General features: G+C 39.6%; 1 protein-coding gene and 3 pseudogenes across 1 annotated transcript; 1 reads left to right on the forward strand and 3 right to left on the reverse strand.

Annotated features, from left to right (window-relative positions):
- The first annotated feature begins 7,964 nt into the window (after positions 1-7,964).
- LOC142451522 (olfactory receptor 8S1-like) lies at positions 7,965-8,962 on the forward strand (annotated as a pseudogene).
- Positions 8,963-34,961: 25,999 nt separating this feature from the next.
- Positions 34,962-35,947, reverse strand: LOC142451523 (olfactory receptor 8S1-like; annotated as a pseudogene).
- A 6,101-nt stretch (positions 35,948-42,048) lies between these two features.
- Positions 42,049-45,572, reverse strand: LOC142450172 (tax1-binding protein 1 pseudogene; annotated as a pseudogene).
- A 22,440-nt stretch (positions 45,573-68,012) lies between these two features.
- LOC142451067 (olfactory receptor 8S1-like) lies at positions 68,013-68,945 on the reverse strand. Its single transcript, XM_075553002.1, has one exon. The coding sequence runs from the start codon at positions 68,943-68,945 to the stop codon at positions 68,013-68,015; it is 933 nt and encodes a 310-aa protein (XP_075409117.1).
- Between the last annotated feature and the right edge of the window lie 3,144 nt (positions 68,946-72,089).

The following is a 72,089-nucleotide window of genomic DNA, read 5'->3' on the forward strand; positions in this document are numbered from 1 at the left end:
TTTCCATATGAGTTTGTTGGTCCTCTGTGCCCAGGCTGGAAACTCTACTCATTTCGGGCATCACTCCTTGGGTTGGGTGGCGGAGTACTAACCGGAATCTTGGCAAGCCACAATTTGATGGCAGAAGTTCAGGGAGGATTTGGGAAGAGAGCCAAACTTGCCCAAAATTGGCCGGAGGTGCATCAGACTCCCTACACCTTTGGGTTCTGGCACCAAATGTAAGGTAATCTGAGGTACATGAAGATGGACAAAGATAGCTGACAGGACAAGGGAGAGTATAAACAGCAGGAGCTTTATTAGAGGGAAGCTCCCGGATGAGGTTCTGTGGGTTAGCAAGTAGCCCAGGGAAGTTGCGCCCAGCAGTCGGGAACACGGGTTTTTAGATGGGTGGTAAAGAATGTCCAGAAAGTGGATCAATTAGCAGTTGGGGCCTGGCCACTTTGAGAACTGTTTGTAGAAATCTTGTGACTTCCTTTGTACTGCAAACATCTGGTGTCACTTCCTGATATTGGTTATCTTATCTTGCACCTTTGGTTATGGCTTGTTTTTGTTCTTCTGGGGGTTGTTCATCCCTTGCATTCCCTCTCCCATCCAGACAATATCTCCTTTTTTATTCTTTGATCATTTCAAGGATTGTTAATGTAGATGTCACCTATAATGGAATTAATATAATGTATAATCACCTCCTGATGACATCTGCTATGAGAAATAATCAATTGAAAAAGAGTTTCCTCTGGGGTGTGGTCTATATCCAGCATACATGGATATTTTCTTTTGGTTTCTCTAAACAACCCAGCCTAACACAACTTACTTCCATGGGAGCAAGGTGCAAGAGAAACAAATCACGAAGATGGAGAGTGTAGGCTTGTTTGACCTCTGCCTCATGGAAATCAGGTGGAAGTGGATTTTCCTTCTCCTTTAGAAAATCACTTATGGCCTTGTGGTTTGTTCAGTTTGCTCCTGAAAAGAGCATAAGTGAAACCTTTTGATTCTTAGGAACTTTCTTTGGTTATTCATGCCTGAAATGGTGCAAAAGAATACAATGGATGCTAAGTAGCAGCACAGGAAAGGAATTTTTGGACTTTCATGAGGCAAAAGACATGCTACTTAGAAGAACAAAACAGAACAAAACAAAAAACACAGTGAGGTAGTTAATTTATTGTGCCCACCTGGCCGATAAACACATCTGGGGTTACTTGAAGGGCGGAGGGATAAATGGCTTAGTGAGCCTCACTTTTCTAGTTCTTGGGTCTCTTACTTTGTGATGGTCAGACCAGGGTACAGCTGCCTTAGCCAGTTCCCTGCTTCAATGGCCAAGTCTCACTTCCTGCAAAACACCCCCAAGGAGAAGCTGCAATCCTGGGTGCTGGAGTAGCTGTGTGACCTCTGCCAGTACCAAGACGCTTACAGTTCACTGATTTGGCTTTCCTCCTGCAGTCAGCGTCATAGTGTGTGTTTTGTGAGATGGACTGCTGTTGGACATATGGGTTAATGGGTTTATGTTGGACTTGTGGGTTTGGGGAGCACTGGGTTGGGATGTTTTCTTGATGTGCACTTAACCTTTATATACAACTCTCTCTTATACAAGAATTTCTGTGGATTTGTTTTTCGAAAGTACCCAGACTAAAACACACAGGCTGATAGAAGGCCAGGCCTTGGTTTGATCTTGCCAGATGTCTAAGGTCATATGTATATGAATAGGATAGTCTAAGAGAAATGTGAACTTGAATGTTTAAAAAAGAGTTGTGTTCAGGATCTGGCTAGACTAGGATTACATTGATTTCTCCTACCTACTGTTAAAGAAAAGACATTCACATTAAAGAAACATTCTTTGATGATTACCCAGGGTGAGAGGGAATGGCTAAACTCACAGGCATTAGAGACTTTTTTTCTGCCAACTTCCAGTTGAATATTTATAATATCATTCTGAGGCTCTACAACATTACCAAGTTAAAAATTAGCTTTCTATATTTGGTTAAACATTTAATTAACTTATCCTTAATATGATAGCTGGGACTGCTTCTCTTGGGTGAGATGTGTGGTGTTAGTTTTTGTAGGCCTTATATAATCCCTGGGCTGGATGGCCCCCAACCCTGGGCTAGAGGGCAGACAAATGTTAACTTTTGTGAAGGGTAAGGTATATTCCATAAGGTTTTTGACAAAAAATTATTGAGGGAGGATATTTTTAAGAGTTACAATGGGAGATTTGTAAGAGTTACAGCAAGAGAAAAAAATACTGTTATATTCAGTATCTTGGAATAAGCATGATCTATGGGTAGATGCTTTGGTACACCTGCTGTAATCATGATCGAGTAGATGCTTGGGTAGAACTTCAGTCTGAATATGTATGGAAAGGAGATTGGAAGTATACTCATAAGTGACCATCTAATGTATAACTACTGGTATCTCCCATCTTGAGGAAAGAAGAGTGATAAAAATGGAAAGATACATGGAAATAGTTAGTGCAATGGACTAATATGCCATGTAAACATCAGTGTCCACAACCCTGTGACCAGTAGACCAAGGTGATACTTGGATACCTGTACCAATTGCTTTGGAAAGGACAACATTAGAAGGTCCTAGATAGATTGGGAGAAAAATACGCAACAGAAGGCAAAATCAGAAAAGAGACCAGGCTTACTAGTCAAATAGAACCTGGTAGAACCCTCAAAATACTGTGGTGCTTTGTCATCCTTCAGGTCAAGAGCTGTATACACTCTTGTGTTAGGATAATCAACAATATAAAATAAAAAAGGGTAGCATTTACCCAAGGAAAAATTATAGAGTGTCAAGAAAGAATGAGGAATGGAAACTGGAAACAGGGTTTAGGATAGCGATGGCATATTGACTGTGTTGCAATGAACGAGTTTAAATACAATTGTTTAATGTAAAATTGATGAACTGCTCTATAAACGTTCTCTCAAGTCACAATAAAAATTTAATAAATACATTTAAAATAGATCACATTTCCAGGGCAGCTAAAAATATGATTAAAAACATTGTTTCAAAACCCTACCCATCATTGCATATTAAGAAATCATTGCTAAATGCAAAGGAGGAACCCCCTACATTGAGCCATGGAAGTATCAATTCTACATGATAAAATTAATAAGAAATCCAGTTACTTAGGGAGATTATTACCCATAGTATAAAATATAGGTTTTAGTCTCTCCATTTTCAATGGCCACCATTTCAGAGTTTAGTGTAAGAGCTTCAGCTTTAAAGGTTGATGTCCTGTATCTGTGAGCACCCCCTAGAGTCTTGTACAGATTTCAACTCTTCTAGTTAATAAGTTTAAAGTTAAGCATTTGACTGTGGCCTTGGGGGAATGAGCTCCACCAGTCAATCTAGCTTCCTTCTGCCAGGTTATATCTCCTTCACTTATATTATTTTCCTCAGTATGAATAATCACAAAGGCAGGTGAGTGGAGAGAAGGCTTAGTAGATGGTTTTGGAAGGACAGAAGTCTATCGCATGCCTCTTTTAATAATCTGATTGTTTTCTCACTGAATTCAATGAGTGAGAGAGGGGCTGAACTAAGAATAATTTTAGAACATATTTTAAGGTCAACCTTAAAATTTCTGTCTTGGATGGTTCATTTTCTTTCCCTCATTATGTTTTGTAAATTGAAAAAAATCAATATTTCTTCTTTCTTTAGTTAAATTTCAAAATTATTCATGTTCCTATCCATATGGATTGCCTGACAAAGAAACTTTTTATACATCAGTAAGACCAGTGAAAGGATGACTTTTGTACCAGAAAAACAAGTTCAGTTTCTCTAATAATTCCCCATGTTTCTATCCGGAGACTTCTAGATTTTTACTTCATTTAAATCATCTAGATAACAATGTCCAGACTTAGTCTAGCTCTGTAGCAACTCTTTCACGGTCTCCACTTCCCTGTGTGCTGGAGACTGAGCTCCATATCCCATAAGGTGTATGAAGATTTTCCTCCTGCGAGGTCGTGTCTTTTGCAGCTTTTAACTGACTTTGTGTTGAGTTCTTCGATGGTAAACTCTGCATGGATCTGGGAAGGTGAGACCTGCAGACCTACAGCTGAGAAGTTCCAAGTCCAGGTAAGAATGGGAGAAAATGCATTAGGGTTGAAAATGACATTTAGAATTCTCCATTCTCCTCCTATTCTAAATCTGAAGTGTATGTGTTAGAGGCAAAGAGGTGAGGGGGGAAAAGATCCAGAGATCATTATAAATAAAATATTGAGGTAAGTTAAAGTTGCTCCCAAGGACACAAATTCAAGCGTTATGGTCCTTCTACCTCATCTCAGGTGCCCCTGGGAAACCCGGGGCTGTTTTCCTATTAGGAATATCATTTTTGTATTTCCTGTACTAGTTTCTAAACTATTTATTTCTCCCAGCATTAGTATTTTCTCTCATCTTTATTCATTAATCAATCTTGCTCTCTATTTCTACAATTAATGTTTTCTGTGGTGTTTGCATCACAGAATGTCATGTTTACATTCAATGCATTATGAAATATTGCTCCCTCAAATGTCCTGAGTGATGTGTCTCTTTTGAAGTGAGGTCAAATCATTGAACCCAACAGAGTGCTTTTATCACAGAATTGATTAAATTTTAGAGTTAGGCTTATATTAATTTACATAGGATAAATTCACGGAGGTGAATATTGCAGCCATAAATCATAAAATTGGTAGTGATAGTTTGAGCTTATTCTTAAAATTGCCCTAAAATAAAATCTTGTGTTCCATTTCCCTTTAAGATAAAGGTTGACAAAGACACATACAAAATACCAAGTAATGATCTCTTTGAGAAGTACAGGAACGCAGCTATTTCGGCAGATTAGCAAGTCACGTACCTCCTTCAGAGAAGCATCCTAGGTTATAGTCCTTTATCCTCTGCTCTTGGATTAAGCACCCAAACTCCCTCTTCTCTCCTTTTTTTCTGAATCTCATAATAGACCTTTGATTTCTATGTGAATTGAAACCACCGTGTCTCTTTAGCAAGGTAAGTAATCAGAATTATGAAATTTGTATTTACTTTTCACTATAAGTATGAAATAAAAGTCCGTCTTCCTTTGGTCAAAGAGGATCTTTAGTTGGACAAGAATAAATAGATTACGGAATGGCACAATTTAGGTAAATGCTTGCCTTGATATGGGCTGTGTGGCCCTCAGCATAGAATAGAGGCTTTCAAATATTGAATTTGCAACTGACAGATTCTCTAAAATCATATGCATATGCGCGAGTTTCTCAGCCAAGTGCTAGAAACAAAAATTAGATTATAACCAGGGATATACTGAGAGTAAACATGGAAATATTTTCAACCAAATTCAGAGAGTAAATTATGAATTATAATACATTTTCCATGAAAGTGAATGGGTTCAATTCATTATTGTATTTTACTAGAAAGGAATACAGAAAACTTGATTATTTGAATAACATTTTAAAAGCTGAGGGAAAAATTGACATTCCAAATGGTCATGCACCTAAGTCTGGAATCTGAAATAATTTAGAACATTATCCTGGTCTGTGAAGTATTCTACAGACCAAATGGAGCAGTAACGTGAATCTGGGGTCAAAAAGAGCTGAATAGTAAACTGAACAAGAAAAGGGGGAAGGTACATGAAGAGCAGGAACTAAGGCATTGGCTCGCTCAGTAGAAACGACATTTGTTATGGTGGAGTTAGACTGCCAAATCAAATGTCATAATAGGTGGTATCAGGGGAAAACTATTCATTCTAACTAGATTCAGCATCCAAATGGGTATGTATACAGAACTGTAATAAGTAATTAGCATACAAGTAAGAGGACTTATGAGGAGATAGAGTCTGAATGCATTGTGGTAGACTGGGTTTTAAGTTGGAAAATTAGATGTATATAAAGTAAATAAGTATTAAGTATAATCAGCTCTGAATTCAATAGCAAAAAATGAACATAGAAGTGTGTTTACACAAAGATTCAAGAAAGGTTAAGCATTTTTGTTTGTTTTTTTGTTTTTGTTTTGCTCTATTTTAAGTAGGATGCTTTACCGAAAGTAAATCCATAAAATATTGGATAATGATAGGAATAAATAATTAAAGAAGTAGATGAATGTAAAAAAAGAGATACTTAGAGAACTGAATTGACAAGTGGGACAGATAAAGCAGTAGATAACTAAAAGACAGATAGCAAACTTAATGAATCGAATTATAAAATGAATAGATGATTACATGTTTGGGCTTTAAGTAACCCTCAAGCTGTGGACAGAAATGAGCTAGCAGGTGTGAGATGCTCCTTGAAGAAAAAAGAAAACAACTTGTTCTGAGTATTACAGCAAAAGATAAATATTCTGCCAATCTTTCATACCTACTGCAAAATGAGACCTGAGCCCATATCTCTTTCTTTTTCCCTCCCTGCTACCTTCATATGTGCTCCAAGTTTTACTTCTGAATTCAGTCTTTAATATTACTCAGGAAGAAAAGTATATATGTGTTTTCCATTTCATCTTTGTAGTCTTTCTACATGTAACAAATATTAAGACCCATAAACGCATCTCTCATTTTGATATGTTAAGGAAGTGAAAGTGATATAGATGACTGGGTCTTAATTGTTAACCTCCACACTACCAAACCCCAGAGAAAAAGCAACTTGATATGAGAAAAATAAATGCCACTACTACAGGTTGCTAAAAATTACTATTGCAATTTTAGCTCAAGCTTTCTCCTTCTACCTGCCATTAAAATACTGCCTCTCATTGATTGTAATCCTGAAAGGGATAAAAAGCCGAATGTTTATTAATATTTAGAACATTGGCATAAAATGATAAAACAATCAAAATAATTCTCAATGCTACTGAGTTGCTTCCAACTCACAATGACCATAAGAACAGGGTTGAATTGCCCCTGTGGGCTTCTGAGACGGTAATTTCCTATGAAAAGCAGAAAGTCTCATCGTTTCCCCACAGAGTGGATGTTAGTTTCAAGCGGCTGACCTTGAGGGTAGTAGCCTAATGTGTCATTATTTTCTATATTTGTGAGGCATAGAAGGAATCGTTCAAGGTAGATGCAATGGAGGGGCAGAAATTGTGAAGAGGGTGAAAATAAGGAAGATTTGGGTCAGCATTTGAGATCAAAGCAGAGCAATAGGAAAGTACTGAGGGCATCAGAGACAACTCTAACCTGACTAGAGGTTCATCTACAGCACTGATTCTCCAGCCTGAGAGCGCAATAGAAACTTCCTAAAGTGTGTATACCAGGAAGACAGAAGTAAATCAGAAACTCTGCAGAGGGAGGTGTTACTACTAAAATTGCTTAAACAAAAGAGTCACGCTGTGGAACAGTAGACTACCTAATTACCTTAGGTTCATTTTGTTTATATATTGCTCAAATTGGAAAACTTAACAAATATTATTAATTTTGAACATCATGTGTCTGTTTGGTTTTTAATATTAAAATGTAGATTAGAAATCTATATGCACGCTCTGTTACACAGCACCACATACATTTCCAATAACTGAGTGTATTAGAGACACATAAAGGACTTGACCATAATAGATATTCATATTATCATTAAGTAATATTAAACTGTGGCAAGTTTTGAGGAGCGGGAAATGATTGTATGTCTGAGGAAAACAGAAATGATTACAAATGCCTTTCCAGGAAATATATAAACTAAGTTGACCAAAATAGTTGCAGAATGGAAACAAAGACCAGATGAAGAATTTGGAAGTGGTTAATCATAGACCCATCTGAATGATTTTATTATTGTCACCAGAGCCTTTTGTGATAGAGTAGTCACAGAAGGAAAGAATCATATGGTTCAGGTGTTGTGTAGAAAGCAAACGGGGAAGGGCACATTATTATGTGGAAGAAGAATAAATAAATCATGAATGAGACAAACAGCTGCTAGGCAAATATGTAAACAAAGAATTATGTGAAAACATTGAGTTGGCATGAGGTTAGGGGAATACTGCATCTTTATTTCAGGAATTATTCCAGCGGAACATCTACAATGACCTTAGGAAACCACAGCACCATCACCGAGTTCATCCTCCTTGGACTGTCTACTGACCGCCCGACACAAGCTCTACTTTTTGTGCTCTTTCTGGGGATTTACTTCGTGACCATCATGGGAAACCTGATGATGCTGGTGCTGATCCGAGTGGATTCTCATCTCCACTCGCCCATGTACTTCTTCCTAAGTCACCTCTCTTTCATAGACCTTTGTTTATCCTCAGTCACTGTGCCCAAAGTGTTGCACAACCTCCTCTCTCAGACAAAATCAGTCTCAGTAGAGGGCTGTCTCACTCAAGTCTTCCTTGTTTTTACCACCATTGGCACTGAAGTCTGCCTGCTTTCGGTGATGGCCTACGACCGCTATACTGCCATATGCCACCCTCTGCTCTATGGACAAATCATGAGTAAACAGTTGTGTGGGGGTCTAGTGTGGACCTCCTGGGGAGTGGGCTCCCTGGATGCTCTAATCAATACCCTCCTTGCTGCCAATTTGGATTTCTGTGAGGTTCATCTCATGTCTCACTTTACCTGTGAGCTACCCTCCCTTTTCCCTCTGTCCTGCTCTGAGGTCACCACCAATTTGACAGTCCTGATCTGTTCTGCCATCTTTCATGCACTTGGAACCCTAATCTTGATAGTCTTCTCCTATGCGCACATTATTTCCTCCATCCTGAGCATCCGTACCACAACAGGTAGAAGCAAGGCCTTCTCCACCTGCTCATCCCACCTCATTGTACTGTGCTTCTTCTTTGGAACATCTTTAATCCGGTACCTGATGCCATCCTCAGGCTCATCTCTGGAGCTTATCTTCTCTGTTCAGTACAGTGCGGTCACTCCTCTGGTCAATCCCCTTGTCTACAGTCTGAAGAACAAGGAAGTGAAAACAGCTCTGAAAAGGGTGTTGCAAAAATGTTTACATCTGAGCTGGCAGAGAACAAGCAAAAGATGAATGGGAAAAGTGACAGAATTGCACCAAAAATAGTTCAAAAATAGACACTGTTGTTGTTTTTGTTTGGTGCCATCAAGTCAGTTTCAATTCCCAGCGATCGTAGCACAACAGGTGAAACACAGCAAGTTGTTTGCTGTCCTCACAATTGTTCCTATGCTTGAAACCCTTGTTGCCTCCAATGGGTCAATAGATATTAAGGCAAATGTTCTTTCCTGTTTTCAGATATATCAGTGCCTGTTTTTGTTTGTGTTTTAATCTAAGAGGTACAAAAGCTCTTGTAACACCCTATTTCCTTTGAAATATTCCTTGAAGAGCTAACAGCTACTTGTTCTCTTTGGCTTATATTTAATCTTTGAATGTCAAGAACAATGGGGCAGATAATTTTTCAATAAATTCATTTTCAGTGTCTTTCTTTTTAAAGATGTGTTTATCAAATAGTATAATCTGTATGTGATTCCTATTTGGGTGTTTTTCCCTTTTCTTGTAATCAATTTTTGGGGGGGCTCATACAACTCTTACCACAATCCATACATCTATCCATTTTGTCAAGCACATTTGTACATCTCTTGCCATCATCATTGTCAAAACATATCTTTCTACTTGAGCCTTTGGTATAAGCTTCTCATTTACCCCTTCCTCACTCACTAACCCTTGATAATTTATAAATTATTATTATTTTTTATGTCCTCCACTGACGGATATTTCCCTTATCCCCTGCCTGTCTTATGGGAGATCCAGTTTCGATCCCCTGACTGGAAGGACTGAAAGTTTTCTGTCTTATTTATGCAATTTCTCATCTGCATACATTTTTACAGTATGAGGATTTGTGAAGCAAGTTAGTAAATTTTGGTTTCTTTCCATTTCTCACCATAAGAGTGGGAATATGTAATGCAGTATAACACATTGCACATTCCATTTTGCTTTCTTCACCACTACTTGAAATTTCACAACCATCAGTGCTAAATAGCAGGCTTATGTGCCTGATATCTGAAACCTCTTTTAACTTAGAAAATTCTTGCATCAGAATAATTATGTTCAATTAGAATTACTAAGATGTATATCAATTTTTTCCTCCAGTAGAAAACATTGGTGGAGGACTGGTGGAGGACCGGGTTAATTGCTGAACTACTAACTGCTCTGCCAGCATTTCAAACCCACCACCTGCTCCATGAGAGAAAGATGAGATTGTCTGCTCCTAGAAACATTAACCATCTCTGAAATCATAGGTAGCAGTCTTCTTGTAGTGTCGTTAAGAGTTGGAACTGACTCATTACAGAAGGTATACATTCTAATACACAATTATAATCATATTTTCATTTTGCTTATCACAAATAAATGTACTTCCAAGTTTCAGAAAATCAACTTCAAGTTCTATCATGTTCCATTAAATAGGTAAATAACTGTATAGTTAATAATTATCCTAATATTAAATATTTCTAATATCAGTATATTTTACGTGTTATTCAGTTATACCCAAAATATTTGTTAGCGTTCTTCCTACCTTTTCTCTCCCTCCCTCCATTCCTTCTTTAAATCAGGACTTTTAGTCATCCCTCCCTCCCCATTAGGAACTTTAGCCATAGAATTAAATTATCCATTATCTTTGGTTAATAATTCATTATCATATATACACCTATTCTGCTCTTTGCTTGTAATATTATTTTGTTTGTCTCTAGTAATATAAATACTCCCAGTCTTTCTCACAGCATAAAACCAAAAATATTGATTGTAACATGAATTTTTCTTGGCCTTCCACATCATATACAATATTATTATAAAATATTCACTTGAATTTTTATGATCCCCACAAAAATGTAATCGTATTATTATTTTAACTAGTGAGTATAAACATCGACTTGGTTTTTACCTATATTTATTGATTTTAGGTGTTAAAAAGTCTTCTTGCTACTCCCATTATTGTTTTTGAGAATTTTACCTGTCCTGGATCCTGTTTGTTGAGAGTTCTTATATGTACCACTGTACATGCTCTGGTCTAGCTGAATTTGTAAGGTAGATCTGGGTTCACGATAGGAGTGGTGGGGGGAAGCAGTCAAGAACTAGAGGAATGTTGTTTCCTCGGTGGTATACTGTACTCTGGCTGGCTCATTCCTTCCTTGTGACCTTCCTGTGAGGGATGTCCAATTGTCTACAGATGGGATTTGGCTTTCCAGTTCAACCCCCCTCTTTCACATAAGTATGTTTGTTTTGGGGTTTCTGATGTTTCATACCTGATCCATCAGCACCTAGTGATCACACAGACTTGTGTGCTTCTTTTATGCGGGCTGTGTTGCTTCCATGCTATATGACCACTTATTTAACCTCAAGCATTTAAGAGCCCATATGTTATAACCTCTAATAATCAGGCACCATCATCTTTCTTCATCACATCTGCTTATGCACCCCTTTTGACTTGATTGACTTCTTTGGGAAGATGAGCATCACAGAATTCCAGGTTATTAGAACAAATTCTTCTTGCATTTAAGAAGGCCTCGAGTAGAGGCCCAATGGCTTTCTTAAAAAAATCATTTTATTGGGGGCTCATATAATTCTTATCACTATCCATACATACATCCCTTGTGTCAAGCGCATATGTACATTTGTTGCCATCATCATTCTCAAAACATTTGCCTTCCACTTGAGCCCTTAATATCAGCTGCTCATGTCCCCCCTCCCACCCCAATCCCCCCTACCTCATGAACCCTTCATAATTCATAAATTGTTTTTATTTTGTCATATGTTATACTGTCAGACGTCTCCCCCTTCCCTCTTCTCTGCTGTCCATCTCCCAGGGAAGAGGCTATACTTAGATTCTTGTAATCAGTTTCCCCTTTCTGACCCATTTCCCTCCACCCTCCAGGCATAGCCACTCTCACCACTGGTCCTGGAGGAGTCATCTGCCCTGGATTCCCTGTGTTTACAGTTGCTATCTGTACCAATGTACATCGTCTGGTCTAGGCAGATTTATAAGGTAGAATTGGAATCATGTTAGTGGGGGCGGGGAGGAAGTATTTAAGAACTAGAGGAGAGTTATATGTTTCTTCGTTGCTACCCTGCACCCTGACTGGCTCATCTCCTCCCCACAACCCTTCAGTAAGGGGGTGTCTGGTTGGCTGTTAATGGGCTTTGAGTCTCCCCTTTGCACTCACCCATTACCAATGCAATGGGCTTTGAGTCTCCACTCTGCACTCACACATTTACAATGATATGATTTTTGTTCCTTGATGCTTGGTGTCTGATCCTTTCGACAGCTCAGGGTCACACAGGCTAGTGTGTTTCTTCCATGTGGGCTTTGATGCTTCTCAGCTAGATGGCCACTTGCTTATCTTCAAGCCTTTAAGACCCCAGATGCTATATCTTTTGATAGCCGGGCACCATTAGCTTTCTTCACCACATTTGCTAAGCACACGTTTGTCTTCAGTGATTGTATCAGGAAGGTGGGCACCCACTGATATGATTTTTAGTTCATTAATGTTTGATAACTGGTCCCTTCTACACCTCATGGTCAGACAGCCTGGTGTGCTTCTTCCATGTGGGCTTTGATGCTTTTCAGCTAGATGGCTGCTTGTTTATCTTCAAGCCTTTAAAACCCCATGTGCTATATCTTTTGATAGTCGGGCACCATCAGCTTTCTTCACCTCATTAGCTTATGCACACATTTTTCTTCAGCAATCATGTCGGGAAGGTGTGCATCCTGGAATGCCAATTTAATAGAACAACATGTTCTTGCATTGAGTAAGTGCTCGAGTGGACGCCCAATGTCCATCTGCTGCCTCAATGCTAAGCCTATAAATATATGCACACAGATCTCTTTTCCCACACTCTTCTATAAATATATTTATATATGCACATTATTTCCTTACACTTTCCTCTTGTTCCACTATCATGCTCAGCCTTCATTTGGGTTTCGGTAATTTCTCTCGGTTATTTTGCCCTTGGTGAATTCCTTCCAGGCCCCTCACACCCTCCTTGCCACTGATTTTGGATCACTTACTGCTTCCCTGTCCCTGGGTTGGTCAGCACACCTCCTTACCCCGTCCTCTCCCTCTCCATTGTCCCCCTGGAACCATTGGTCCCATTGTTTTCTCCTCTAGACTATTCATCCAGTCTATTTTATCTCGATCGATCTGTAGAGATAATAATATGCACCCAAAATCAAGCCATACAAGATAGGTGATGGGTGAGAACACAATAATGACAACAAAAAAGGAATCCAATTACCCATAGAAGATTAAATGAGTTAAAAGAAAAAAAATTAGAAAGAAAGAAAAATCTGTAAATAGATCAAGGTCTGATTTTTGATCTCTAGGCATGTCCTTCAGTCAGGTTCCATGAGGTACCATGCTCTGGCCCCAGAGTCTGTCCTTTGTATTCCCTCAGGGTCTCCCTTCTCTGCTCCCACGGTTGCTCAGCTGCACACTTTTAGTGGTTTATCTCAGTGTCACAGGGTCAATCTGGGCCAGTCCCGACACTGAGTATCCAGTGTTGTTCCCCTTAGGGTCCTGGAGGCCCAATGTCTTAATAGTTAACATATAAATATATGTACATAGACCTATATCCCTATCATTATATATTAATATATTTGCATATAAACATACCTTTACTATACTTTTATAAATGTCTTTTCCCTCCTAGCTCTTTCCTCTGTTTCATTCTACTTTCCTCCTGTCCCACTATCATGTTAAACCTTATTTGACTCTCAGGAATTCCTCTCTGCATAAGAGGCACTTGCTCAAACTCCACCAGGTGCTCTACACCCTCCTCGTCATCAATTTTAGATCACTTGTTCCCTTTTCCCTGGGTTTGCTGGCTTCTCCCCACCTCTCCTCTGTCTCCTGGAACCCTTGTCTCCATCGTTTTCTCCTTGGGATTGTTTATCTTGTCTCTCTTATATAGCTAGATATGAAAAAAAAAAGAAGAAAAAAAGCAGGGATAGGGGGTGGGGTGGGGTGGTGGCAGCCTATAAATAATTCCAGGTCTTACTGCTGACCCTTATCAGTGTTTCCTGATCGGGTCTGATGAGTTGCCAAGCCCTGCTCCCCCTTCCCCAAATCAGAAATCTATTTTTGGGATTCCATGGGGACTTCATTGCTTTGTTACCCTTGCTGCTCTGCTGCCTCCTTTGTGTCTTGCCTAGGTAGGAGGCGAGGGTCAGACTAGGCACAGTGGAGGAGAAGGGAGAGAAAGGATGAACCAATTGGAGACAACAAATTGTGTAAGATATGAAAATCATAATAATTTATAATTTATCAAGGGGTCACAAGGGTGTGAAAGTGGGGTAGAGAGAGACAAATGAGGAGCTATATCAAGGGCTCAAGTAGAAAGAAAACATTTTTTAAATGATGATGGTAACACATGTACAAATGTATGGATTTTGATAAGACCTAAAAGTGCTCCCAATAAAATGACATTTGGAAAAGGCTTCTTGCAACTCCAACATTCTTTGGGGAATTTCCCCCCATTCTTTGACAAGCGCATTGTTAAAGCATGATTTTAGAGAGTGCCATTGCATTGTAAGTGTTTTATCTGTATTTATGTTTGAAGGACTTCCGTTTCCCTCATCAGTGAGAGATATTCGTGTGGCTCAAAAATTTATGAGTGGACAGTTGTCTCTCACTTTATTAATTTATTTTTCCTTGGTGGTCTCTCCTTGGATCCAAACAAGACGTGAACAATCTGAACCTCTGATGCATAAGGATAAGGGAGGTCAGATCTACACTTCTTAAACTCTCTTCTGCTATAATGGAAATACCACAAGGCTTTAACAAACACATTTTTTTCACAGTTCTGGAGGCTAGAAGGTGGAACTTAGGGCATTGACTTTGGGAGCAGTTCTTGGTTCTGGGGAAGATCCTTGTCTTTTTTAGCTTCTGTAGCTTCAGTATTGTTTGGTGACCTTCACATTGGATGAATCTTCCCTAATATTTGCTTGCTCCAGTATCTAATCTGCTCTTTTCATCACTCATAAGTCATTAAGTTTAGGACATGTCTTACAACTATACAACTTCATTAACAAAACTACTCCCAAATAGGATTACATTCACAGGGATAGGGCTAGGATAGCAATGCATATTTTAAAGATCAAAATGCAATACGAACACTGACATAAGGCAAATTGAAATCTGGTTAGGAGCAAACCACCAGTTTCATGTGAATCTTTGGAGATTTTCTTGAGTTTCACTTCTTATCACAAAATCAAACACCCTTGAAGCACATCTGGAAGGTTGTCGGAGAATAAGATTTAATTTATGGGTAGTTTATACTTGTTCAATCTGTGGGATCTTCCTACAAGCCCTTCTCACCACTCTTGATCCCAAATGGGATGTGCGTCATTAATCACCCTAAAATAAACAAATAAAGGTTGATAAAGCAAAATGTAGGATATACAGATGCACCTGACTGGCATAGTGGCAATAAGAAAAAGACATGGTAGAAACATTTTCGGAGAGGCTAAAGTGAGGCCTTCCTCTCAGAAACCCCATCACTAAACCTCAACCTTTATGCATCTGATAATGGAGTCACTTGACACCCAGATACAGTGTTTTGTACAATATGAAACATAGCATTAGTTGAGAAATTGAACATCCTTCTGGCAAGTGGCCACTGCCAATTATATTTCTTATTGGAGAGTTACAGTCTCCTGTCTTCAGCTAGTATGTTCATAAAAGCAATGATTGGCATTTATGGCACAGATTCTGTACAAATCTTGCCTCATACATTTTTATGAGAATTCCAATTAAGAATATCCAGTTGACACCTCAGTTGATTCCAGATGAAGTGGGCAGTGAAAGCAATTGTGCATTAGCCAGGATTCACACACTTTCTATGGAATCTCTTCTGTTGATTGCACTCTTTCTCCTTTGCCCTTAAGACAAGAGTATTAAAACTAAATAATGCTATTTTAATAAATCATATAGAAGTGTTTTACTATAATTATCCTAATGGCTAATGGACATGTTTCCATACCTTCAGAAAATACTCAAGAAAGCTCCAAATCATGTGACAAAGTTCACTTGTGTAAAATCAACCTGAACATTTGCCAGCGGTCTTGAAGGCACAGAGAATGAATTTTCCTCATTGTCTTGAAGGGGTGTTTCTCTTTTAGTTTGGGGCAGGTGTGGGTGGTTTTGTTTTTACATTGGGGATATTAAAAGCAGGAAAACTATGTTTGCACTTAAAATAATCTGTACATACTGAGAGAACATAAAACATGTCTAATCCTACCTATGGGAGAAAGAAGAGGCTTTCTACTCCCCTTAACAGTTCAGTTTCAGAATCCACAGAGGCTGTCTTAAACCCTGTCTTGTAGAGTCATTGAGTCAGAAGCAACTTGATGGCAAAGAGAGAAAGTTCTGCCTAGATACCTCTTATTTGCTTGTACTGGGATATGGCATACTCAACAGGATAGAGGTTTTTAAGCAGCTAAAGAGAGTATAGATACAAAATACAGGTTCTCATCCGTAAAGGGTTCTGAAATGCTGCCTGATTTTGTAAAGGACAACTCACAAATGAGGTGCCACAATAAAATAGTTAGTTGGTCAATAAATAAATGTGTTTGAGAAGTAGTCATGGGAAATCTTGTGTTTTATTATCCATAATAATATTTTTATATAAGTCTCAGAAAAAGTAGAAGGGAGGGTAAGTCATTAAATAGAGGGTAGATACATAGTATGTTGGGTTAAGAGGAAGGCAAGATAGATAGATAGATAAATAGATAGATAGATCTCAGCAAAAGATAATTAAAGATCAATAAGATATTTAAGACAATTTCTTATATTTCAGTACACAAAAGTACAATGAGAGTCAATATGTTGTCATCATTTTGAGAAGAGTGCAAATTTAAATAAAGCAGTTCACTACCTAGACAGATTGCATAATATTCAAATAGTACATAATTTTGGATGTCTGGAGACCTAATATCCTCTGATATAATATACAGCATCTATCTCCACTAGTGCACCAAATTTGTTTAATGTACTTTGAAATGTGCATATGTTTATGGTGTTGTTGTTAGTTGTCTTACAGTTTGCTTCAATTCCTGTAGCCTGATGCATACCAGAATCAGACTTTGCCCAGTCTTGTCCCATAATCATGATTATAACAATCATCTTATTGTTGGTGTCTCTTGTTTTTGTTGGTCTTCACATTACTAACTTTGATGTTCTTTTCTAGAAATTTGTCTTTCCTGATGTAGTGGAGGAAAATAACTCACTCTGGACTGAGGATTTATTAAAGAAAGAAAGAGAGAGAGAGAGAGAGAGAGAGAGAGAGAGAGAGAGAGAGAGAGAGAGAGAGAGAGACAGATGTGATTTTCAGACACAATGCCAGCCTGCAATGTTTTTTTCCATACAGTAGTAAATATTTTATGTCTTATATTTTACAGCAGTAAGTGCAGATTTTATAGCATTCTGACAGAATAATTTTATGTCTACTATAATAATAATAATAATATGGGCTTGTTTGAAAAAAGAAGAAACAAAAGGTACCTATGAATATAATGAGACACCAACTAAAGAATTTGAACAAATAAAGATACCCAGCAGGGGACTAAGAAATTACAGTACCCTCATTTGGTTGGATAGTCTTTGGTTGAGGTCACAACTGGACAAGAGCAACCTCACGGAACAGTGGACCCACATGTGTGGCACTGAGGCCAGAGAGCGCTGCATGCACCAGCAGTGCAGGAGCAGGGCCCAGGGTATTTCACACCTCTGGCTGGGGAGGTGTGGTTGAAGGTATTGCTGACACCATTGGCTGAATTAAACCCACTAGGGTGATTTTCTTGGCCTGGGCCTAGTTTGGGTTGCCCTAGTACACTGCTCAACTGTCTTGGGGCCTGAATTTGAGCATGCTCAGTTTGGGGGTTGAGTACTTCCAACCTCCTTTATGGGAGGGACAGCTCCCTGCCCCTTGTCTCCAGCTACTTAACAATTTTATTTTGGGTTCTTACAGCTCTTATAACAATCTATACATCAATTGTATTAAGCATATTTGCGCATGTGTTGCCAACATTATTTTGTAAACATTTGTTTTCTATTTGAGCCCAATATATCAGCCCCTCTTTTGTCCCTCCTTCCCTCCTCCACCCCATGTAGCATGTGGTTTAAAGTATGATAATTTACACCCATTCAATATTATTTTTAATGGTTTATTGTGAGTTCGTTCAACTCTTATCACAATCCATACATCCATCCACTGTGTCAAGCACATCTCTACATATGTTGCCATCATTCTCAAAACAATTGCTCTCCACTTGAGGGCTTGTTATCAGCTCCTCATTTCCCCTCCTTTCCTCCTCCTCCACCCCCCATGAACACTTGATAAATTTATGAATTATTATTATTTTGTCATATATTACACCATCCCATGTTTTCCTTCACCCACTTCTCTGCTGTCCATCTCCCAGGGAGGAGGTTATGTTGTAGCTCCTGTCATCTGTTCTCCCTTTCTCCCTTACCTTCCCTCCATCCTCCTGGGATCGCCACTCTGGCCACTGGTCCTAAGGGGCTCATCTGTCACAGATTCCCTGTGTTTTCATTTCCTATCTGTACCAGTGGACATCCTCCGGTCCAGCCGAATTTGTAAGGTAGTGTTGGGATCATGATAGTGGGAGGGAGGAAGCATTCAAGAACTAGAGGGAAATTCTATGTTTCATCATTGGTACACTGCACCCTGACTGGCTCATCTCTTCCCCACGGCCCTTCTGCAAGGGGAAATTCAATTTCCCACAGATGGACCCTATGTCCCCACTCTGCAATCCCCCTCATTGGCAATGCTATGATTTTTTTGTCTTTGATGTCTGATACCTGATCCCTTCGATGCCTTGTGAGGCACAGGCTGGTGTGCTTCTTCCATGTGGATTTAATTGTTTCTCAGCTAGATGACCGCTTGTTTATCTTCAGGGGCTTAAGACCCCATACACTATATCTTTTGGTAGCTGGGCACCATCAGCTTTCTTCACCACATTTGCTTGGGCACCCATTGTCTTCAGCGATTGTTCCAGGAAGGTAAGCATCTCAGACTGCTGAATTGTTAGAATAAAGTGTTCTTGTGTTGAGGGGTTACTTGAGTAGGGGCCCACTGTCCGTCTCTTTCCTTAATAATAAACCTATAAATATATGTACATAGATCTATTCCAACATCCTCATATATAAATATATTTACATCTGTATCTGCCTGCATTTAGATCTCTATAACTGCCCTTTGCCTCCTAGTTCTTTCCTCTATTTCTTTGTACTTACCTCTTGTACCACTATCACGGTCAACCTTCATTTCGGTTTCAGGAATTCCCCTCGGTTACATTGTCCTTGATCCAGCCCTGCCAGACCTCTTAAACCCCCCTTGCCACTATTTTTGGATCACTTGTTGTTCCCTTGTCCCTGGGTTTGTTAATACCCACTTCCTTTCCCCCGCCTCCCTCTCTCTCATGTCCACTCAGAACTGTCATCCCATTGTTCTCTCTTCCGGCTTGTTTATCCTGCCTATCTCCTCCAGGCAGACATGCAGCAATAACAATATGTACCAACCCAAGACTGAGTACAACAAAGCAACAGTAGAAAATAAAATAATAGCTACAACAACAACACAAAACATCCCTATAAATAGTTCATGGTCTATTTGTTGTCCTTCACAAGTGCTTTCCAGTCTCATCTGATGGGATGCCATGCCTGGCCCCACACCTATCTCTGGGACTTCATTGCTCTGCTCCCCTGGCTGCTGTGCTGCATGCTCTCAGAGGCTGGCTTCAGCACAGTGGGCTCAGGGCAGGCACAATTCCCTCTGTGTGTCTATAGACCCAATGGTGCTATGGGTCAGTGAGGAATGCTGTGTTCTGTGGTGAGGCTGGCCCTGTGGTCGTCTCTGTGCATTGCTGCTCTGAGCAGAAACATTGTCCTCAGGGGTTGATGAGCCAGGATGTGTGGAAGATCTTTTAATATTCAGTGTTAGCTTAATTTTTTCCCTCCAATTTTCCAAAGAACATCTCAGTTTTTCTAGTCACTTCCGTTTCCCTAAATTGTAGTATTTTCCCAAGACTGCCATTTCTGGTGTCTCTACTTTCGGTTCCTTTCCTCTAGACTTTCCAAAAGATAATTCTCTGGGTCCTGTACTCAGTGCTTTCACACCTCCTGCGGGACTCTTATCTGAGTTATAGCATGCGGCTCTCACTTCTTCTCTGCACAGGCTCTGCCGGACTCTCCCACTCAGTCATGGGTGTCTGACCTCCGCTGGCCCCTGTAGTATATTTTTATACTTAACATGCTTGATGAAGTTTCAATATTCTCTCTTCTTTAGTTTTGTGGTGGACGGGTGTTGAGAGTACTTTTATTTGCTGTGTTTGTTGATTTGGATGGTGTTCTAGAATATTTGTGGAGATGTTTATTGCAGTTGTAATATCACTGAAAGTTGATTAATCTATTATTTTAATTTTTTTAACAATTATGATTCTTTATAACTACAATTTCTATAGTGCTTAATTAAATTTGGAAAGTACCAGTTCTTGCTGTTGTTAGGTGCCCTTGTAATCCTGCACCATAACAGAAGGAAACACTGCCTCATCCTACACTGTCTTCACTGTTTTTCCTATACCTGAGCCCATTGTTGCAGCCACTGTGCCAATCCACATCACTGAAGCCCTTCTTCCTTGCCACCCCTCTACTTTACCAAGCATACTGTCCTTCTCCAGGGACTCGACTCTTTTGATACCAAGTCCAAAGTCTGTCTCATCTTCCTTGCCTTTGAGGAGCACTCTGGGCATTTCTTCCAAACAGAATAGTCTGTTTAGCAGTCCACGGAACTTTCAATATTCTCTGCCAGCACCATAATTCAAATGCTTCAGTCTTAATTCAATATCCAATTTTCTCACCTATATGAGGCAATTAAAAACACCATGGCTTGGGTCAGGTGGATCCTAGTCCTCAAAGTAACATCCTTGATTTTCAACACTCCAAAGAGGCTTTGTAGAACAGATTCACTCAATGTAACTCATTGTTTGATCTCTCCATTGGTGCTTCCCTGAGCATTGATTGTGGATCCAAGAAGGACAACATTTTTGACAACTTAATTTTCCAGTCTACTTTTCTTGATGTTACCTTTGGACCAATTGTGAGGATTTTGTTGTTGTATGTATATATATGGTAATTGCATTTATTCTTCTTTTTAAAAACAATTTATTAGGGGCTCATACAACTCTTATCACAGTCCATACATATACATACATCAATTGTGTAAAGCACATCTGTACATTCTTTGCCCTAATCATTTTCTTTTCTTTTTTTTTTCCTTTTCTTTTTTTACATTTTATTAGGGGCTCATACAACTCTTATCACAATCCATACATATAGATATATCAATTGTATAAAGCACATTCATACATTCCCTGCCCCAATCATTCTCAAAGCATTTGCTCTCCACTTAAGCCCTTTGCATCAGGTCCTCTTTTTTTCCCCCTCCCTCCCTGCTCCCCCCTCCCTCATGTGCCCTTGGTAATTTATACATCGTTATTTTGTCATATCTTGCCCTATCCGGAGTCTCCCTTCTCCCCCTTCTCTGCCGTCGGTATATATATCTTTTTAAAAATCATTTAAAAATTCATTTTATTGGGTGCTTATACAACTCATCACAATCCATACATATATCAATTGTATAAAGAACATTTGTACATTTGTTACTCTCATGATTAACAAAACATTTGCTCTCCACGTAAGCCCCTGGCATGAGCTCATTTCCCCCCCTCCCTCATGAACCATTGATGATTTATAAATAATTATTTTGTTATATCTTACACTGTTCAACGTCTCCCTTCACCCACTTTTATATTGTCTGCTCCCCAGGGAGAAGGTCATATGTAGATCCCTGTAATTGGTTCCACCTTTCTACCCTACTCTCCCTCCACCCACCCCGTATACCCACTCTCACCACTGGTCCTGAAGGGATCATCTGTCCTGGATTCTTTGTATTTCCAGTTTCTATCCGTACCATTGTACATCCTCTGGTCTAGCCAGATTTGTAAGGTAGAATTGGCATCTTAATTTTGGGGGGTGGGAGTGAGGAGGAAGCATTTAATAATTAGAGGAGAGTTGTATGTTTCATCATTGTTACACTGCACCCTGACTGGCTCGTCTCTTCCCCGTGACGCCTTCATAAGGGGATGTCCAGTTGTGTACAGATGGGCTTTGGGTCCCCACCCTGAACTCCCCCTCATTCACAATGATACGCTTTTTTGTTCTTTGATGCCTGATACCTGATCCCTTTGACACCTCCTGATCACACAGGCTGCTGTGCTTCTTCCATGTGAGCTTAGATGCTTCTCAGCTATCTGGCAGCTTGTTTACCTTTAAGCTTTTAATACCCTGGAAGCTATATCCTTTGATAGACGGGCACCATCACCTTTCCTCACATTTGCTTAGGCAGACATTTGTCTTTAGTGATTGCTTGGGGGAGCTGATTACACGATGATATGATTTTTTTTCTTTGATGCCTGATAATTGATTCCATTGGAACCTCATGATCACACAGGCTGGTGTGCTTCTTCAATGTGGGTTTCGTTGCTTCTCAGCTAGATTATCGCTCATTTACCTCCAATTGTGAGGATTTTTGTCTTTTTTACATTTAGTTGTAACCCATAGTGAAGGCTGAAATACTTGAGGTTCAACAGCAAGTGTTTAAAGTCCGCCTCACTTTCAGTAAGCAAAGTTTTGTCATCTGCATATGATATGTTGTTGATAAGCTTTCCTCCAAACCTGATGCCACATCCTTCTTCATATAATCCAGCTTCTCTAATGATTTCCTCAGTCTGCAGATTGAATAAGTATGGTAAGAAAATCAATCCCAATGCCCATCTTTCCTGATTTTAAACTGATTTTGTTCTTTCTGTTCATACAAATGCCTCTTGATCCATGTACAAGTTATGCATGAGCACAATGAAGTGTCCCAGAATTCCCATTCTTCTCAAGGTTGTCCACAATTTATGGTGGTCTACGCAGTCAAACGCCACGGTATACTCAATAGATACAAGTAAACATCTTTCTGGAATTCTCTGCTTTCTGCCAATATCCATCCGACACCAGCCATGATTTCATGAAACCACAGTCTGGTTTCACATCCTCTTCTGAAACTGATCTTAAACTCTGACAACTCCCTGTCAATGTACTGCTGCAATTTCTGTTGGATGATCTTCAGAAACATTTTACTTAAATGTGATATTAAGTACACTATTGTGTAATTTGAGCATTATATCGAACCAACTTTCTTTGTAATGGGTACAAATATCCATCTCTTCCAGAAAATTGGCCATATAACTGTCTTTCAAATTTCCTGGCAGAGGTGAGTAAGTATTTATACTGCTTCATCAGATCATTGACACATTTCAACTGGCATTCTATCAATTCCTGGAATCTTGTTTGTGCCTAATGATTTCAGTACAGCTTGAATTGATTCATTCTCATATGCTACCTCCTAAAATGTTATAATATCTACTCGTTCTTTTTTAGTGACTCTGTGTATTCTTTCCATCTTCTATTGATGTTTCCTGCACCACTCGATATTTTGCCATAGAATCATTCAACATGGCAACTCGAGGCTTGAATTTTTTCTTGAATTCTTTCTGTTTAAGAGATGCTGGATGTGTTTTTTCTTTTGGTTTTCTAGTGTGCAAATACCTGGAGTACTACCTTATTACACTTTTTCCTTCTCTGATTCTAATTTAACACGCTGTCTTGGTTTCTGGAAATGACAAAGAAGCCATAGTCTAAATGGAAGTTGAGATTCAGAAGAGGCTGATATCCAAGGAGTGTCAAACAATGGATTTCAAAAAGGCACAAAGGTGAGGTTTGTAACAAAAGGGTCATTGTGTACAGTAAGGTGATTGAGTAAACTGAACAACAGGGATGGAGTTGTTTAGATCTCTAGGGTTACATTCCGGTATTAGATGTTCCTTGTACATTCTTGTTTCTACATCGTAAAAAGCCTTTATGATTTACCATATGCCACATTCCCCTTTATCTACCTACCTACCTACCTATCTATCTCTATATATATACTTTTTGAAAAAATCAGAAATTCATTAGGTAATTAAGCTTTAAAAAATTACAAAGAAAGCAATGGCTGACATTTGTAGTAGATTATCATTTTTCAGAAACACTTCTCATTGGATTTGAACCTTCTACATTTTTGCTGGAAGTGAGAGTGAGACCATTTATCCATTAAAACCCTTCCATATTCCCTTTATTCTTTGACTTCTGAATAAATCATAAGTGAATTAAAATTTTACACATGAGATTTTTCTAGTTCTTTTGTGACAAATCTTTAATTAATTATATTCTCAGTTTGATCTCAGAATAAGTATTACATGGCACTCATTCATTGACACATTTGAAGCTAGCTTAAAGACTTGGCAGACTTAAAATTTCACAAATATTTTAGTTGGGATTGAAAGGAATATGTGCTTTTTATTTTGGGTGGCATATTAGATTATTCCATATGAGGGTGTACTCCCACCAAAAAATGGAATTGTTCTGGGTGGAGCGGGGCTTTCACAGTACACATTTTTCCTGCTAGGCCAGCATTGAATGACTGGCTCTGAATCAGTGGACACACTAGAGTCGTCTGGGAAGGTTCTCTCTGGTCGCAGTGAATTTTTTCATAAAATCAGTTTCGCTCGAACCTCATTTTTTGTGATGGTCGATTGAAGAGAACAGAGTGTGGCTGTATAATTTTGTTTCCTGCTCAGGAAAAATGCTGCTGAAACTCTTGTGATGTTGAACATTGTTTATGAAGACAGCGCTGTAGGAAAAACTCAGATGTATGAATGTTTTTCTCATTTCAAAAAAGGTGAAATGTTGATTGATAACAAACCTCATTCTGGGCATCTGTCAACTTCCAAAATAAACAAAAATGTCGACTGGTAGTACATTTGGAGTTTGTTACACCAGGTCAAATTGTTTCTGTGCAGATGAGTGTGAAAAATAGAATAATAGATTTGAAAAATGTATTAAGTGTAATGGCAGTATTTTAAAGGGGATAGGGTTGTTTTTTTATAAAAATTTAAATACATAGGTTTGGAAAATTTTTCATTTTTGGATATCCCTCATATGCCTTTTTATCATAATATTTTAAAAATTGGAAGAACATATGTGTTGTGAAATAGTACATAATTCCGTGTCTACTGTATTTTATATGTGATTAAATAAAGTTAAGTGGGACTTAAAATGTGTTAATGCATTATTCATGCACATTCACTATATTTCTCACTAATGGTTATATAAAAATAACAAAGAATGTGTGTAAATTATACTTTAAACCACATGCTACATGGTTTGGGGTCAGGAAAGGACGGACAAAAGAGGGGCTGATACCACCGGCTCAAATAGAAATTAGATGTTTAGAAAATAATGGTGGAAACATATACAAATATGCTTGATACAATTGATGTCTGGATTGTTATAAGAGCTTTAAGAGCCCCCAATAAAATTGCTAGGAAGCTAGAAACAAGGGGCAGGGAGCTGTCCCTCCCATGCCTGTGAAGGCCCCCCAAAAGGAGGTTGGATTTACTCAGGTGACCATTAAACACCTGTGAATACGCCCAAACTAGGCATGCTCAAATTCAGGCCTCAAGCCAGAGGGACAGTACACCTAGGCCAGTCCAATCAAATCAGGCAGGTGGGCCTTATTTAGCCAGTGAGGTCAACCAATACCTTCAAGCACGCCTCCCCATCCAGGGGTTTGAAATACCCTGGTGGCAGGAAACCTGGACTCTTTTGACCTTGCTCCTACCCTGCACCTGCTCAGGGGATACAGTGCCCTCAGTGGCCTCAGTGCCACACATGTGGGTTCACTGTTCCATGAGGTTGCTCTTGTCCAGTTGTGACCTTAACCAAAGACTATCTAACCAAATGATGGTACTGTAATTTCTATATTCTCCGCCGATACCTGTCATTGTTAAACGTCCTTTAGTTGGTGTCTCATTATATTCATAGGTTCTTTGTTTCTTCTTTTTTTAACAAGCCCACATGTTAATTATTAGATTAATAGACATAAATTACTCTGTCAGAGTGCTATAAAATCTGCATTTACTGCTCTAAAAATATGATACATAAAATCTCTACTACTGTATGGGAATAAACATTACAGGCTGGCATTGTGTCCGAAAATCATCTCTCTCTCTCTCTCTTTCTTTCATAAGTCCTCTTAATCTCATCCTCACTCTGTAGTGAGTTCTTTCCCTCCACTACATCAGGAAAGACAAATTGCTAGAAAAGAACATCCTGGGTTGGTAATGTAGAAGCCGAATAAAAATAAGAGACACCAACAATGAGATGGATTGATATAATAGCCAAAAGAATGTGCTAAAATGGACCCTCAGTCATGAATATGGGACAGGACTGGGCAAAGTCTGATTCTGGTATACATCAGGCTACAGGAATTGAAGCAAACTGTAAGACAACTAACAACAACACCATAAACATATGCACATTTCAAAGTACATTACACAAATTTGGTGCTCTAGTGGAGATGGATGCTGTACTTTATATAAGAGGATATTGGGTATCCAGAGTTTCAAAATTATGTACTATTTGAACCTTATGCATTCTGTCTAGGTAGTGAACTGCTTTATTTAAATTTGCACTCTTCTCAAAATGATGTTAACATATTCACTCTCATTGTGATTTTGTGTACTGGGAAATACCAAATTGTCTTAAAATATCTTATTGACCTTTAGTTGTCTTTCGCTTAGATGTGGCTACCTATTTATTTATCTATCTATTTTGCCTTCATCTTCACCCAACATATTACGTATCTAACCTCTAGTTAGTCATTTTTCCTCCCTTCTTCATTTGCTGAGACTTTTATAAAATATTGTTATTATGAATAATAAGACATACAAGATTTCCCATGTCTCAAACACATTTATTTATTGACCAATTAACTATCGTAATGTGACAACTCATTTGTGAGTTGTCCTTTACAAAATCAGGCAGCAGTTCAGAACCCTTTAGGAATGAGAACCTGTATTTTGTTTCTATACTCGCTTTGACTGCTTGAAAACCCATGCCTCTGTTCTGTTGAGTAGGTCATATCCCAGTACAAGCAAATAAGAGGTATGTAGGCAGAACGCCCTGTCTTTGCCATCAAGTTGCTTCTGACTGAATGACTCTGTAAGACAGGGTAGAACTGCCTCTGTGGATTCTGAGACTGTAATTGTTAATGAGAGTACAAAGCCTCTTCTTTCTCCCATAGGTAAGATTAGACATGTTTTATGTTCTCTCAGTATGTTCAGATTTTTTTAAGTGTAAACATAGTTTTCCTGCTTTTCATATCCCCAATGTAAAAACAAACCCACTCACCCCCCCCCCCAAACAGAAACAACCCTTCAAGACAATGAGGAAAATTCATTCTCTATGCCTTCAAGACCGCTGGCAAATATTCAGGCTGATTTTCTTTCTTTTTAATAGTTTTATTAGGGGCTCATATGACTCATCACAATCCATAACACATCAATTGTGTAAAGCACATTTATACATTCATTGCCCTCATCCTTCTCAAAACATTTGCTCTCCACTTAAGCCCCTGGCATCAGGTCTTCATTTTTCCACTCCCTTCCCCCATTCCCTCTCCCTCATGAACCCTTGATAATTTATAAATTATTATTTTGTCATATCTTGCCTTTTCCAATGTGTCCCTTCACCCACTTTTCTGTTGTCCATCCCCCAGGGAGGAGGTTACATGCAGATCCTTGTCATTGGTTCCCTCTTTCCAACCCAGCCTCTGTCTATGTTCCAAGTATAGCCACTCACACCTCTGGTCCTGAAGGCACCATCCACAGTGGATTCCCTGTGTTTCCAGTTCCTATCTGTACCAGTGTACATCCTCTGGTCTAGCCAGACATGTAAGGGAGAATTGGGATCATGATAGTGGGGGGAGGCGGGAGGGAGGAAGCACTTAGGAACTAGAGGAAAATTGTATTTTTTATGGTTGCTACATCACACCCTGACTGGCTCGTCTCCTCCCCATGACCCCTCTGCAAGGGGATCTCCAGTGGCCTACAAATGGACTTTGGGACTCCACTCTGCACTCCCCTCCTCATTCACTTCACTATGGTAAGATTTTTTGTTCTGATGATGCCTGATCCCATCCCTTCGACACCTCATGATTGCACAGGCTGGTGTGCATCTTCCATGTGAGCTTTGTTGCTTCTGAACTAGATGGCCACTTGTTTATCTCGAAGCCTTTAAGACCTCAGATGCTATATCTTTTTATAGCCGGGCACCATCAGCTTTCTTCACCACATTTGCTTATGCACACATTTATCTTCAGCGATCATATCAGGGAGGTGAGCACACAATGATATGATTTTTTGTTCTTTGATGCCTGATAACTGATCCCTTCGGCACCTCATGATCACACAGGCTGGTGTGCTTCTTCCACGTGGGCTTTGTTGCTTCTCAGCTAGATGGCCGCTTGTTTATCTTCAAGGTTTTAAGACACCAGACGCTATATCTTTCGATAGCCAGGCACCATCAGCTTTCTTCACCACATTTGTTTATTCACCTGCTTTGCCTTCAGCGGTTGTGTTGGGAAGGTGAGCATCTTGGAATCAGGCTTATTCTCTACAAGTGAACTTTGTCACATGATTTAGAGTTTTCCTGCGTATTTTCTGAAGGTATGGAAACATGTCCATTAGCCAAGTTTAGGATTATTGTAGTAAAATGCTTCTACATGATTTATAAATGATAGCATTCTTTAGTTTTATTACTCTTGTATTTGCTGCAAAGGAGAAATATTGCAATCAACAGGAGAGATTCCATAGCACGTGTATAAATCCCAACAAATGCACAATTTCTTTCACTGCCCACTTCCTGTGGAATCAGCTGGGATATCCATCCTTAATTGGAATTCTCATAAAAATGTATGAGGCAAAATTTGTACAGAATCTGGGCTGTAAATGCCAAGCATTTTGCCCATTTCTTTTATGAACATACTAGCTGAAGAAATCAGGAAATGATCACTCTCCAACAAGAAATATAATAGGCAGTGGCCACTTGCCATAAGGATGCTCAATTTCTAACCTATTGCTATGTTATATATTGTACAAAATACTGTGACTGTGTGCCAAGTGACCCCATTATCAGATGCATAAAGGTTACACCTTAGTGATGGGGTTTCTGAGAGGAAGGCATTACTTAAACCTCTCTCAAAGTGTTTCTACCAGATCTTTTCCTTATTACCACTATGCCAGTCAGGTGCATCTGTATATCCCAACATAAATTATTTTCCTTTACCAACCTTTTAATTTATTTTTAGGGTGATTAACGCCACACATCCCATTTGGGCTCAAGATTGGTGGGAAGGGCTTGTAGGAAGATCCCACAGATTGAACAAGTATCACCTTCCCATACATTAAATCTTATTCTCCAACAACCTCCCAGATGTGCTTCAAGGGTGGTTGATTTTGTGATAAGAGGTGAAACTCAAGAAAATCTCCAAAGGTTCACATGAAACCTGGTGGTTAGTTCCTAAAGAGATTTCAATTTCCCTTATGTCAGTGTTTGTGTGTTAATCTGGGTACTTCAGAGAACCAATTCTACAGAAATTCACGGATAAGAGAATTTTATATATTGGTTAATTGCACATCAAGAAAACATCCCAACCCAGTGATACTCAAACCCACAAGTCCAACATTAACCCATTAACCCATATGTCTAATACCAATCCACGAAGTCCTCCATCTCAAAAAACAGATTCAAAGATGCCAACTGCAGGAGGAAAGCCGAGTCAGTGAATGTGTAAACATCTCCTCGCTGGCAAGGGTTCTACATGGCTGTTCCAGCATCCAGGGCTGCATCGGTGTAGATCCATGTGGCTTCTCCTCAGGATGTCTTTCAAGAAGTGAGCCTTGACAGTTAAAGTAGAGAACTGGATAAGGCAGCTGCACCCTGGTCTGACCATCAGAAAGCAAGAGACCTGAGGACTAGAAAGATGGGGCTCAGGGAGCCATTTATCTCTCCATCTTTTAATTAACCCCACATGTGTTTATCAGCCAGGTTGGCACAATAAATTTAAACAATATAAATCCACCACTTGCCAACCTGGCACCTGTATATAATTATTTAGCTTCACGATTGAAATTAAGTAACACCTACACCTTAATCCTATAATCCTGTGAATATGTTCCCCCACCTATGATAGTTTGTAAGCCTACCACTTCATGCCTTTATCACCACCACCCCCATCCCAATTTTGGGTATCACATTTATCTACTGCACACTGACATCAACCCAGTGCTCTGAGGAGGCAATCATTTTTTGTCATGAAGAAATCTTCATTCCAGTTGGAACCTTGTTAAGTCTGCATCCATGAGCAAAGTCAAATCCGGATAGGCCATCCATGAAGTCAGCAACCAAATGCACTAGTTCACAGGCTCAAAATTCTCCAGTTGGTCAGGTTCTGATCAATTCAATGTGGGCTGCCTCACTCAGCCTCTACAGGGTGCCCATTGGTTGCCTTTCCTTTAGACCATGGGCTCTCACCAATACTAAACAAGCCTAGGCCCCTCATGATAAGTCATGAACTTTAGACCAGTGAACCCGGTCTCATTTTCTCCTCTTTTTTCTTGTAAACCAAGTTCAGAGGTGTCAGTGACCAAACTGAACCTGTATTTTTATTGCTGCATTTCTCCCACTTCCACTCAAGTAGATCCAGGTGGTCACCTAGCAAGCATTTCAGTCTGCTCTCAGGCTCCCTTTAACATTCAGTCTCATATCTGGCCATTTTTTCTTATATGCAAACTGAATGGCCAAGTGCACAGCTCAAAGTTCTACCCATTGGCAACAGTCCCCTTCACCACTGCCCTTTAGGGAGATCCCAGAAAGGGGCTGTAGTGCTGCTGCTGGCCACTTACGAGTGGCACCTGCATATTGTGCAGAGCCATCCATAAACCAAGTGAAACTTTTTTGTTCTTCAATTAAAGTATGGTAAGGAACTCCCCAGGAGGCCATAGGTGCAGACTGAGAGAAAGAAGTTAATGTGACAGGAGTGGAGACTGTGGGCATTTTCATCTTTAAAATATGCATTGAAATTCTAGCCCTATCCCTGTGAATGTAATCCTATTTTGGAGTAGTTTTGTCAATGAGACTGTTTCATAGGACATGTCCTAAACTTAATGACTCCTGAGTGATTAAAAGAGCAGATTACTACTGGAACAAGTAAATATTAGGGAAGATACATCTGATGTGATAGTCACCAAACAACACTGAAGTTTTAGAAGCCGAAAAAGACAAGAACAGAGAGCTGCTCCCAAAGACAATGTCCTAAATTCCACCTTCTAGCCTCCAGAATTGTGAAAAAGTAAACGTGTTTATTAAAGCCTTATGGTATTTCTATTATAGCAGAAGAGAGTTTAAAAAGTGTAGATCTGACATTCCTTATCCTTACCCATCGGAACTTCAGTTTTTTTCACATCTGATTTGGATCCAGAAATGAGGAGAGACCACCAAGGAATAAAAATTAATAAAGTGAAAGAGATATCTGTCCACTTATAAATTTGTGAGCCACATGAATATCTTTCACTGATTGGGGACACTGAAGTCCTTCAAAATAAATACAAATAAAAAAACTTACTTTGCAATGGTGTACTCTAAAATCATGCTTGAACAATGTACTTGTTGAAGAATGGAAAAAATCTCAAAAGAATGTCATAGTTGCAAGAAGTCTTTTATGAAATGCCATTTTATTGGGGGTTCTTACAGCTCTTATAACAATCCATACATCACCTGTGTCAAGCACATTTGTACATGTGTTGCCATCATCATTTAAAAAATATTTTGTTTCTACTTGAGCCCTATATATAGTTCCTCTTTTTTCTCTCCCTATCCCACCTTTCCATCCTATTGACCCCTCGATAAATGATAAATTATTATTATTTTTATCTCTTACACTGTCTGCTATCTCCAGTTGGTTTCTCCTTCCTCTCCCTTCCCCAGCACTGTGCCTGGTCTGATCCTCCTCTCCCAACATTGCAGGACACGAAGGAGGCATTAGAACAGCAAGGGGAGCAAAGCATTGAAGTCCCCAGGGAATCCTGAAAATAGACTTCTGACTGGGGGAATGGGGAGCAGGGGTTGGCAACTCATCAGACCCTATCAGGAAACACTAATAAGGGTCAGCAGTAAGACCTGGAATTCTTTATAGGCCACCATCACCACCACCCCCATCCCCGCTTTTCTTCTTTTTTTCATGCCCACCTATAAAAGATAGGCAAGATAAACATTCCCAAGGAGAAAACAATGAGGCCAAGGGTTCTGGGAGACAGGGAAGAGGGGGAGGAAGGGGGAAGCCAACAAACCCAGGGACAAGGAAAAAAGAGATCTAAAATAAATGGCCATGAGGGTATAGAACACCTGGTAGGATTTGACCAAGTGCAACGTGGCAGAGAGGATTCATGAGAGCCTAATAGGCTGAATATGATAGTAGGACAGGAGTATAATGAAATAGAAGAAAGAACTAGGAGGCAAAAGACATCTAAAGAGGTATAAATATGGGTATGTTTACATGTAAATATATTAATATATAATGATAAAGATATTGGTCTATGTACATATATTTATATGTTAACTATTAAGATATTGGGTCTCTACTCAAGTCTTTCCTAAATGCAAGAACACTTCGTTCAATTAACTTGGCATTCTGTGATGCTCACCTTCCCAACACAATCAATGAAGTCAAAATGGTGTGTAAGCAGATGTGATGAAGAAAGATTATGGTTCCTGACTATTAGCTGATACAGCATCTGGGGTCTTAAATGCTTGAAGTTAAATAAGTGGTCATCTAGCATGGAAGCAACAAAGCCCACATATAAGAAGCACACCAGCCTGTGTGATCACGAGGTGCTGATGGATCACGTATCAGGACCAGAAGACCCAAAACAACCATACTGATGTGAAAGACAATTGGATATCCCCTCACAGAAAAGTAAAAGAAGGAACGAGCCAGTACACAACCTTCCTCTAGTTCTTGAATGCTTCCATGCTCCCACCTCCCCATTATCATGACTTCAAATTTACCTTACAAATGCAGCTAGACCAGAGTATGTGCACTGGTGCATATAAGTTGGATAAATGGAATCCAGGACAGATAAAACCCTCAGAGCAGTAATGGGAGTATCAAGAAGACTTTTTAACACATATAATTAGTAAATACTGGTAAAATCGAAGTCAATGTTCATACACACTAGTTAGGTTAATAATACTATTGCATTTTGGTGGGGAGCATAAAAATTCAAGCGAACATTTGATAATATTGTATGGGATATGGAAGGCCGAGATAAATTCATGATACAATCAATATTTTAGGTTTTTTGCTGTGAGGAAGACTTGGAGTATTTATGATATTATTAGAGCCAAACAAATTAGCATTACAAGCAAAGCAAAGAAAAGATGTAAGTATGATCATAAATTATTAACCAAAGATAATGGTTGATTTAATTCTATGGCTAAAGTTCCTAATGGGGAAGGAGGGATGAATAAAAGTCCTGATTTAAAGAAGGAATGGAGGGAGGGAGAGAAAAGGTAGGAAAAACTCTGACAAATATTTTGGGTACAACTGAATAACATAAAATATATTGATATTAGAAATAGTAAATATTAGGATAATTATTAAATACATAGTTATTATATGTTTAATGGAACATGATAGAACTTGAAGTTTATTTTCTGAAACTTGGAAGTACATTTATTTGTGATAAGCAAAATGAAAATATGATTATAATTGTGTATTAGTGCATACCTTCTGCAATGAGTCAGTTCCAACTCATAATGACCCTACAAGAGGAAGACTGCTGCCTACGATTTCAGAGATGATTAACGTTTCTAGGAGCAGACAATCTCATCGTTCTCTCATCGAGTGGCTGGTGGATTTGAAATGCTGGCAGATCTGTTAGTAATCCATCAATTAACACATTGCTCCACCAATGTTTTCTACTGGAGGAAAAAATTGACTTACATCGTAGTAGTAATTCTAATTGAACATAATTATTCCGATTTAACTACTTTCTAAATTAAAAAGGATTTAGAGATCAGGCACATATGCCTGCTATTTTGCACTCATGGAGTGCTGAAGAAAGCACAATGGAATGTGCAATGTGCTATACTGCATTACATATTTCCACTCTTATGGTGAGAAAAACCAGAAGAGAAGAAAAACCATGGGAAGAAAAACCAAAAATTAATAACTTGTTTCACACATCCTCATACTGAAAAAATGTACGCAAATGAGAAATTGCATAAATAAGACAGAAAACGTTCAGACCTTCTGGTCAGGGAATTGAACCCTGGTCTCCGGCATGACAGGTGGGGATAAGGAAGACATTAGACAGTGTAGGACATGAAAAAATAATAATTTATAAATTCTCAAGAGATTATGAGTGAGTTAGGGGTAAATGAGAAGCTGATACCAAGGGCTCAAGCTGAAAGAAATTCTTTGAAAATGATGATGGCAAGAGATGTACAAATGTGCTTGACAAAATGGATGGGTGTATTGCTTGTGATGATAGTTGTCTGAGCCCCACAAATAATGATTAAAGAAAAAGAAAAAACCCAGAAAGAATGCTCAAAATGTGTACCTTTTAGTGAATCACATACAGATTTTAGGATTTGATGAACGCATCTTTGAAAAGAAAGCACTAAAAACGAATTTGCATTGAAAAATGATCTGCCCCATTGTTCTTGGCTTTCAGAGAGTAAATATGAAACAAAGAGAATAAGTAGTTGTTAGCTCTTCAAGGAATATTTCAAAGGAAATAAGGCGTTACAAAAGCTTTTGTACCTCTGAGATTAAAACACAAATAAAAACAGGCACTGATATATCTGAAAACAGCAAAGAAAACTTTCCTTAATGTCTATTGACCCATTGGCTGCAACAAGGGTTTCAAGCATAGGAACAATTGTGAGGATGGCGCACGATCTGCTGTGTTTCGTCAGTTGTGCTAAGATCGCTGGGAATTGAAACTGACTTGATGGCACCAAACAAAAACAGCAACAGTGTCTATTTTTTGAACTATTTTGGTGCAATTCTGTCACTTTTCCCATTCATCTTTTGCTTGTTCTCTGCCAGCTCAGATGTAAACATTTTTGCAAGAGCCTTTTCAGAGCAGTTTTCACATCCTTGTTCTTCAGACTGTAGACAAGGGGATTGACCAGAGGAGTGACCGCACTGTACTGCACAGAGAAGATGAGCTGCAGAGATGAGCCTGAGGACGGCATGAGATAGCGGATTAAAGCACTTCCATAGAAGAAGCACAGCACAATGAGGTGGGAGGAGCAGGTGGAGAAGGCCTTGCTTCTACCTGTTGTGGAACGGATGCTCAGGATGGAGGAAATAATGTGCACATAGGAGAAGACTATCAAGATTAGGGTTCCAAGTGCATGCAAGATGGCAGAACAGATCAGGACTATAAAATTGGTGGTGACCTCAGAACAGGACAGAGGGAAGAGGGAGGGTAACTCACAGTTGAAGTGAGACATGACATGAACTTCACAGAAGTCCAAATTAGAAGCAAGGAGGGTATTAATGAGAGCGTCCAGAGAGCCCACTCCCCAGGAGGTCCACACTAGACCCCCACACAACTGTTTACTCATGATTGGTCCATAGAGCAGAGGGTGGCATATGGCAGTGTAGCGGTCATAGGCCATCCCAGCAAGCAAGCAAGCTTCAGTCCCTATGGTAGCAAACACAAGGAAGACCTGAGCCAGACAGCTCTCTACTGAGACTGATTTTGTCTGAGAGAGGAGATTGTACAACATCTTGGGCACAGTGACTGAGGATAAACAAAGGTCTATGAAAGAGAGGTGACTTAGGAAGAAGTACATGGGCGAATGGAGATGAGAATCCACTCGGATCAGCACCAGCATCATCAGGTTTCCCATGATGGTCACGAAGTAAATCCCCAGAAAGAGCACAAAAAGTACAGCTCGTTTCTGGGGGTCAGTAGACAGTCCAAGGAGGATGAACTCGGTGATGGTGCTGTGGTTTCCTAAGGTCATTCTAGATGTTCCGCTGGAATAGTTCCTGAAAGAAAGATGAAGTTTTCAACTAACCTCATGCCAACTCAGTGTTTTCACATAATTCTATGTTTACATATCTGCTCATCAACTGTTTCTCTCCTTCATGAGTTATTTACTCTTCTTCATAATAACCTTCCCTTCCTAGTTTGCTTTCTACACAACACCTGGTCCATACGATGCTTTCCTTTTGTGACGACTCTCTCACAGAAGTCTCTGGTGACAATAATAAATTATTCACATGAGTCTATGATTAACTGCTTCCATGTTCTTTAACTGGCTTTTGTTTTCATCCTGCAAACTTTTGGTCAACTTTTTGTATATACTTCCTGGAAAGGCATATCTAATCATTTCTGTTTTCCTCAGGCACACACTCTTTACTGCTCCTCAAAACTTGCCATGGCTAAATATTACTTAATGATAATATGAATATCCATTATAGTCAAGTCCTTTATGTGTCTCTAATATACTCAGTTATTGGAAATGTATGTGTGTGCTGTGTGATGGAGAGTGCATATAAGGATTTCTAATCTATGTTTTAATATTAAAAACCAAGTGGAAACATGAGGCTCAAAATTAATATTTTTTCAGTCTTCCAATTTGAACAACATACATATATGAACCTACGGTAAGAAGAAAATAGTCTAGTATTCCATAATGTGACTCTTTCTTATGGAATGAAGATAATTCTGATTGGCATTTTATGTTTAAGCTATTTTAATAGTAACACATCCCTCTGCAGAGTTTCTGATTTACTTGTATCTGCCTGGTATAAGCACTATTGTGCTTTCAGGCTGGAGAATCAGTGCTGTAGATGAACACTAGTCAGGTTAGATTTGCCTCTGATGCCCTCAGTACTTTCCTATTGCTCTGCTTTGACATCAGCTGACCCTGTCTCTCAAATTCTCATGCAATTCTTCATTCTTTTAACGGTCATCATAATTTCTCCCCCCTCTATTATATCTACCTTGATATGTTCCTTATAGAAAATAATGATACATTGGGCTGCTAACCTCAAGGTCAACAATTTGCAATGACCATCCAGTGCGAGGAAAATGAGGTTTTCTACTCTCATGACAGCAGTCTCAGAGCCTGCAAGGGATTCTAACATATCCTATAAGGTTATTATGAGTTGGAACCAGTTCAACAGCAGTGAGAATTGTTTTAAGTTTTAATGTTTCTGAGGTTGTTGTTTTTTTTTCAACCAGTGTTCTAAATGTTAGTAAATATTCAGCTTTTATGTTTTTACCCCTTTGGGGATTGCAATGAAAAACAGTATTATTGTGGAAGTTCGAATGAGGAAAGTTAAGTCAACATTGCAGCAGTAATTGTTAGCAACCTGTAGATGTGTTATTTAGTTTTTCTCCGATCAAGATGCTTGTTCCTTGAGTTTGGTCGTGGTGGTGGTTTTCAATTAGGACCCAATCATCTATAGTTCTTTTATTTCCTAAACAGATATCAAAATGAGAGATACATTACATTATGGGTCCCAATCCACATGTGCTACATGTAGAACGACTACAAGGTGCAACAAAATGTAAATATCATGCATTTTTCTTCTTGAGTAATACTTAAAGTTTGAATTCAGAAATAAAGCTTGCAGCAGATTGGAAAGTAGTAGGGGGAAAAGAAAGACAAGTGGTCCAGCTCTCACTTTGTAGAAGCTGTGATGGACTGGCAGATTTATCTTCTGCTGTAATACTGAGAACCTAAAAGTTCATTTTTCTTCAAAGAACATTTTACACCGACAAGTTAATTTCTGTCCACACCTGAAGGGTTACTTAAAACCCAAACACTTAATCATCTATTCAGTTTATAATTCATTGACCCATTACTCTTGCTATATTTTACTTATCTACTCCTTTATCCATCACATCTGTCAATTCAGTCATCCAAGAATCCTTCTTACCACATTCGTCTATTACTTTAAATTTTATTTGTATAACTATCCAAATGTTTATGGATTTACTTGGGGTAAAGTTTCCTGCTTAAAAGAGATTGAGCAAAACACCCTGCTTCACCTTTCTTGAATATTTGTGTGAACACACTTATATGTTCAATTTTTTATTTTGAATTCAGAGATGATTATACTTAACAGTTATTTCTTTTATATAATTTAAAGTTTCCAACTTAAAACCTGGACTATCATAATATACTCACACTCTACCTCTTCATGAGTCCTCTTACTTGTATGGTAACTCTTTATATTAATCTAGCCCTACCCACTTGGATCCTGGAGATCGAATGACCTAGCTTCCACCTGACGGCATTTCACAGGACATTGGATGTGGCAGTCCGACTCAACTATAGCGAATGCTATTCCCACTGTGCAAGCCAATGTCTTATTTGCATTGTCATAAACTTGACCCCTCTTCTTGTTCAGTGTACCACTGAGCTTTCTTTTGAACTCAGATTCTGGTTACTGCTCAGTTGTGTCTGTTCAATACTTCACAGCCCAGGGGAATGTCCTAACGATTTCAAATTCCAGACTTCGGTAAATGACCAGGTGGAAAGTCCATATTTTCAGCTGTTCAGCTTTGAAAATGTTACTGTTTTCAAAGTTTTCTTTATTCCTTTCTAGTAAAATAAAATCACGGGGAATGAAACCCATTCCCTTTAAAGGAAAATGTATCAGCATTTGGAATTTACTCTGAAGTTGATTAGGTATTTGCTGCAAGTTTTTCCATGTTTATGCTCAGTACAGACTTGGTTACAATTTTATTTTTGGTTATAGCTCTTGGCCGAGAAAACTTGAGCATCTACAAATGAATTTAGAGAATCTGTGAGTTACAAATTGAATCTTTGAACACCTCTTTTCTATGCTGAGGGTCCACACAGCCCATCAGCGAGGCAAGCGGAGAGCAATATGTGGAATTCCCTCAGCTGCTTGTTCTTGTCCCCCATGAGTGTCTCTGTGACCACAGGAAGACAGACTTTTATTATTTCATACTTACAATGAAAAGTAAATAAAAATTTCATAATTCTGTTTACTTACCTTGCTAGAAGAACATAGTGGATTCAGTTTACATAGAAGTCAAAGGTCTACTTTTAAATTCAGAGAAAGGGAGAGAAAAGGAGTTTGGTTGCTTATTCCAAGAGGAGAGGTTAAAAGCGTATAATCCTGGATGATCCTCTGAAGAAGGTGTGTGACGTGCTAAGCTGTCTGCATCCATGCCTATTTCCTTACTTCTGAAACCAGTCATTACTTGGAATTTTGTATGTGTCCATGTCAACCTTTGTCTTAAAGAGCATTGGAACACAAGATTGCATTTTAGAGACTTTTTAGGAACACCCAAATAACTATCACTAACAATTTTATGATTTATGACAGAAATGTTGACCGCTGTGAATTCATCCCATGAAAATTAATATGAGCCTAACTCAATTTTAATCAATTTTGTGATAAAAGCATTCTTTTATGCCCAATAACTCATATCCCTTCAAAAAAGAAACATCACTCAGGACATTTGAGGGAGAAATATTTCATAATTTATTAAATGAAATAAACTAAAACCTTAATTATGTTAGTAGCTAGCTAGCTAGATTTATGAATAAAGATAAGAGAACATAACAATGCTGGGAGATATAAATAGTTTAGAAACTAGTATAGAAAATTCAAAGAAGTTAATCATAATAGTACAAGTGCCCTGGGTATCCCTGAGGCACCTGAAATAAGGGTGAAGAACCACAGCACTTGAAGTTTGTGTCCTTGGGAATAATCCAAATCCACCTCAATATTTTCTTTATAAATATCTCTGGCTCTTGTTTTCTCTCAGCACTTTGCCTCTAGCACATGCACTTTGGATGTAGAAGGACAGGAGAATTCTAAGTCATCAAAATCTCGTTTTCGACCCTGATGCACTTTCTCCCACTCTTACCTGGCCTTGGTACTTCTCAGCTGTAGGCCTGTAGGTCTCACCTTCCCAGATCGATGTAGAGTTCATCATCAAAGGACTCAACATGAAGTCAGCTAAAAACAGCTGAAGGCAACACCTCACGGGAGGAAAACCTTCATGCAGCTTATGGGATATGGAGCTCAGTCTCTAGCACATGGGAAAGTGGAGAATTTACAAGTAAAGAAATTGCCACACAGTTAGATGAAGACCAGTCATTTAAATCCAGATGAAGTAAAAATCTAGAAGTCAACAGATGGAAACATGGGGAATCATTAGAATTACTGTGAATGTTCTTTTCAGACACAAAATTAATCTATTCAGTGGTCTCACTGAGGTATATATTTTGGTCTGTGTGTGTGGGGAGGGTGTCAAGCAATGCACATGCACATCAATATTTCTCTAATTTAACTAAATAAAGATGGCACATGAATTTTTCATTTTATAAAAAGTGAGGGAAGGAAAATAGAAGAGACCAGACAGAAAGGTTAAGGTCGCATGTGGTCTACCCCATCGTTGGTTCTGCCACTGTCTCCCTCACTGACTGCAGTGAGAAAGCCCTCAGATTCTGTAAGGAGGGACATGAGAGGCTTCTCTCCCTCCAGTCTCATCTACTAAGGCTTCTCTCCATTTACCTGCCTTGGTGGCTGTACATATTGGGGAAAACAACATGAGCGAAGGAGAAATAATCTAGCAGAAAGCTAGCTCGATTGGCTGGTGGAGCTCATTCCCCCAAGGGCCCAGTCTGATACCAAACTTTAAACTCATTAACTAGAAGAGTTGAACTCTGTACAAGGCTGAGGGAATGCTCACAGAGATAGGACATAGACTTTTAAAGCTGAATCAATTACAATAACACTGGAGTCTGGTGAGATTTGAGAGAAAGGCTAAAAACTGTATTTTAAACCCTGGGTGACAGTTTCCGTAAGTACCTGAGAGAATGTAGGATAAATTTTTGAATAAATTTTATCATATGGATATGATAGCTCCATGGTTCACTGTGCTTTGCATGTAGCACATGTCTAAGGAATATTTTGCTATGCAATGATGGCTGGGTTTTGGAACCCATGTTTGTAATAATATTCTTATTTTCCCTGAAAACATGATCGTTAAAGATTTTATTTTAAATGTATTCATTAATTCTTTTTTGTGACCTGAGAGAAGGTTTACAGAGCAATTGGTCAATTTGACCTTAAACAATTCATCCACCTTTCATTGGAACTCACGCATTGGAACTCACTCAATGTACTGTCACCATCCTGTTTCCATTCCCATGCTTTTCCAACCCTCTATAGTTCTTTGGGTAAAAGCTCCCCTTTTTCTTTTAAATGGTTGATTATTGTAACACCAGGGTTGCAGACCTGAAGGATGACTAAGAACCACAGTCTTTGGGGACCTCCCTGTCTCTGTTTGACTAGTAAACCTGGTCTCTTTTCTGTGGCCCTGGGTTCCTCTGCCCAGTGATTTGCTCCCTCATGGTATTTGCTTATATCTAAGAAGTTTCTTTGCCCCTTTTATGCTCCCCCACATTTATGGGTATTTTCAAGAAAAGGGGTAAATACACACACAAATGTCCTCTGTCACACTTGTATATATTTCAGGATATACTTTGAATCTCCTTTCCATATCTCTTGAGACCACAGCTCAACCCAAGCATGTGCTCGTAGATCATGCTTATTCCAGGATTTTGAATATAATAGCATTTTTCTCCTGCTGTAACTCTTATAAATATCCCAATGTCTTCTCCTGTCTCAACAATTTTTTTGCCAACCACCTTTTTATGGAACATCCCTTCCTCTTCACAAAACTTAACAGTTCTGTGCCCTTTATCCCACGGGTGTGGGTCATCCAGATCAGGGATGATATAAGGCCTACAAAAACTAACACCACACATCTCACCCAAGGCATTCCCAGCTATCACATTAAGGATAAGTTAATTGTTTGACCAAATATAATAAGCTAATTTTAAAAATCATTTTATTGAGACTGATAAACTCTTATCACAATCCATACACATGTCATTCTGTAAAGCACACTTATACATTCTTTGCCCTCATCATTCTTTTTTTTTTTTTTTGAGTCACAAACCTCCAAAAGGGTATCCTTTAATGATCACAAGAATTTCCAAACAGCAGGACAGACATTAATAAATGCTACAATTTTTAATCCCTTGCTGATAACTATTATTTCAAAGTTAGTTACATTCTTGAGGAAAATGCAAAGATTCTATCTAATACATATTCTGTGATTTGACAGGATAAATGCCACTGCTTAGTAGGTCCTCCCAACATGAAAACAATTGTACTTTATTGACTTCTCATTAGACACAAATACAGCATCAAGTGTTTAAAAATCATTCAGTTATTTAAAAAAAATTTTTACTTGAAATCAGTGCCCCAAGTACAATATGCTTTCTCTTGTTAAAGTGCACACATCACAGTGATTTCTGCTCTACGTTAAACACGCGTCTCAGTGCGCAGCTCTACTTCTAGAGGGAGCTCGACTGGCAGTGAGGAACACGCTCTGTTCTACGCCGGAGACGGACTTCCACTCAAATTTGCACCCAAGTCAGAAAGACAGCTCATAACAGTTGCTAGCCGACGTCAGGTAATCCAATGTTTGTAAGCATATAGCATACACTTAAGAGTGTGCACCTTTCACGGAAACATCTCTAACAAGGATAATAATGTGTTGCAAAGCAGTGCCACTTGTGATTACAGACCATGTGCGCATCAGATTTGCAGTGTAACGGGCAGCCTCCCGTGGGACTGATTCTGGTAACTACTTAAACCTGACCTTTGGAACCCAGGGTGGCCTTGTAACTTCACCGGCTCAATCAAATCTGGAGGTTTCTGTAGTCAAAGAATGACTGTGCAAGACTCCTGGGAGGAATGGTTTTTATTACATAATAGTTAGTCATGCTTAATCAAGGTCAACTTGTAAATATTCTGCTAAATAATCTTAATACACTATACATATTTGTTTCGGTGTGGTAACATTAAAATAATCTGTGTCCTTTATCCGTACAACTTCACCAACTGGGAATAAATAAAGATACACAAGACCTTTTCTTAAAGCAGATAAGATCAAGAGTTAAAATTACATTTATTGATAAGCTAAAGACTAACCCTGGCCCTTAGAAACACCAAACTGCAAAGTAGCTCTTGGTGAGAAAGGATGGAAGAGGGTGCATGGGAGGTGAGATTCTGACCTTGGAGTCTCATAGGTGGTCTACTTGAAGTGATCCCCTGACCCCCAACTGCTAAGCTGTATTAATAATATAAAGTAACTAGTCAAAATTTAAAACATTCTGATCAAAATGGGTGTGGACGTGCCTTTCGAAGCCCTGCTGGTCGCAGTCTGGCGGGAACTGCTCACTGCACATGGGACACACCTTCCAGTGGCTCTCCACGTGCTCTTCGAACTTGCTCTGATCGCAGTTCCGGGGGGAACACTAACTCACAGAGAGGACACTTCTTGTGAACATCAAAGCTGGAGTCAAAGCAAAAGCCGGTGCCAGGCCCACGTACATGTTGACTTGGGCCACCAGGGGCAGAGGACACATTCTCGTCTTCTTTGCCATCCTCGGGGTCTTCTAAACCATCGGGTCGACTCAGGTTTCGGGCAGGCTGGCTGCGGACAACATTGTCTTCCAGTCCCCAGGAGGGGCCTCTCACAGGTGGCCTTTGGATTTCATCTGGATAAAAAGCCCCATCTGCACCATCTCTTATTTCCTGTGCTGCATAAGGATTGCCATACTGCAGAGCTGGCTGTGTACCGGGCAAGGCGGGAACCTGACCGCTCTGCTCTGAGCACTCGTGGATACGTTGTGAGACCTGCTCTGTGCTCTGGGGGTTCAGGCCTTCCATTTTCCTTTCAGCTTGGTTTTCTAGACTCCTTTTAATTTCTCTACAATTGTCTTCTACCTCAGCTAGTTGCAGTCTCACACTTGCAGTGATTTTCATTTGTTCTTCCCATTTCAATTCCATTTTTGCAAGCTCATTAGCATATTTGTTACATTTTGTTTTCTCTTCCTGCAAGAGCTGTTTACATTTTTTATGCTTTTCTGTTTTGTCGGCAATTTCTTTGGTCATTTCACAGGCTTGCCCTTTTGCTATCATCTCAAAATCAGTCTCAGCTGCAGACAGTAGTGGTTTTACATCTATAGTAGAAGCAGCTGTAGTTAGGTCTGTGTTTATTGAGACATCATTCACTTTCTGCTGGTTCCCAACTTTCTTTGTGAAAACACCATTATTGGCGGACTGGTCTGAAAGCCTGTTGACTTGTTTTTGGAGTCTCTGGCATTCCTTGAACTTTTCTTTATAATGATCTGCAGCCATCTGCAGGCGAAGCTTCAGATCTTCCACCTCTCTTCTCAGCTCCTGCTCCACTGTATCAGGCTTCTGATCTTTTTTTACAGCGCTCAGTTTAAGTTCTGCCACAGCATCTGCCAACTGCTTTTTTACTTTCTCGTTTTCCAGACGTGCAGTATGTAGATCTGCCATTGTCTTATCACGTACATTTACAGCATCACTAAGTTCTCTGGCCAGAAAGACAACTTCCTGCCGAGTTGCCTGAACCTGTTCCTCTGCTTTACGAAGCTGTTCCTTTAAAGCACATGTATCTTCCTTACTTGAAGTAAGTAAAATAGTCCTTTGAAGATTCTCCTTTTCAGCCAAGCAGAGCTGCAGCCTACCAATCTCTTCTCTGAAATGAGTAATCATGTTTTCTTTGCTCCCATCTAAATTTTTTAAAGTCTGAACCTCTGACACAAGCTTGGTATTTTCTATTTCTGTGTTCTTCCAATGTACCTTATACATTTCCTTCTCGTCCCTTTCTGTCTTCAAGCAATCTTCAAGTTGTTCTCTTTCATGTTGTACCTTCCTGAGTTTGTCTTTTAAGCTGTCCAGTTCTGTTTCCTTTTCGATTGCTTTGTGTGTCACCGACACAATATCTTCTTCAAGTTGGGCGGCTTTGGATGTAGCATCCTTACATTTCTTCTTAAAGTCTTCATTTTCCTTTTTTAAATTTTGTGATACTTCAATAAGACCCTCTTGCTCTGCTTGCAGTCAGTCACATTTTTCTTTCTCATGATTAAGTTCACTTTCCATTCTTCCAACTTGTTCTCGAAGTTGTGCTGTTTCTTTCTCCAGAACAGCAATTAACTTTAGCAGTTCTTCTTTCTCTGTCATAATTTTTTCAATTTTCAACTCAAGGAGGCCAGCTTTTGTGGTCACCACCAACATGTCCGAACTCCCTTCATCTTCCATAGTAAGCAACTCTTCAACTGGAGAGGCAGCTCGAAACTGGAAAGGTGTACTTGCTCCATGGATTTCACCCTTGTGTGTAACGTAACAAAACTGATAAAATTCTCCATCATCATTTGGAAGGTAATATCCTTGAAAAGCGAGAACACTATTGACTGTTGATCCTCCTACATAATTTTCAGGCATAGGGGACCACAAAAACGTGTAATAATCACGAGCTGTACTCCATCCAACCTCGAATATACCAACCCAATCTTTCGGATGGGGATGGATATATGGAGTTAAGGTGTAATGACATTCCAGATGTACATTAGGAAGATAACTCTTGGCCACATTTTGAAAGATGACATGTGCAAAGTTGGATGTCTGCAATGGGACGTCTTGAAAGGATGTCATGGTGTATCTGCGGGGTCCGGAGCAGAGGAGGTGCGTTAGCTACGACTCGGATCCTGAGACGCCATTCGCCCTCATCATTCTTAAAGCACTCGCTTTCTTCTTGGAATCCTGGAATCAGCTCCTTATTTTTATTTTTCCCCTCCCTCCTCCCTCATGAAGCCTTGATAATTTGTAAATTATTGTTTTATCATATCTTATACTTCCCGATGTCTCCCTTAACCCATTTTTCTGTGTCCATCCCCCAGGGAGGAGGCTAAATGTAGATTCTTGTAATCGGTTTTTCCTTTCAACCCTCCCATTATCCTTCCTCCCTCCCGGTATCACCACCCTCACCTGTGGTCCTGAGGGGGTCAATTGTCCTGGGTTTCCTGTGTTTCCAGTTCCTATCTGCACCACTGTTGCATCCACTAGTCTAACCAGGTTTGTAAGGTAGAATTGTGATCATGATAGTAGTGCGGGTGGGGAGGAGCTTTTAAGAAATAAAGGAAAGTTGTGTGCTTCATTGATGCTACACAGTAAACTGAATGACATTTCTCCTTCCCACTACCCCTCTGCAAGTGATGTCATGTTGTCAACAGATGGGCACTGGGTCTCCATCCGGTACTCCCTCTCATTCATGATTATATGATTCACAATGATACGATTTTTTGTTGTTTGATGCCTGATATCTCATTCCTTTGACACCTCATGATCACACAGGCTGGCATGCTTCTTCCATGTGGGATTTTTTGCTTCTGAGCTAGATGGCACCATCATTCTCAAAACATTTGTCTTCTACTTGAGCCCTTAATATCGTCTGCTCATTTTCCCCCTCCCTCCACACTCCCTCCTACCTCATGAACCCTTCATCATTTATAAATTATTATTATTTTTTCATATGTTACACTGTCCAAACTTTGCTTCCACCTTCTTCTCTGCTGTCCATCCCCCAGGGAGGAGGCTATGCGTAGATTCTTGTAATCAGTTCCTCCTTTTTACCCCACATTCTTTCAACCTTCCTGAAATCGCCACTCAAACCACTGGACTTAAAGTAGTTATCTGTCCTGGATTCCCTGTTTCCAGTTGCTATCTGTACCTATGTACATCCTTTGGTTTAGGCAGATTTGTAAGGTAGAACTGGGATCATGATAGTGTGTGTGGGAGGGAGGAAGGGGAGGAAGCATTTAAGAGCTAGAGGAAAGTTATATGTTTCATTGTTGCTAACCTGCACCCTGACTGGGTCATCTCCTCCCCACAACCCTTCAGTAAGGGAGTGTATGGTTGGCTAACAATGGGCTTTGCATCTCCACTCTGCACTCACTCACATTTTCAATGATATGATTTTTTGTTCCTTGATGCTTGATACCTGATCCCTTCGACAGCTCGTAGTCATACAGGCTGGTGTGTTTCTTCCACTTGGGCTTTGTTGCTTCTGAAGCAGATGGCCACTTGTTTATCTTCAAGCCTTTAAGACCCCATATGCTATACCTTTTAATAGCTGGGCAACATCAGCTTTCATCCCCACATTTGTTTATGCACGCGTTTGTCTTCATTGATCGTATCAGGGAAGTGGGCACACATTGATATGATTTTTTGTTCTTTAATGTCCGGTAACTGGTCCCTTCTCCACCTTGTGGTCTGTTGGAGACAGCCAATGAGTCGAACAGTCTTGAAAGGGGGAGTGAGGATTGAGGGAAAAAGAGAGACAGAAAGTATTGGGAGGGCAACAGTCTGATGGACTGAAGCACCTGAGTTTATTCTACACACTCCTTAGATCCATGCAGAAACAACCCAGGGTTAATTATGTCATTGTTAAGTAAGCACATTTGATACACATAGCAACTCTATCTTCTGCCACACCAGAAATTCTTGAGAAAATAAAGCCACCTGTTTTTCCCAGACTTTGCTTTCTTGTCCTTGACAGTCTGTTCAAAGTGTAAAGTCACAGAAGAAATCAGCAAACACATAGGTCATGAGACTTCTCAGCCATTTCAAGGCTGAGTCTTAATGGCCTTCAACATCTCCCCCTTTTTATTTACTGAAGACGTTTTTACTCAAAACGTCAGCAGATGACTGTGCCTGTGTTAGGTTGTCGAGCCCTGAAATCGCCCTTACCCGTCAGCAGTCACAGTCCTCCAGGTGACTATGACCTGTCTTAGGTTGAGCGACTCAGATATGATCTTACCCGTGTTTGACTAACCAGCCTCCGCCTTACACCCCTGTTTGGGGAGGGGGCAAAATGCGCAGATGCACTTCATGAAGCGTTGTTTTTAAGGCCAATAATTCAACCATAATCTTGAACAGTATCATAGGGAATATGCATAAAATCAACAATACACACACGCTTGCTTTGACCATGGACATAAGCATGTGAAATAGGCCTCCGAGATTTCCTAATGAAGGGAAAGCATCTCAAAAATGCTGGAGCCCATCCTCAACAACTTTAGTGGCATCAAAATCAAGAGACTCAGCATCTTTTATGGCTAATATTTCGTGATGAAGTTGTAATAAATCTAAAGACTCATTAGCATTGTGCCAGATACCTTGCTGACTGCTGTTGTCCATGTAAATACAGCATGGCACTGTAGACTAGACCTGGCCTTAAGCCCCTGTACCTCGTCTCCTAAATAGATGACAATGTCATAAAGAGCATTTTTTTGTTCTAACTTCCTGTCTATATGTTCTTGAGTACCCAAGACATTAATCACATTTTTGGATAATTCATTTACAAAGTGGGCAGTTTGTATGTTTTGTGAAAGTATAATTGCTGCAGTAGTAGCAGTAGCAACTAAACTTAATATAGCTAAAATACCTGCTATTAGCAAACCCACAAAATGCTTAAGTCTGGTTAATGCTTTTTCAATCTCTCCTAATGCCTGTAACCCTTTTTCTAAATACCAAGGCCGAGTAATATTCACTGGCAATATAACAAAAGAAGGTTGATACAAAATGGCAATGACAATACCTTCAGGAGTCCAGGTAATACAATTAGACAAATTAAAATTATTACAAGATATGTTAAGCTTAGAATCATCATGATCTATAGTAATATTCCCTGCCAAAAGTACATAAGGTGATGGTATGCAAGCAGTAATGTTTCCTTGCAGTCTGGAGGAAGGGCCCATAAGCTTCATATCACCCAAAACAGCCCCTATTTTCCATTTGGCAGTAATTTTTTTTTTAGTATTGTCCTGGTTGCCAGACCAGTCAATGGTATATCTCTCTTTTTTGATGTTATACCGGATGGGCTTGTCCGTGAAACACGATGTCCACAATATTATTTTATTATTCTTTCGAGTCTCTAGTCCACTAGGAGAAAAAGACTACGGAGTGGATAAGATTACATTTTCTTCACCTTGTACAGGGAGGGCATGAGTCATTAACCCACACCGTGATTTCCAGACTTTCCCAGACAGCAGGATGTAAGAGTGGTGGATCAGGAACTTAGCCTAGTACTGTTCACTGCACGATGTCCCCAGAAGCACTTGGCGGCAAATTACCAGCGGAATGGTTTGCAAACTGCAACAACCGTTCAAGCAACCACCACGCTCCATCAGCATCCTACGGAAAAACACAAACATGCCCTCTTCCCTAAATTAATACTGGGTCGGGGCCATGCATTGAGGCAAAAGAAGCCAATGATACCTCTTCATAGGCTCTTTGAAGTTGGTGGAAGGAACACTAAAGGCAAATCTTTTACAGTCATTTAGATCCAACGGGATAGTGTACAAACAGTCTTTTATGTCTAAAATGATCTTATATGTATTGGCTGGAATAGCAGAGGGGGAAGGGAGCCCAGGCTGCAGGGCGCCCATAAGTTCCATAGTATCATTAACCCTTCTTTACTGTTTTTCCTTGCAAAGCAGCTGCTATAGCAAGCCCCTGAGTACAGGAAGGTCCAATGTCTGAGCATAGTCTGATATAATCGGACAGGTTGCCCTATTTTCCTAAAAGGTCTCAGGGCTTGGACATTGGAAGATAGTATTTGCATTTTCAAAAGCCAATTGCTTCCATTCTGCAGGGGAAAGCACCGTGGTGAAAAGTGTATCTAATAAAGATCGAGTAAAAGGAGCGGTTGGGCCATATTTGGCACAGGTAACCTTAAGTTCCTTTAGCTGTTTGAAAGGAATTGGAGTAGGATCTCTAACCAGATTACCCTGAGCATCCTGTCACTCAATCACAGGGAACAGCACACTGAACTCCCCTATATCTTCTCCTTGTTCTGCTGCAGCATGTATAGCAGCACTAGGCATAGATCCTTTCCCTGGAGCCCTAGTCACAACTGGTGTTACAACTGGCAAGTCTAGGAAAGGATTATTTGCGCTGAGTGCAATCTGAGGCCTCTGAGTTTTGGCACCCATTCCTGAGTCTCTATCAGACAGTGCTTTTCTATTAAGTTAACTTGCATCTCCTTCACTTTTGCTGCTAATGATGCAGACTATCACCTTTGTTTTATCCGGGCAGGACTCCTGAGTCTCTTGCACTGGGTTATGATTCTCAGGTTGAAGAGCTTCAGAGGCGGCAAAAATTCCTAAGTCCTCATCATGATAAGGTGCCAACTCCTCCTCTAACTGCTTTGCATCTCCAGGATCAAGGGGTTCCTCCTCCTCGGTCTCAAAGCCCTCAAGGTTACTTCTCAGTGGTTTCGGCGGCGGAGGGGGAGGTGGTGGAGGTGTAGAAGGAACCTTCCCTTCACTTTTTTTTGAGCATGCAAATGAATTATTCTCACCCTGGAGTCCCTCATGCCTAGGGTCCAGGCTATCCCTAACTAAAATCCATAGACTAAACGTGTCTATGGGAACCTTACTAGGTCCATTAGCAATATAGTGATCTTTTAACCGTTGCCCTACATTTTGCCAAGTTTCAGTATTTACAGTCCCGTCCTCAGGAAACCAAGGACATACCTGAACCACAAAATCTAAAAACTTATCTAATATTTGGTGGCTTACTTTTGCTCCTCTAACTTTGAACATATTTTGAAGCATATTTACAAAGATCTGTTTGCTATTTCCTTGTCCCAATTTTCTCCCAATAGCTACTCACCGCACACCAATCTCTTCGTGTCCACCTTTGTAATCCGTGGTGTCCTTCACTTTGTCCCCCGTGTTCAGAATCACTGTTCGGGCACCACCTTGTTAGAACCAGCCCATGAGTCGAACAGTCCTGAAAGGGGGAGTGAGGATTGAGGGAAAAAAGAGAGACAGAAAGTATTGGGAGGGCAACAGTCTGATGGACTGAAGCACCTGAGTTTATTCTATACACTCCTTAGATCCATGCAGAAACAACCCAGGGTTAATTATGTCATTGTTAAGCAAGCACATTTGATACACATAGCAACTCTATCTTCTGCCAAATCAGACATCCTTGAGAAAATAAAGCCACCTGTTTTTCCCAGACTTTGCTTGCTTTCTTGTCCTTGACAGTCTGTTCAAAGTGTAAAGTCACAGAAGAAGTCAGCAAACACATAGGCCACGAGACTTCTCAGCCGTTTCAAGGCTGAGTCTTAATGGCTTCAACGGTGGTCAGACAGGCTGGTATGCTTCTTCCACGTGGACTTTGATGCTTCTCAGCTAGATGGCCGCTTGTTTATCTTCAAGCCTTTGACACCCCAGATGCTATATCTTTTGATACCTGGGCACCATTAGCTTTCTTCAGCACATTTGCTTATGCACATGTTTGTCTTCAGTGATCATATCAGGAAGTTAGGCACCAACTGATATGATTTTTAGATCTTTGATGTCCGATAACTGGTCCCTTGTAAACCTCATGGTCAGCCAGGCTGGTGTACTTCTTTCATGTAGGCTTTGATGCTTCTCAGCTAGATGACTGCTTGTTTATCTTCAAGCTTTTAAGACCCCAGATGCTATATCTTTTGATAGCCGGGCACTGTCAGCTTTCTTCACCACATTTGCTTATGCACACCGTTTTCTTCAGCAATTGTGTCGGGAAGGTATTCATCCTACAATGCCAATTTAATAGAACAACCTGTTCTTGCATTGAGTAAGTGCTTGAGTGGAGGCCCAATGTCCATCTGCTGCCTTAATACACTCATATAAATATATTTACATATGTACATTACAGTCCTTAGACCTCTAGAAATACCCTTTTGTCACCTAGTTCTTTCCTCTATTTCTTTTTACTTTCATCTCCCCCCCTCCCCCATTATGCTCAGCCTTCATTTGGGTTTCGGTAATTTCTCTCGGTTGCCTTGCCCTTGCTGAATCCCTACCAGGCCACTCACACCCTCCTTGCTACTGATTTTGGATCACTACTGCTCTCCTGTCCCTGGGTTGTTCAGCACCACCTCCTTGCCCCCTCCTTCCCCTCTTCCATGTCCCCCCAAAACCATTGGTCCTGTTGTTTTCTCCTCCAGACTATTCATCCAGTCTATCTTATCTAGATAGCTCTGTAGAGATAATAATATGCACCAAAAATCAAGTCATAGCAAGATAGGCAATGAGTGAGAACACAGCTATGACAACAAAAAAGGAAACCAATTACCCATAAAAGAATAAATTAATCAAAAGAAAAAAATGCTAAAAAGAAAGAAAAATAGATCAAGGTCTGATTTTTTATCTCTAGGCGTGTCCTTCAGTCAGGTCCAATGGGTTACCATGCTTTGGCCCCAGAGTCTGTCCTTTGTACTCCCTCGGGGACTCCCTGCTCTGCTCCCACAGTTGCTGTGTTGCACACTTTTAGTGGTTTGCCTCAGTGTCACAGGGTCAGTCTAGGCCAGTCTCCACCCCGAGTCTCCAGTGTTGTTCCCCTTATGGTCCTGGTTCATCAAGGGACAGTGTGTCTCATAGTGGGATCAGCCATATTGTCCCATCTGTCCATTGGCTGTTCAGAGCAGGGATATCGGCCTCCAGGCCTGATGGGCCAGGTGTGCTCCACTCTCTCTTCCTCTCCTTTCTTTGCTCCCATTTGTTCTGATCAAACATGCCCCTCTCCCCTAGTTGCAGCTTCTCTGCTGTCCTCTCAAGTAAATTCTTCTGGGGTGGGGGCCAGTGGTCCATGTAGCTTGTATGGGGGCCGAGCCCTCAGGCCCTTCCACTGGCTCCCCACTCTTTGCCAACACACTGCATTCATCTGCCCCTGGCTTTATATCTGGGCCCTCTTTCTCTGTGAAGACACAAACAAAACCCTCCCCTTGGGTGGGTCGGTGCCCTATTCCCCTATCACACATCTCTTTTATTTTTTCCCCTTTCCTCCCTCACCTCCATTTTAGTTGGCCACCATATGTACCCCTGGATTTGGTCTGTCCCCTGCCATACTACCTGGACCTCACCCCTGGATTGTTTGTATACAGTAGCTTTTCCATGAGCCCCTTTTGCACTTAGCTTTCTGTTCTCTCTCTCATATATATATATATATATATATATATATATATATATATATATATACACACACACACACACTTACCTCAGCGGACTCATATTATACTTGCCTTTTGTGCTTTGCTCCCTTCACTTAACATAATTTCCTCCAGTTCTTCCCATGCATCGATATGCTTCGTGTGTTCATCACGGTTTTTTAACGATGCATAGTACTCCATTGTATTTATGTACCACAATTTGAAATTTGGGTTGTGTCTAACTCCATACGATTGTGAACTGTGCCGCAATGAACATTGGAGCACTGATGTCTGGTCGTGGTTTGTTTCTTGCCTCTTCTGGGTATATGTCCAGTAGAGGGATTACTGGGATGTATGGCAACTCAATTTCCATCCGTTTAAGAAATTGCCAAATCGATTCCCATGGTGGCTGTACATACCTACAGGTCCACCAGCAGTGGAGAAGAGTTCCTATCTCACCACAGCCCCTCTAACATATATTCTTCCATTTGTTGAGGTCACTCTTGATTTCCTGAAGTAGTGTTTTATCATTTTCCTCATACAAATCTTTCATTTTTTTAGTCAGGTATACCCCTAGGTATTTCAATTTGTGCTTGGTTATTGCAAAGGGTACTATCATTTTAATCGTCACTTCTATGATCTTGTCTGATGTGTAGAGCAGTCCAATAGACTTCTATTTGTTGATTTTGTATCTTGCCACTTTGCCATATTCCTCTGTTGTTTCCAACACTCTGCTTGTGGAGTTTAAGGGATCTTGAATATATAGCATCATATCGTCTGGGAATAATGATAATTTCGCCTTTTCCTTCCCCAGATGAATACCTTTAATATATTTCCTTTGTCTTATGTTGTTAGCTAGGACCTCCAGTACGCTGTCAAATAGGAGTAGGGACAAAGGGCATACTTATCTTGTCCCCTTTTTCGGTGAAATTGTTTTCATCATTTTTCCATTAACTACCACATTAACTGTTGGTTTTTCATATATGGTTTGTATAATATTGAGGAATTTTCCTTCTATTCCTGTCTTCTTGAGTGTCTTAAACAGGGATGCGTGTTGGATGTTGTTGAGAGCTTTTTCCGTGTCTATTGATATTATCATGAGGATATTATACTTTTTCCTGCCAATGTGGTGGATAATGCTGATGGTCTTTCGTATGTTGAACCATCCCTGCATCCCTGGTATGAATCCCACTTGGTCATGGTGAATTATTTTTAATATTCTTTTGTATTCTATTGACCAGTATTATGTTAAGGATTTTGGATCGATGTTGATGTGGGATATTGGTCTACAGTTCTCGATTCTTCTTGCATCTTTTCCCTACTTTAGGTATCAAAGTTATACTAGCTAAATAGAAAGAAGTTTTGGAGTTTTCCGTCTTTTTCTATGTTCTGAAAGAATCTATATAGGATTGGTATCAGTTCTTCCCTCATGTTTGGTAGAATTCTTCCGTGAATCCATCTGGTTTGGGGGATTTTTTTGTTGGTAATCCCTAGATTATATTGTCTATTTCTTCCATTGCTATGGGTCTTCTGAGGTTGTTGACATCCATCTGGGCTAGACTAGGGAGGAATTGTGTTTTCAAATATTTGTCCATGTCTTCCAAATTGTTGAATTCATTAGAATATAGACTTTCATACTACTTTGTAATTATCCTTTTGATTTCATTGGGGTCCATTGTAATGTCCCCTGTTTTATCCCTCATCCTTGCAAATGTCATTTTTTCCTTCCTTTGTTTGGTAAGGTTTGCCAGAGGGCTATCAATTCTGTTAATTCTTTCAAAGAACCAACTTTTAGTGGCATTATTTTTTTCCACAGTTTTCTTGTTTTCCCTCTCCTGTATCTCGGCTCTGGTTTTTATTATATCTATCATCTGGCTATTAATAGGGCTGTTCTCTTGACTCTGCTCTAATTGGTGTAAGTTTTGTGTTTCAGTATATCATCCACGATTCTCTCTTCTTTTTTAAGGCTTGCATGTATTGCTATCAGTCTTCCTCTGATAAATGCCTTTGGTGTATCCCACAGGTTTTGGTATGTTGTATTTTTATTCTCATTGGTTTTTAGAAACTTCCTGATTTCATCTCTGATCTGGGTCAATACCCACTCCTTTTGCAATAGGTACTTGTTCATCCTCCAAATGTTTGCCCTTGTTTTAGTCACTGTATTTCTGTTAATTTCCAGCTTTATGGCACAATGATTGGAGAGAGATGTCTGTATAACCTCTATGTGCTTAAATTTAATTAAGCTCAACTTGTGTTCCAGCTGTGGTCTATTTTCAAGTGTACTATGTAGCATTGAAAATGATGTGAATTTTTTTGCACGTAAGTAGAAAGCTCTGAAAATATCAATCAAGTCATGTCATCCAATTGTGCTACTTAGATCTGTAGTCACCTTCTTTGGTTTCTTACCCAACGATCTGTCATTATCAGATAGTGGTGTATTAAAGTCACCAACTAAAATTTTTGAGCGTTTGCTCTCTTTTTTTCATCTTTTGGAGTGTTTGATTTACAAATTTCGCAGGACTCTCGTTAGGTGCATATATGTTTATTATTCTCACTGGTTTTTGGTCTATTGTTCCCTTGAACATTATATAGTGCCCCTCCTTGTCTCTTGTTATGGTCTGTATCTTTAGGTCAATTTGGTCAGATATTAAGAGCACTACCCCTACTTTTTTTTGCATTGCCATTTGCTTGGTATATTTTTCTCCAGCCTTTAATTCTCACCCTGTTTTTTTTTCCTTTAAGCTTGAGATGAGTCTTCTGGAGGCAGCAGATCGATGGGTTATGTTTCCTGAGCCAGTCTGTTAGCCTCTGCCTTTTAATGGCTGAGTTGAGGCCATTGATATTCAGTGTTAATATATCGATCTGTGGACTCTGTGATGTCATATACCTTTTGTGGTGGATATTTTCCTATCTACCTATCTTATGCACTTCTTTATGTTTGCCTTCTTCCCTTTATTGAGCTGATACTATCCTGGGGGATGTTTCTACTTTGTCGCTCAATTGGTGGAGTTGTTCTATGTGATGGTCTCTGACTTGCCCTTGTTAAGTGTTTATCTTCTACCCATACTGCATTGGCAAGGATCTTTTGTAGGGCTGGGTTTCTTTTTATGTATTCTTTGATGTTGTCCCTGTCTGGGAAGACTCTTACTTCTCCATCTATCTTAATAGATAATTTGGCTGGGTAAAGTATTCTTGGGTCTGCGTTGTTTTCCTTCAATTTTTGGATATGTTGCTCTTCTTCATCATTTCTGCTGATAGATCTGAACATATTTTTATTTGGGTACCTTTATACGTGACTGCTTTTCGTAGCTGCTTTTATGATCTCCTTTTCCTCATGGTTGGATAGTTGGACGATTATGTGTCTTGACGACTTCTTGGGATTTAGTCTGGCTGGTGTTCTTGCAGCCTCTTGTATGGTTGCTTGAATTTCATTTATTAAGCTGGAGAAGATTCCTTTAAGAATTCCTTGGCTATTTTTGCTGTTGACTTCTTTGGTGTGTGTTGTCCAGTAGTCCAATTATTTTAATATTGTTTCTTTTCATAGCATCTGACATGGTTCCCAAGCTTTCTTCAGCTCCTTTGATTGTCTTATTTGACTGCTTTTCCCGTTTGCTGAGGTCTGCTTGGTTTTTCTCTAGGTCACTGTTGCGATTGTCTGCCTCCTCAAGCCTATTTGCAAGGTCTGTCAATTTGTCACTGGCTTTTTTATTTCATCCCTTAACTCTTGTATTTCCCTTTGGTGCATTGCCTTCATCTCTTCTATCATTTCTCATTTTTTCTGCATTGCTTCCCTCATATCCTTTATGCCTTTAAGCGGTATTTTGAAGATTTCTTTTTGTGGCAGGTCAATATCTGCCTCTTCCATGCACATCACTAAGTTCATGACTTTCTCCAGCATTGTTTTCTGTTTTTCCTGCTTTGGTTGAAGTTGTTAGAACTGGTTTCTGTTTAAGTGTTGTTTTAGAGGAGCCTGGAGCTATATTCCAGATCCCTTGGCTCTCTCTTGGGGGATTTGTGTGAATACTTCTATGAACTACCTGCCGGTTGCTGTTGTTAGGGGTCGTGCTATCACTATATCTTCCTGTGTCTTCACTCTTATCCTAGCCATCCAGAATTCTGTTAACTGGAATGTGTGTTGGATATTCCTGTCATGTTACACTGGTCGGGTTGTTGTTGACCCATGAGGGCGTCACTTCCCTGGCATATTTCTAATTAGGCTTTGCAGTTCATGGAGCACTTTGGCTGCCCTGTGTTGTTTTTCTCTGTAACTGTATTCCTGGGAAGGCATGTGGGTGAGCCATCCTTGGTGTAGAGCTCTTTAGCTGGCAGGGGAGTTACCATAGACAGAGAGATTGCCTTGAAGGTTGGGTGGATGTTCCCACAGTAGTGTGAAGCCCTACAAGTGGTGGTCAGGTGTTTCCTCCAGTCACTTCTAGGGCCTCAGGATTAGGCTGGGTTTGCCCACACTTTTTGTAGGGAGAACCCCTTGCTGCTTGGTGTGTGGGAGAGGACCAGCGTGAATTCCCCAGCTGCTTGCCAAGCCAATAAATGTGGGTGGGAGCTCCCTAAGTGGGCTTTCCAAGTTGTCCTAGTCAGAAGGAAGTGGCCTGGAGGCTGCTAGTGACTTGTGACAGGAAAGAGAGTGAAAGGAGAGGAAAAAGAGAAAAAAAGGAGGAAGACACAGACTGGAGCATTAATGCCAAGCAAACTGACACCCACTCACTCATGTACAACTTAATTGTACAGAGTAACCAAAGGTGAAAACCATAACAAAAAGAAAGAAGAGAAAACTAAAAAGGAGTACTAAATCTGTTGAGTCTGTGGTAGGATATAGAGAAGAGCTTGAAGGCGAGGAGAAAAGAAGAAAATGTGTAAGAAGAGCAAATTGAAAGATAAAAAGAGAAGAAAAAAGGAAGGAGAAGAAATTTTAAAATACTTAAAGAAAGAGCTGACACTGTGCTGTGCTGTGTGTAGCAATGACTCGTCCTGTGTGCAGCACTGTCTTATTGGTCAGTCTGCCCACTGAGACGACAGGGTTGCCCTAGGCTGAGTGTAGGGGTCTGGGAATCAGCATTGTCATGTGAAAGGAATGAGAGGGAGCAGAGAGAATCATACCAGCAGAGCGAGAGTGTATGAGAACAAATATAAAAAGAGGAAAGAAAGGAAAAGAGAGCAAAGAGAAAGAAGGATATAAACCCAACTGAGTTCACTAAGATTGGCAGTAAGGGTAAAAAGGTAGGAGAGAAAGAAGGAGGAAATAAAGAATAAAGAGATAGCTGATTCCTGATTGATTGAATGTGAGGTCAGAGGGGTTTAGACCCTGCCCCACAGTGGCAGGTTGGTGTGTCCGTTTAATGCCGGGACCCAGTGGTGCTGGGCAGAATTGACCTAGTTGATGAGATCGCCTTAGAGGTCTGACGGAGGTTTCCACAGCAGCGCAGCATGGTGTAGGTGTTTGTCCCAGCTGCCTTGTGTGGTGTGCAGCACTGTCATGGAGGGCAGTCTGGATATCCTCCTGCTATTTGGTTTGATTTCCCCTAAGCAAAGGAGAGTGACCTGGAAGCCAGCAGTAGCATATGATAGGAGAGAGTGGGAGAGAAGAGGAGAAAGTGAAAAAAGAAGAAAAAAAGAGGGATAAAGAAGAGAGAAAATAAAACCCCAACATAAACCTGAGCTCTTTGAGACTGAGTGTGGTGGGAAAGTTAGAAGGGCTAGTGAATAAAATGAGAAGAAATAGAGTAGTAGGAAAGGAGATAACTGGGACCTGATCACCTCTCTGTGTGACTGGAAGAGTTCCAGTTCTGGGTGATGTACCCATGTGATGTATGGTTCCACAGATGCTGTGTGGGATTACTTCAAAGACAAGATCACACCCATCATCAGGGGTCACTTGGGTGCTGGAGTTCGCTGGTGTGCCTGCCTTGTGCTGTATATAGCAGTGCAGCAGGGGCTGGGAGAGAGTCACTGGGGTGTTCCCACAGCCCCATCTAGGGCCCCAGGACAGGCAGGGTCTCCCCAGCTATGTGTAGAATCACTGATAGGGAAGCTGGGCTAGTTGTCCTATCTAGTCTGCAGGTGCTTAGTAGCTCAGAGGATTTTATTTATTTATTTATTTGTTTGTTTATTTACTTATTTATTTTATTCCTCTGGTCCACTAGAATAAAATCAAATGAAATTGTCTCTCCCAGTCACTGGGATACAGATCCCTGCTATTTAAAGCTGACACTTGCTACTGTTGGTCTTTGTTATACTAAAAGCTGCCAGGTCCTGTAGCTGAGTTATGGCATTCCTTAGTTGATCTATGTTAAGGGCCTCCACCTATGTGCTCCTTGGAGCTAAGCAACCAGACTTGGGTTTGAGTTTTAAACCAATAATTTATATTTGACCCTTTTTTATTATGCTTGTGTTGTGCTCTGATGTGGGGGCTGTCAGGCTGATCCCCAAAAGGGGGAGATCCAGCTTATCAAGGGGGTTGCTTCCTTCTCAGCCAATAGGAACTAAATTTGCTCCCTGAACTCCCGACTTTCCGCCTATTTTCTCCCACACTGCGATCTTCTGGAGGTAATAATAAACTTTTCTTTCAACTCTAAATTATGGCTACCGGCCACCACCACACCCCTGGCCGCGACCTCAAGGCAACCAACCATGCAGAGAGCTCCAGCGTGGGGTTCCTCTCTGTCTGGGATTCTGTCCCCTCTTGGACATCTGCCTACAGAAATTGCTGCTGCCCTCAAGGGCCCAGCCGGCGACCATGGTCTCGCCAAAGCTAGAGTGCTTTAGAGCTTTCTTGATTTGCTTTGTGAGTGGAAATCCCATGCAAAAAGGGGTTCTGGAGAAACCCTGGTACCCTAGTTCTAATTTCAGGATTCCATGTCCTCAATTCCTTCGCCTTACCTCGCAATTTTCTGGTCTGGCAGGAGCTCCGGACAGATGAGTCCTATCTGGTCGCCATTTTATCTCCTCTCATTCGAATTAAAATTCTATACAAGAGATTTTTCTAGTTCTTTTGTGATAAATATTTCTCAGTTTGATCTCAGAATAAGTATTATATGACACCCATTCGTTGACACATTTGAAGCTAGCTCAAAGACTTAGTAGACTTAAGATTCACAAATATTCTAGTTGGGTTTGAAAGGAATATGTACTTTTCCTTTTTTATGGCAACTTAGATTATTCCATATAAGGGCATACCCCACCCAAAAATGGAATTGTTCTGGGTGGAGTTGAGCTTTCATAGTACACATTTTTCCTGCTAGGCCAGCATCTAGTGACTGGTTCTGAGTGAGTGCACACTCTAGAGTCCCCTGGGAAGGTTCTCTCTGGTCACAGTGCATTTTCTCATAAAAGCAGTTTCGCTTGAACCTCGTCTTTTGTGATGGTCGATTGAAGAGAACAGAGTGTGGTGGTGTAATTTCGTTTCCTGCTCAGGAAAAATGCCACTGAAACTGTTGTGATGCTGAACATTGTTTATGAAGATAAATCTGTGGGAAAACTCAGGTGTATGAGTGTTTTCTCATTTCAAAAAAGGTGAAATGTCGATTGATAACAAACCTCAGTCTGGGCATCTGTCAGCTTCCAAATTAAACAAAAATGTCGACTGGTAGTACAGTTGGAATTTGTTCCACAAGGTCAAATTGTGTGTGTTCAGATGAGTGTGAAAAATAGAATAATAGATTTGAAAAATGTATTAAGTGTAATGGGAGTATTTTGAAGGTGATAGGGTTGTTTTTTAATAAAAATTTAAATACATAGGTTTGAAAATGTTTTTTCATTGTTTGGATACCCCCTCATATGCCTTTTAATGATAATATTTTTAAAAATGAAAGAACATATGTGTTGTGAAATAGTACATAATTCCGTGTATATTGGAATTTATGATAAAATAAAGTTAAGTGGGACTTAAAATGTGTTAATACATTATCCATGCACATTCCCTATATTTCTCATTAATGTTATATAAAAATAATAAAGAATGTGTGTAAATTATCATACTTTAAACCACGTGCTACATGGTAGGGGGGAGAAAAGAAGGGACAAAAGAGGGCTGATACCATGAGCTCAAATAGCAATTAAATGTTTACAAAATAATGCTGGAAACATATATGCAAATATGCTTGATGCAATTGAAGTCTGGATACTTTTAAGAGTTTTAAGAGCCCCCAATACAATTGTTAGGTACCTAGAGACAAGGGGCAGGGAACTGTCCCTCCCATTTTTGTGAAGGCCCCCATAAAGGAGGTTGTAGGTATTCAGGTGACCATTAAACATCTATGAAGACCCCAAAATTGGGCATGCTCAAATTCAGGCCTCAAGCCAGGGGCACGGAACACCTAGTCCAGTCCAAGCAACTCACCCACGTGGGCTTCATTCAGCCAGTGGGGTCAACCAATACCTTCAACCATGCTTCCCCAACTGGAGGTTTGAAATATCCTGGTGGCAGGAAAGCTGGGCTCTTTTGACCTTGCTCCTGCATCTGCTCATGTATGCAGCACTCTCTGTGGCTTCAGTACCACACATGTGGGTTCAGTGTTCCATGAGGTTGCTCTTGTCCAGTTGTTACCTCAACCAAAGACTATCCAATCAAGGATGTTACTATGATTTCTTTGTTTTCTGCCGGGTATCTGTCATTGTTAAACATTCTTTAGTTGGTGTCTCATTATATTCATTGGTGTCCTTTTTCTTCTTTTTCTAAACAAGCCCACATTGTTATCATTAGATTCATAGATATACAATTACTCTGTCCATATGCTATAAACTCTGCACTTACTGCTCTAAAATATAAAATCTCTATACTATATGCAAATAAACCTTACAGGTTTGCACTGCGTCTGCAAATCACATCTTTTTTTCTCACTCTTTGTCTCTCTCTCTCTCTCTCTTTCTTTAATAAATGCAAATGATCTCATCCTCAGTGGGGAGTATGTTTTTTTCCTCCACTACATCAGGAAAGATAAAATGCCAGAAAAGGACATCAAGGTTGGTAGTGCAGAAGGTCATCAAAAAATAAGAGATACCAACAATGAGATGAATTGATATAATAGCCTAAAGAATGTATCATAATATACCCTCAATCATGAATATGTGACAGGACTTGGAAAAGTCTGATTCTGGTATGCATCAGGCTACAGGAATTGAAGCAAAATCTAAGACAACTAGCAACAACACCGTAAACATAGGCACATTTCAAAGTACATTAAACAAATTTGGTTCAATAATGGAGATAAGTGCTGTACTTTATATAAGAGGATACTGGGTATCCAGAGTTTCAAAATTATGTATTAATTGAACATTATGCATTCTGTCTAGGTAGCAAACTGCTTTATTTAATTTTGCACTCTTCTCAAAATAATGTTAACATATTGACTCTAATTGTGCTTTTCTGTACTGAGCAATAAGAAATTGTCTTAAATATCTTCTTGATCCTTTATTATCTTTTGCTGAGATCAATCTACCCATCTATTTTGCCTTCTTCATCACCCAAGATACTATGTATCTTACATCTAGTTAGTGATTTATCCTCCCTTCTACTTTTGCTAAGACTTTTATAAAATATTGTTATTATGAATAATAAGACACAGAAGATTTCCCATGTCTCAAACACATTTATATACTGACCAATTAACTATTGTACTGTGGCCACTCATTTGTGTGTTGTCCTTTACAAAATCAGGCAGCATTTCAGAACCCTTTAGGGATGAGACACTGTATTTTGTATCTATACTCTCTTTGGCTGCTTAAAAACCCATGATGCCTCTATCCTGTTGAGTATGCCATATTCCAGTACAAGCAAGTAAAAGGTATCTAGGCAGAACTCCCTCTCTTTACCATCAAGTTGCTTATGACTCAATGAATCTATAAGACAGTGTAGAACTATCTCTGGATTCTGAGACTGTAACTGTTAATGAGAGTACAAAGTCTCTTCTTTCTCCCATAGGTAAGATTAGACATGTTTTATGGTCTCTCAGTGAATACCAATAGTTTTTAAGTGTAGCCATAACTTTTCCTGCTTTTCATATCTCCAATGTGAAAACAAACCCACTCACCTCCGCCACAAACAAACAGAAACAATCCTTTGGCAAATGTTCAGGCTGATTTTCTACAAGTGAACTTTGTCACATGATTCTGAGTTGTCCCTAATTATTTTCAGCAGGTATGGAAACATTTCCATTAGCCAAAGTTAGGATAATTGTAGTAAAACACTTCTGGATGATTTATAAAAGATAACATTATTTAGTTTTAATACTTCTCTTAGCTGTATAGGAACAATAGTGCGACCAACAGGAGAGATTCCATAGCAAGTGTGTAAATCCCAACAAGAGCACAATTGCATTCACTGCCCGCTTCATATGGAATCAGCTGGTGTATCCACCCTCATTTGGAATTCTCATAAAAATGTATGAGGCAAGATTTGTACAGAATCTGTGCCATAAATACCCAACATTTTGCCCATTGCTTTTATGAACATACTAGCTGAAGAAAACAGGAGACTGTAACTCTCCAACAAGAAATATACTTGGCAGTGGCCACTTGCCAAAGGATGTTCAATTTATCAACTAAAGCTATGTTACATATTGTACAAAATACTGCAACTCAGTGTCAAGTGACTCCATTATCAGATGCATAAAGATTATAGCTTATTAATGGGATTTCTGAGGGGAAGGCCTCACTTAAACCTCTTTGAAAAAGTTTCTACCAGGTATTTTTCTTATTACCACTATTCCAGTAAGGTGCATCTGTAAATCCCAACATAAAATCATTTTGCTTTATCAACCTTTATTTATTTATTTTTAGGGTGATTAATGATGCACATCCCATTTGGGCTCAAGATAGGTGGGAAGAGCTTGTAGGATGATCCTGATGGTGCCCACAGATTGAACAACTATCAACTGCCCATATATTAAATCGTATTCTCCAACAACCTTCCAGATGTGCTTCACGGGTGTTTCATTTTGTGATAGGAGGTGACACTCAAGAAAATCTCCAGAGTGTAGCATTCAACCTGGCGGTTTGCTCCTAACCAGATCTCAATTTGCCTTATGTCAGTGTTTGTATTGCATTTTCACCTTTAAAATATGCATTGCTATCCTGGCCCTATTCCTATGAATGTAATCCTATTTGGGAGTAGTTTTGTTAATGAGCCTGTGTACTTGTAGGACATGTCCTAAACGTTTTGACTTATGAGTGACAAAAAGAGCAGATTAGATACAGGAGCAAGCAAATATTAGGGAAGATACATCTGATGTGAACCTCACCAAACAATACTGAAGTTTTAAAAGCTTAAAAAGACAAGAATCTTCCCTAGAACCGAGAACTGCTCCCAAATTCAATGCCCAAAGTTCCACCTTTTAGCCTCCTCAGCTCTGAAAAAATAAATATGTTTGTTAAAGCCTTGTGGTATTTCTATTATAGCACAACAGAGTTTAAAAGGTGTAGATCTGACTTCCCTTATCCTTATGCATCAGAGGTTCAGTTTTTTTCACCTCTACTTTGGATCCAGAAATGAGGAGAGACCACCAAGGAATAATAAATCAATAAAGTGAAAGAGAATACTATGCACTTATAAATTAGTGAGCCACATGAATATCTTCATTGACGGGGACACTGAAGCCCTTCAAAGATAAATACAAATAAAAAAAACTTACAATACAATGATACATCTAAGGTCAGGCTTGAGCAATGTACTTGTTAAAGAATGGGAAAATATCTCAAACGAATTTTGGAGTTGCAAGAAGCATTTTATAAAACGATATTTTATTGGGGACTCTTACACATCTTATCACAATCCTTACATCAATTGTGTCGTGCACATTTGTGCATGTGTTGCCATCATCATTTAAAAAATACTTTCTTTCTACTTGAGCCCTTGATACAGCTCCTCTTTTTATCTCCCTTCCCACTTTCCCACTTTTGAGATCCCTTAATACATTATTATGATGTTCACATCTCACACTGTCTGCTGCCTCTACTCGGTTCCTCTCTCCTCTCCCTTCTCCCCCACAGGGCCTGATATGACCCTTCTCTCCCACCAGGAGAACAAAGCATTGAAGTCCCCAGAGCATCCCAAAAATAGACTTCTGACTTGGTGGAGGGTGGAGGAGCCTGGCTTGGTTCCTCATCAGATGCCATCAGAAAACACTAATAAGGGTCAGCAGTAAGACCTGGAATTATTTATAGGCCACCATCACCACCACCCCTTTCCCTGCTTTTCTTCTTCTTCCTTTCTTCATGTCTATCTATATAAGATAAGCAAGATAAACAATCCCAAGGAGAAAGCAATGAGGCCAAGGGTTCCAGGACACAGGGGAGAGGGGAAGGTGGGGGGAAGCTAACAAACCCAGGAACAAGGGAACAAGGGATCTAAAGTCAATGAAGAGGAGGGTATAGAATACCTGATGGGGTTTGACCAAGAGTAACATAGCAGAGAGGAATTCCTGAGAATCAAATAAGGTGAAACATTACAGTGGGACAGGAGGAAAGTAGAATGAAATAGAGGAAAGAACTAGGAAGCAAAAGCCATCTATAGAGGTATAAATGCAGGTATGTATATATGTACATATATTAATATTTAATGATAGGGATATAGGTCTATGTACATATATTTATGTGTTAAGTATTAAGACATTGGCCCTCTACTCAAGTCCTTCCTAAATGCAAGAACATTTTGTTCTAACAACGTGACATTCTGTGATGCTCACCATCCCAATGCAATCAATGGAGTCAAAATGGACTTATAAGCAGACGTGATAAAGAAAGACGATGGTGCCTGGCTATGAGATGATATAGTATCTGGGGTCTTAACGCTTGAAGTTAAATAAGTGGTCATCTAACATGGAAGAAACAAATCCCGCATAAATGAAGCACACCAGCCTGTGTGATCATGAGATGTGGATGGATCAGGTATCAGGCACCATAAGACCCAAAAGAACCATACTGATGTGAAAGAGAGGGGTCGAAGTGGAAACCCAAAACCCATCTATAGACCATTGGATATCCTCTCACAGAAAAGTCACAAAGAAGGAATGAGCCAGCAAACAACATTCCTCCAGTTCTTGAATGCTTCCTCTGCACCCGCCCCTCAGCATCCACCCCCCCCTCCCACACACACCATCATGACCTTAGATCTACTTTAAAAATCTGGCTAGACCAGACCATGTACACTGGTACATATTAGAGCTCTCGACAAAAAGAATTCAGGACAGATAAAATCCTCAAGAACACTAATGGGATTAGCAAGAAGACTTTTAACATCTAATATCAATAAATACAGGCAAAAACCAAGTCACTGCTCATACACTCTAGTTAATCTACTAATATTATTGCATTTTTGTGGGGATCATAAAAATTCAAATGAACATTTGATAATAATATTGGATCGGATGTGGAAGGTCAAGATACAGTTAAGCTAAAATCAATATTTTAGGTTTTATGCTGTGAGTTACACTTGCAGTATTTATTATATTATTGCAGCCACAAAATAGTATCACAAGCAAAGAGAAGAATAGATGTAAATATGATCATGAATTACTAACCAAAGATAATGGTTGATTTAATTCTGTGGCTAAAGTTCCTAATGGGGAAGGAGGGATGCAAAAGTCCTGATTTAAAGAAGGAGTAGAGGGAGGAGGGAAATGGCAGGAAGAACTTGACAAATATTTTGAGTACGAGTGAATAACACATAAAATATACTGATATTAGAAATAGTAAATACTAGGATAATTATTAAATATAGAGTTATTTACATGTTTATAGAATTTGAAGTTTATTTTCTCAAACTTGGAAGTATATTTATTTGTAATAAGTAAAATGAAAATATGATTATAATTGTGTATTCGAATGCATACCTTCTGCAACAAGTGATTCCAACTCATAATGAGCCTACCAGAGGAAGACTGCTACCTATGATTTCAGAGACGATTTATATTTCTAGGAGCAGACAATCTCATCTTTCTCTCATGGAGTGGCTAGCGGGTATGAAATGCTGGCAGTGCAGCTAGTAGTCCAGCAATTAACCCATTGCTACACCAGTCCTCCACCAATGTTTTCTACCAGAGGAAAAAAATGATTTACATCTTAGTAGTAATTCTAGTTGAACATAATTATTCTGAGTTAAGAATTTTCTAAGTTAAAAAAGATTTTAGAGATCAGGCCCGCTGTTTAGCACTCATGGTTGTGAAATTTCAGGTAGCGCTAAAGAAAGCACAATGGAATGTGCAACGTGTTAGATTGCATCACATATTTCCACTCTTATGGTGAGAAATGGGAAGAAAACCAAAAATTACTAAATTACTTCACAAATCCTCATACTGTAAAAATGTATGCAAATGAGAAATTGCATAAATAAGACCGAAAACAGCCCTTCTGGTCAGGGAATCGAACCTGGGCCTCCCGTATGAAAGGTGTGGTTAAGGGAGACATTGGTCAGTGTAGGACATGAAATAACAATAATAATGTATAAATCATCAAGGGTTCACGAGTGAGGGAGGGGTAAATGAGAAGCTGATACTAGGGATTCAAGTAGAAAGAAATGTTTTGAAAATGATGATGGCAACAGATGTACCAATGTGCTTGACAAAATAGATGGACTTATGGATTGTGATAATAGTTGTGTGAGTCCCCAAAAATGATTGAAAAAAAAGGAAAAAACTCCAGAAAGGAATGCTCAAAATGTGTACCTATTAGTGACTCTCATACAGATTTTAGTATTTGATAAACACATCTTGAAAAGAAAGCCACTGAAAATGAATTTGCATTGAAAAATTATCTGCCCCATTGTTCTTGGTCTCCACAGATTAAATATGAGCCAAAGAAATAAGTAGTTTTAGCTCTTCAAGGAAAATTTCAAAGGAAATAGGTGTTACAAAAGCTTTTATAACTCTGAGATTAAAAGACAAACAAAAACAGGCACTGATTTATCTGAAAACAGCAAAGAACGTTTTCCTTAATGTCTATTGACCCATTGGCTGCAACAAAGGTTTCAAGCATAGGAACAATTGTGAGGACAGCGCACGACCTACTGTGTTTCTGTTGTGCTACGATCGCTGTGAATTGGAACTGACTTGATGGCACCAAAGAAAAACAACAACAACAGCAGTGTCTATTTTTGAACTATTTTGGTGCGATTCTGTCACTTTTCCCATTCATCTTTTGCTTGTTCTCAACTATTTGAGATGTAAACCTTTTTGCAACACCTTTTTCAAAGCTGTTTTCACTTCCTTGTTCTTCAGACTGTAGACAAGGGGATTGATCAGAGGAGTGACCACACTGTACACCACAGAGAAGAAGAGGTCCAGAGATGAGCCTGAGGACGGCATGATATATCGCATGAAAGCACTTCCATAGAAGGAGCACAGTATAATGAGGTGGGAGGAGCAGGTGGAGAAGGCCTTGCTTCTACCTGTTGTGGAACGGATGCTCAGGATGGAGGAAATAATGTGTGCATAGGAGAAGACGATCAAAATTAGGGTTCCAAGTGAATGCAAGATGGCAGAGCAGATCAGGACTATAAAATTGGTGGTGACCTCTGAACAGGACAGAGGGAAGAGAGAGCGCAGCTCACAGGTAAAGTGAGACATGAGATGAACCTCACAGAAGTCCAAATTGGCAGCAAATAGGGTATTGATGAGAGCATCCAGGGAGCCCACTCCCCAGGAGGTCCACACTAGACCCCCACACAACTGTTTACTCATGATTTGTCCATAGAGCAGAGGGTGGCATATGGCAGTGTAGCGGTCATAGGCCATCCCAGCAAGCAGGCAGGCTTCAGTCCCTACAGTAGCAAACACAAAGAAGACCTGAGCAAGACAGCCCTCTACTGAGACTGATTTTGTCTGAGAGAGGAGTTTGTGCAACATTTTTGGCACAGTGACTGAGGATAAACAAAGGTCTATGAAAGAGAGGTGACTTAGGAAGAAGTACATGGGCGAGTGGAGTTGAGAATCCACTCGGATCAGCACCAACATCATCATGTTTCCCATGATGGTCACGAAGTAAATCCCCAGAAAGAGCACAAAAAGTAGAGCTCGTGTCTGGGGGTCAGTAGACAGGTCAAGGAGGATGAACTCGGCGATGGTGCTGTGGTTTCCTAAGGTCATTCTAGATGTTCCGCTGGAATAATTCCTGAAAGAAAGATGAAGTATTCACCTAACCTCATGTCAACTCTATGTTTTCACATAATTCTTTGTTTACATATCTGCCTAGCAGTTGTCTCCTCCATGATTTATTTACTCTTCTTCCTCGTAATAACCTTCCTTTCCTAGTTTGCTTTCTGCACAACACCGGAACCATATGATTCTTTCCTTTTGTGACGACTCTACCACAACTGACTCTGGTGACAACAATAACATTCTTCAGATGAGTCTATGGTTATCCACTTCCAAATTCTCAAACCGGCCTTTGTTTCCATCTTGCAACTATTTTGGTCAACTTTGTGTATATACATCCTTGGAAGGCATTTGTAATAATTTCTGTTTCCTCAGACATACAATCTTTCACCGCTCCTCAAAACTTGCCATAGTTTAATACTTCTTAATGATAATATGAATATCTCTTATACTCTAGTCCTTTATGTGTCTCTAATATACTCAGTTATTGGAAATGTATGTGGTGCCACGTGATGGAGAGTGCCTATAAGGATTTCTAATATAAATTTTAATATTATAAACCAAAACACCTGAGGCTCAAAATTAATATTTGTTCAGTTTTCCAATTTGAACAACATAGATATATGAACCTAAGATAAGAATATAGTGTACTATTCCACAGTGTGACTTTTCTTATGGAATGAACATAATCCTGATTGGCATTTTATGTTTAAGAAATTTTAGTAGTAACACCTCCCTCTGCAGAGTTTCTGATTTACTTCTGTCTGCCTGGTATACACACTTTAGGAAGTTTCTATTGTGTTCTCAGGCTGGAAAATCAGTGCTGTAGGTGAACCACTAGTCAGGTTAGAGTTGTCTCTGATGCCCTCAGTACTTTCCAATTGCTCTGCTTTGATATTATCTGATCCTGCGCTGAAATGATCTGTTTCTCAAATCCTGAACCAAGTCTTCTTTATGTTCACACTCATCACAATTTCTCCGCCCTCCATTGTATCTATCTTGATCTGTTCCTTATAGAAAATAATGACACATTGGGCAGCAAACTTCAAGGGTGGCAGTTTGAAATGACCATCCAGGTTGTTGGAGGAAAATGAGGCTTTGTACTCTCAAAGCTACAATCTCAGAAGCCTGCAAGAGATTCTACCCTGTCCTATACGGTTATTATGAGTTGGAACCAGCTCACTGGCAGTGAAAATGGTTTAAAGTTTAAGGTTTTTGTGTTTTTGCGTTTCCAATGTTCTTAATGTTAGTAAAAATTCAGCTCTGTTTTTTTAACCCCTTTGAGGAGTATAATGAAAAACAGTATTATTGTGGAAGTTAGAATAAGGAAACTTAAGTTAAAAATGCAACAGTAATTGTTAGCAACCTGCAGTAGTGGTATTTAGTTTTCCTGCTATCAAGTTGCTTGTTCTTTGGGTTTGGTGGTGGAGGTGATTTTTAATTAGCACCCATGCATCTAAATTACTTCCATTTCCTAAACATATATCAAAATTGGAGCTACATTATCTGTCTTAGTCCACATGTGCTATATGTAGAAAGACTACAAAGATGAAAGAATAATAAAATAGCATGTATTTATCTTCTTGAGCCATTATTAAAGTTTGAATTCAGAAATAAAGTTTTGAGCAGATTGGAAAGTAGTAGGGAAGAAAAAAGAAAGAAATGTGGGTCAGTTCTCATTTTGTAGAAGTTGTAAAGAGTTGGCAGATTTATCTTCTGCTGTAATACCAAGGATCTAAAAATTCATTTTAGCTCCACAATTGAAGGGTTATTTAAAGCCCCCAAAATTAATCATCTATTCATTTTATAATTCATTGACCCATTACTTTTGTATATATTTAATTATCTACTCCTTTATCCATCACATCTCTCAATTGAGTCAACTAAGAATCCTTTTTTTCCCATTCAGCTGTTACTTTAATTTTTATTTATATAACTATCCAAATGTTTACAGATTTACTTAGTGTAAAGCTTCCTGATTAAAATAGATTCAGCAAAACACTCTGCTTAACCTGTCTTTAATCTTTGTGTGAACATGCCTGTATGTTCATTTTTTCCTTTTAATTCAGAGATGATTACATTTAACAGTTATATAATTTAAAGTTTACAACTTTAAACCTCGCCTATCACAATACAATCAGACTCAACCCCTTCATAAGTCCTCGTATATGCGTGGTAACTCCTTACAGTAATCTAGACCTACCCACTTGGATCCTGAATTTAGATCCAATGACCGAGTTTTCACCTGAGAGCACTTCATATGACATTGGATGTGGTAGTCTGACTCAGCCACAATGAATGCTATTCTTCCTGTGCAAACCAATGCCTTGGTTGCTACATATCATGAACTTGACCCCTCTTCTTGGTCAGTCCATTGAGCTTTCTTTTAAACCCTGCTCAGTTGGTCTGTTCAAAACTTCACAGCCCAGGGGAACGTTTTAACAACTTCAAATCCTGGATTTAGTTATATGACCAGTGGGAAATTCCATATTTTCAGTTGTGGAGCTTTGAAAATGTTATTGAAATAAACAAGTTTTCTGTATTCATTTCTAGTAAAATATAATCATGGGGAATGAAACTCATTCACTTTAATGGAAAATGTATCAGCATTTGGAATTTACTCTGAAGTTGGTTAGCTATTTGTTGCAAAATTTTCTATGTTTACTCTCAATACAGACCTAGTTACAATTTTATTTTTGGTTCTAGATCTTGGCTGAGAAAACTTGAGCATACACAAATGATTTTAGAGAATCTGTGAGTTACAAATTCCATTTTTGAACACCTCTTTTCTATGCTGAGGATGCTCACAGCCCATCAGTGAGGCAGGCGGAGAGCAAAATTGTGGAATTCCATGAGCTGCTTGTTCTTGTCCCCCACGAATGTCTCTGTGACCACAGGAAGACAGACTTTTATTATTTCATTCTTAGGATGAAAAGAAAATTCAAATTTCATAATTTGGTTTACTTACCTGCTAGAGGGACACAGTCGATTCAGTTCACAAAGAAGTCAAATGCCTATTTTGAAATTCAGAAAAAAAGGAGTTGGGTGTTCATTCAAAGAGCAGAGGGTAAAAGCATATGAACCTAGGTGATCCACTGAAGACGGTGTGTGATGTGTTGAGTTGTCTGGATACGT

This window comes from Tenrec ecaudatus, chromosome 6 (assembly GCF_050624435.1).
Source record: "Tenrec ecaudatus isolate mTenEca1 chromosome 6, mTenEca1.hap1, whole genome shotgun sequence".
Taxonomy (NCBI): domain Eukaryota; kingdom Metazoa; phylum Chordata; class Mammalia; order Afrosoricida; family Tenrecidae; genus Tenrec; species Tenrec ecaudatus.

Coding starts and splice junctions, on each gene's coding strand:
- LOC142451067 (XM_075553002.1), bottom strand. CDS start 68,945: ATGACCTTAGGAAACCACAGCACCATCGCCGAGTTCATCCTCCTTGAC.